The 72,089-nt window shown below is 42.6% G+C and overlaps 1 protein-coding gene across 4 annotated transcripts; it reads left to right on the forward strand.

Annotated features, from left to right (window-relative positions):
- Window positions 1-21,272: 21,272 nt before the first annotated feature.
- On the forward strand, window positions 21,273-55,040 carry LOC127417019 (von Willebrand factor A domain-containing protein 7-like). Of its 4 annotated transcripts, none has more exons than XM_051656703.1 (18): window positions 21,273-21,473; window positions 21,591-21,781; window positions 23,310-23,594; window positions 24,580-24,816; window positions 27,663-27,759; window positions 28,001-28,132; window positions 29,354-29,549; window positions 30,993-31,168; window positions 36,821-36,933; window positions 39,406-39,522; window positions 39,598-39,804; window positions 39,911-40,037; window positions 47,914-48,096; window positions 48,181-48,273; window positions 48,464-48,741; window positions 48,821-48,957; window positions 51,796-51,961; window positions 53,640-55,040. In XM_051656703.1, the coding sequence occupies exons 3-18, from the start codon at window positions 23,361-23,363 to the stop codon at window positions 54,249-54,251; spliced, it is 3,105 nt and encodes a 1,034-aa protein (XP_051512663.1). In that variant the 5' UTR covers window positions 21,273-21,473; window positions 21,591-21,781; window positions 23,310-23,360; the 3' UTR covers window positions 54,252-55,040. The 4 variants fall into 4 exon arrangements, with proteins under 4 accessions (XP_051512663.1, XP_051512662.1, XP_051512661.1 ...); XM_051656702.1 differs by having other exon boundaries at window positions 21,273-21,470; XM_051656701.1 differs by having other exon boundaries at window positions 21,273-21,781.
- Window positions 55,041-72,089: the final 17,049 nt, after the last annotated feature.

Here is a 72,089-nt window from a genome sequence, read left to right on the forward strand (position 1 = left end):
TCCAGCGAGTTAGGTAAAGCGTCTCCCTAGTCCCGTTAAGGGGGGAGAGGGCACTTACCCAAGTAGGCTACCGGCTGTGCCTTTCTAAATTTGCTGTTAAGCAATCTCCCACTGAGCACTTTCTTGAATAGCGCTGGGAAGTGCTCTTCCCTCTCCAGGAAGGAGAGCACTACGGAGACCACATCCTGCCGGAGGGAGGTTAACATGTGGAGTATACCTCACATGGACTTACCAACGGGAAAGTACACATATGGAATGATACCACAGGAGGACCCTATCTACAGAAAGGGTACGCAGCACAGTGGCCGAGACAGAGAAAGCTCTGACGAGGGGAGACACAGGTTTCACCTAAGGGGGAAACCAAACAGAGGAAACTCATCACACGGGATTATCAAAGGGGAATCACCACGCATGGAGCACTGAATCCAAGCACATGGGCTCACCTGAAAAGGAGAATACCACGAGTACTGGTCCTGGTGGCATTACTCCTCTGCCGAGTTCGTCACCAGAGAGTTCTAAAGAATTAAAGAGGTGTCTGGAGTTCACCGGTACGGGGAACTGTTGTGGACAAAAGGTGCACATTATCACCTTTGAAAAAGGGTGTATGCATGCGATACACCCAAACGGCTGCCCGGTCTACCTACTGTTACCACATAACACTCGGGTCGAAACCGGGTCTATGCGTAGGTTATAAAACCTCGCAAAAGTATTGGGTGTAGCCCAAACCGCAGCTCTGCATATGTCTACTAGAGAGGCCCCCCTTGCCAGTGCCCAGGAGGATGCAACACCTCTAGTGGAGTGCGCCCAGACTCCCAAGGGGCACAGCAAGTCCTGAGACTGGCATGCAAGAGAAATGGCATCCACAATCCGATGGGCCAACCTCTGCTTGGAGACAGCTTTCCCTTTCTGCTGTCCTCCAAAACATACAAAGAGCTGCTCCGAGCGTCTAAAGCTCTGCGTGCAGTCCAGATAGATGCGCAGGGCACAAACTGGACACAGCAACGACAAGGCCGGGTCTTTCTCCTCTGAAGGGAGCGCTTGCAGGTTCACCACCTGGTCCCAAAAAGGAGTGGTGGGAACTTTGGGCAGTAACCAGGCCAGGGCCTCAAGATCACATGAGAGTGTGCTGGCCCAAACTCCAGGAATTCACTGGTAACAGAGAGCACCTGCAGGTCCCCCACCCTCTTGATGGAAGTGAGCACCACCAGGAGGGCCATCTTCAGAGATGGAGTGCTGAGCTCGGCCTGCTCCAGGGGCTCAAACGGGGCTCCCTCTAGGGCAGGTAGGACCACAGAGAGATCCCAAGAGGGGATCAGGCGCGGTCTAGGTGGATTCAATCTCCTTGCGCATTTGAGGAACCTGTTGATCAGGTCACGCTGTCGTGAGGGACTGCCGTCCAGTGTATCATGGTGAGTTGCTATGGCAGCCACGTACACTTTCAGGGTAGAGGGAGACAGCCGTCTCTCCAGCCCTTCCTGAAGAAAAGACAGCACAGACCCGACGGTGCATCTCTGTATGTCTTACCCACGGGAAGAACACCAGTTAGTGAAAAGATGCCACTTCAAGCCATACAGCTGCCTCGTAGAGGGGCAGGGTGGTTCGCGGAAAGGCAGAGAAGGCGCCCCACCCGGAAGACAGCCCAGGGGGGACGTGCTGCTCCACAAGCCCGCAATGGTGGCCGGTGACTGGTGCAGGCGAGCGACCCCAGAGACCAGCACACTTACCCGTTCGCTGGCTGTCTCTCGACGGAGAATGAGATGATTGACCTGATTGACCGGAAAGACTTCCAGCACCTGGCCGTCGCGAGTGCGCTGACCCAGGGAATGAGAAAACTGGTGTTTTAAGGACCATGTGTGCGCCGAGGCCCAGAGGGCACCTGGCGATATAATACATACCATGCGCCGGCCCAGGGGCGATGGTGGGTCTGGTGAGTTCACCCAGGCCAGGCCGGTCAGAGTCAGTTGCCTCATCCCCGGGTTGCCTGTGCCGGGGCCACCTCGAAGCCCATCTGGGGTTCTTGGGGGCTGGCTGACGGGCAGGTGGAGCTGACTTCCTACGCGAGGATCTTCTTCTCTGAGGCCGGCATATGGGCTCCGATGGTACGGGTGCCGGGGCCAGCACCACAGGGGAAGCACGGCTGCCATCTCAGCGTCCGCCTCATCCTGTGGTCTACCGCCCGTGGGCAGGAGCTCAGAAGATTCGTCTGCTTCCGATAGCAGAAGCCCACCCTCTGATGCTGTGACCAAAAGCTCATCCTCGTTGTGAGCCATGAACGACACATTAAATCCACCCTGATGCGGACCATCTGTATCGCTCAAGAGCTCTTCCGGATAGAACGAGCGTGCTGGGGGATGGGAGGTTCGCGGGGGTTGAGCCGGTGAAAACGCACCCATATCCACATCCAGATCACCCACGGCCGGCTGAGCATCAGCCCAGGACAGAGCAGGTTGGGGAGCAGCCGCGGTGGATCCTTGCTTCATGAAGAAGGAAGTGAGCCACGACCGCAATGTTCTGATGGGCATGTTCTCGCAATGAGAACATAACCCTTCCACGAATGCTGCCTCGGTGTGCAGGCGCCCCAAACACTCGAGACAGATTTCATGGCTGTCCGGAGGGGAGAGATAATGGCACCCGCGGTCTCAGCTGCCGAAGCGCCCAGGGAAAGCACAACACTCGACCGTGCGAGGGTGACCGCTGATATGCGCTGTAAAATCCAGCAGCGTAAGCAAAAGGTGAGAGGACGTACACAATACATGCATTCGGCTCCGAAGAAAAAATCTGAATGAGTGATGCACACCATCTCCTTTTATACCCGTATGTCCGGGGCGGAGAGTGGCATGCAAATTCCACTTGCCAATTTTCATTGGCCTTTTCTATTTTAAGCAAAGGTGATTGGGGCTCTCAAGATCGAAACCCTAGTGTCACTACATCGACACAACGTCGAGTGAGTGACAGACAGGGAACATATGCTTTCCCTTATGCATAAATTTTAACCTAAAATCTTGATGTTGAAAAAGAGTCACACATTGATGTTATGTGTCAACTACCCCTTTTACAGCCTTTGCAAGCATCTTAAACCTTTGAAAATAGAGAAACTGTGAACATTTTAAATCCAAACAATTAACCTCTGCACATACACTTGCACAGAGCATTCACATCATCACTTATCTACTCTATGTCAACACTGTACATGTTCCCAAGGAGAGTTTCCCAGTTTTGTTGATTAAGATCTCCCAATCATGAGCATCTACCCCACTGACCAATGATAGATCAATGCCACTTTAAAGACACATACAATATATTGCAAATCTAAACAGTCACCTACCATTCTTGCCAGTTATCTGAAGGTTGACTTCATTACTTCCACTGAGTCTCATTTCAGGATGAGGGAGTATATTTAACAACAAAACACAGCTGTATGTTCCAGCATCGCCCATCTGGACCTTTCTGAGAGTAAATGTTGTCTTCATATCCTGTGTGTCCCAAATGCTGACCTCGACAGCCTTTCTGTCTTTGATGAGATAGGCCAAATTCATATTCCTGGACTGGTTTGTATTTAAAGTGTACGATGATGTACACATAAACTCAGCATCACTTCCCTCTGGCACCTCAGACTCAAGCAAACGTATCTGTGCACGAATCAATGATTCTGTGAAGCGAACGAGAACTTGTAATATGGCTAAATGGTGTGGCTTGTCCCTTAATGCATTTCCAAAACAACAATAATATACCACACAATAATAATAAACCAAAATAATGATATATATATATATATATTTATTACAGAATTGCTTCTAATTAAAGGGCTGTTTTTAGAACATTATGTGAATTATGTAAAAGTGTGACAAATTGAAAAATATCTTACAAATATAGATAATGTTTTTTAATATTTGTAAAAAGTCAGTTAAGTAATCAAGTCTTCTCCTCGTTTACAAATGTAAGTAAACGTGTTGTACATCTTACCGATCACATTAATGAAGATGTAACTATCACCATATCCCATCACTTTAGATGTTTCCAGCTGTTCTTCTGAGAACACACAGCTGTAATTGCCTGAATGCTCCTTTTGAATCCTCTCTATTCTGAAGTCTGTGTCATGTTTATTGCGTTGTTTTTTCATATCTATTGCTTTACCATTTTTGCACAGATATAAATAAACTGCCTTTGTTGTAGAACCAAAAGTGCTGCACGTAACCTCCAGTTTACCACCTTCTGGTACCTCTGTATTTTCACCGTATATCTTTGCCTGATGGATCATTTGACCTGTTATTGAGAGAAGTATTTGTAAGCTGTGATTGGCCCCATTTGCTCATCTTGATAGATAAAAAATACATCAACTGCAAAGTAATTATTTTATGTTCAAACATACCTTGACTCTGAAGGAATAGATTTACTGAGATGACTGAAAATAAGAATAATCATCATCATTATCCAAATAACTCCACAAATAAAGTGCTAAATAAAACATGGATCAGTTACAAATTATTTAATGTAAAGTTAAAGATTTATAGATGAGTAAAATATTTATAGATAAGTTTATTATAGATTTAGTAATACTTACATGCAAAGAGAAACACAGCAACCATGTCAGCTTTGGAACAAGTTTTACTTTACTTTTCCTGCACCTAAAATATGTAGTTTCTATTTCTGCTTTTAACCAGTTTGCTGTTGCAGGGTCAGTGCACTTTGAACAGAGTAAAGCAGTACTCACACTGAAAGGTCTGTAAGAGTTGCATTGTGAAGGTATTGTGATGACGTTGCAAAGGTGTGATGAAGGCTGGGAACAGATACATTATCAGTGCTGATGTATACAAACATGTAGATGCATTTTTTTATTGTACTACTTTATAATTGCACAATAAGAAATGTTGATTGTAACATCAGTGGTTTTTGATTTGGCCAGTAAAGAGAGTTACTATAGCCTACAAAAATTACATCTTCATTGCACATGCTGTGTATTCCCACACCTCACCAGATAGGAATGGTTTAAAAAAGTGTAATCTAATGTACTGTACAGGGAAATTTATGCATCGAATCTACAGTGCATTCAGAAAGTATTCAGACCCCTTCATATTTTTCGTGGAAGAAGTTTGGAACAACCGGGACCCTTCCAAGAGCTGGCCGCCCGGCCAAAGTGAGCAATCAGGTGAGAAGGGCCTTGGTAAGAGAGGTGACCAAAAACCTGATGGTCACTCTGGTTGAGCTCCAGAGATCATGTGTGGAGATGGGAGAAACTTGCAGAAGGACAACCATCACTGCAACACAATGTGAAAACAACTCGGAGAGTAAGCAGAACTAACCAAAAAAAAAAAAAAAAAAAAAGAGGTAAGAGAAAAGAATCCTACTGACTTCAAGTCTGATAAACAGTCTGCGCGCAATGACAAATACAATATAATATATTTTAAAGCCTTGTGTTACAAATTACTGTGCTATCTGAAGGTGAGCATTACAGCAAAACATTGGTAAGAGACCCAGTAGCATAAATCAAATGACTACAAAGAACAGATAGATGAAATACAGGTAATGCACAATAGTATAGCATGTAAGGCTGATGAAAAGAAATACTCTAACATAAATACATAAATTTAAACAAACAGAAACAACACTAACCTAGTTAGAGCATCAGAACAGAAAACCACATATTATTACAATGGTAGATTTAACAGGAGTGATTCCACTGAATCTAGAAGAAGTAATGCAACGATAATATTTTAATTGCAAATCAGAGTACTGTATAGTTGGAAGCCTGAGTGCAATAAAAAAAGAGAGCGAAAAAGACGGCGCTGTTGTTGGGCCTCATGTATTCAGATAGAAGACAAAGGCAGGCCTAACACAGTCGTAAAAACCTAACTCAAACCCCCACATTCCAAGTCGTAAATTATACTGATAAAAATCGCGCATAAAAACAAAGGGAGTCCAAAACAGACTACAAATCCCATGAAGCCTTGCTCACTAAAGGATCAAACTCTCAACTCCTATTGGATGAGGCACACAACAGAATGTCCCTCAAACATGACATCATCAGGAGTTGAAATACCTCTGAAATGCTTTCGGGATTTGCTTTCAGCAACTTTGTTTGCAGCGTGTGGATGCAGCTCTTCGCTGCTCTCAGGTGCAACCTCGTGGCACAAGGAAGTAACGTCCGACTTGAAACTGTGGCCATACAATCTCCATCTTGCTGGACGAGTTGAGATTACTCTGTGTTCAACCAAACACTCTAACGGATCTGAAGGAGACCGCCGAGCAATTCGCATCTTCATCCATTTGCCTACAGAAGTGAAGAGATTAAAGATTTCTCTTCCATCTTCAATCAAGTCGACATTTCTGAGTTCTCCGCCAGCCCGCCGAGAATCAAAACCTGTACCGCCCGCCGACAGAGTGAGTAAACGGCCTCCCGTCATCACCCGAGCCTCAAGGAGTTAAAGGACAGAGGAAAACACATTCTACCTGTGTCCTCATGCGATTCAAGTAAGAGGTTTATGTCTGGGCAGAGATAGAATATTATAGTGTGCTATTCTTGTGTTTCAACGTTTTTGCTTGTACATTTTACGGACCGTCATGCCCGCTCATTATTAATACTCAGGGTATTAATTATCACGATTTTGTTTTGCTGTATTGTGGTCCAACCAAATTGGACTGTTGTGCAATTTCGCCATCGCGGGTGAGACAGGTAAACTGAGTTCATCCATCAAATAGTCAAAGTACGCGGGACTGTTTACGAGCCGTCCACCGCGTCTCTGAGCGATGAACTAACAGCTGCTTTCTCTCCCACGATCACGAAATCGGCTTTAGGGCTGTCACTTCTCTCTCTCTCTCGTACTAACCACACGCACACACGCAGGCACGCGACCCCTCACAAACATTATGGCACACATTTTGGCTTGTAGATAGCTTAAATGCTAAAGCCCAACTTTCCCTAAGCTGTCGTACAAGCGGATACATGCAGTAACTGGTAGACGCCAGTCGCCATTGACTGGTTTCTCTCTGCCCCCATTCGTGGTCATATTGCCTGGCCGGAAGTCTCGCATGACATACTCTCCACGAGAGTCACGTCAGCCATTTTGTGCGCATCCCTCCTTACACACACACACACACACACACTGTCACACACACACCTTATGTGTTATAGGATTATTTTTATTTCCATATCTAATCATATCACTGTTTAGTTTGTAGTTGTAAGTCGGAAGTTTATTGACTGCATTGTATTAATTATTAATTGATATTACTGCATTAATAAACTTTGTTTATATTACAAAGAGAAGTGTTTTGTGTCATGCTGAGGGGATGTCAGTGCTCGGATTCAAACCTTCATTCGTTTTTTTTCCGGAAAATCGATATTCTTCGGATGTCGATTTTCCTAAGAAAACAATCTAATATTGAGACTGTTTTACTATCTGGTTATTAGTCCCTGATTTCAGGGTGGTGCCCCGTCAGTGTTAATCCTTATTAATATTCTATTGATTTTTGATAATTGATAATTATCTTTGATGATTGTTGAAATTGAATGATCAATAAGCTAGTGTTAATTTGAATTAATGTTTCATCGATGTTAACAATTAATGATTATCTTTGATAATTGTTGTTTTAAAGGATTAAAAAAAGCTAACATTGATTCTCATCAATGTTCTATTGATTTTAATATATAATAATTATCTTTGATAATTATTAATTATTGCTAATAACCAAACTTGCTCCTAAATGTAGCGCACTACATTTACTGGAGCCCCATATGAGGTTTTAATGAGTTAGATTCAATTGATTAATTTAAATATTAATTAATAACTACAGAAATAATTATTAATTATTTCTGATAGTAACACTGATCTAAACAACCAGTTGTTGGTACTACTGGTTGTTTAAATCAGTTTTACTATCAGAAATAATCGATAATTAATTGTTATTAATTATGGAATAATCAAATAACAATTAAATAACTAAATAGAATTTAACTCATTAACTATTCTCCAGAAATAATCAATAATTCATTGTTATTAATTATGGAATAATCAAATAACAATTAAATAACTAAATAGAATTTAACTCAGACTATTCTCCAGAAATAATCAATAATTAATTGTTATTAATTATGTAATAATCAAATAACAATTAACTAACTAAATAGTAATTAAATGGAATTTAATTCATTAAACTCTATTCTCGGGGCACCACTCTTTGAAAAGAGAAATGATAGACTACTATCATTGAGTCTCAGTATGACTACTGATCAGTATGACTACTGATTGAATCTCATAAAACCAAATCTACCCTGTAGGTTGAGTATTTTAATTGTTAATCAAAATAATCAAAAAAGTGAAAAACTAGTTAAATTATTGGTATACAAATCCAACAGTAATCTAGTTACAGTCCGTTTCTAACACCAATAACATAATAGTACTCTGAGGTAACTTGGGAGTTCTTCACGTGGCAGAGGTTGGCTTCAACACAACATTCAAACAAAAACAAACAGGAGTACTTATTATAATATAACAAGATTTATTATAATCAAGCAGTAGTGAACACAGCCAATACTATCAGAATATAATCCAAAAATAAAATCAAGGATATCCTAAGCTAACAGTGGAGCTATATGCTAGTGTGTGTGTGTGTGTGTGTGTCCAGGTGTGGTAACAAAGGAATCAAAATGGAGGATCAGGTTCAAAATGGAGGGTTAAGTCCAAAATGGAGCTGATCCCACGTGCGGATGGAAATGAGCGGAGACACAAAGGAACTGACAAAACAGGCGGGAGAATTTGGTTCACCAGCCTGAGTCAAACACAATCCGAGGCGCCGCTCACTCAATGAATATCAGTGAGAGAGAGAGAATGAGAGCGAGAGAGAGAGGAAAAATGCATGCAGTTTAGTTAAGGGTAACCGCTCGTAACAGCGGGACTGAATTACTAGTTCAAATCACTCAACAAAACAAACGTAACCCCAAAAGAAACTAAAACAAATCTCCCAACTCGAAGCAGCGAGCAGAGTTTAACATACAAATATACTCAAAACATCAGCATTTAGAATCAAAAATACGATTTAGATTCACAAGAAAAATCACAGTTTCTAAACTAAATCTGCCCAGATATCAAGCCTTACTTGGGAAATCCTGTGTGATTTCAGTAGGTTTGTCCGTTGGAATTCCTGTTGCATTGAGCAGTCAGGAGAAATGGTCTGGATGGTTCCTTGTCTTACGCTCGTCAGTGAAAAGACGCATCTCTGCTTTATTCTTCGGATCCAGTGATGGAGAAGAATGCAGAAGGTAGTCAACGTTGAATGAAAAAGAGGGAGAAGGGAAATTGGTCGCCTTTCCATTTTTCTAAATAAATTCACTGTTGCTTTACAGTGAAACTGAACCGGTTGATATAAGTATACTATAAGACTTGAACAAAGCTAAATTAATCTTACTCTACCGTGGCCAAATGGTGAGGTTAGAAAAACGTGGTGTCTTTGTTCTCAGTCCAAACGGAGGGAAAACTCCTTCAGTATGTGCACAGTACAGATGTCCCTTAACAGCTAGGCAGAGCTTAGCACAGAGAGACCAAAATTCATCTGTCCGCAGGTTTTGTTGATGAGATGACGTCATCGGTCATAGGCCGCTCGACAAATGGCGTTTGAGACTGGGTCCATGGGCGGGACTTCGCATCCAGTTGTGAATTTGTGAAGGATCCTGGGAAACTGAGTTCAATGTCTCTCCTTTTGATCATAGAACAAAGGGCCATGCAGTCTCTGCTGCCATTTTAAGTGGGCCAAGGCCCTACACAGTAAAGCCCTACACTGTCATAGCTGCTGCAGCTCACCCAGATGTCAAGAATTTGACATAGTCTCCTGCTTCCTCCGCTGAAACGAAGTCCTTCTGAACACCATTGTATGTCATGTGAAGCCGTGCCAGGTGAAGTATTACATAGCGAGCGCCCTCAATGCCACGAAGTTGACACCTGACCTCGTTGAATGCGGCCCGAGCCTGGGCTATCTTGGCAGTGTGGTCCGGGAAGACTGAAATGGTAAAATCTCCCACTTTAATCCGTTGGAGCTCTCTCGCGCGGCGTAAAATGTCAACACAGTCACTGTGATAATGAAATCTACACACAGTAGCTTGTGGTCGTTCACCAGGCTTGGGCTTAGGCAGAAGGGTCTGGTGGGACTGGTCCAAAACCGGCTCCTTCTCCAGACCAAACGCTCCCTTTAGCAAGGCGGCTACAGCAACAGTGGTACAAGTGTCAGGCCCCTCTGGAACTCCCACTATCCTAATGTTATAATGCTGTGACCTAGACTCCAAATCCTCATATTTATTCTCCAACTTGGCTATGGTAGCAGTGAGACACTTGATAGTTGTTTTCATCCAAGCTATGTCATTGGTACAACTGGAGAGAGCATGCTCCATTTCCCCAACATTACCCTTCAGTGTCAATATAGTAGCATCGGTAGCAGCTTTATCTTTAACCAGCTGTGTTTTCATGGCCTGCAGGTCGAGCTTGATCGTTGACAGAGCATCCCCAAGAGTCTCCTGGAGTTCCTTTTTAAAAATATCGGTGATGTCATTCCTCAGCGAAGCCAGCAACTCGAGTCTGAGGGCGGCAATGTCAGGGTCAAACCGAGGCAAGGCGGACTCAGAGGAAGGAGGCGATTCACACGAGGCTGTGGTCGTGGCGTGTACACTAGGCCTCAGTTGAATAGTCTGAATAGTATTATGGGTTTTCATGTTTTTCCAGACATGTTAACGTAGTTCAAGGTTAAACGTGTAAACAAAAAACAGAGTAAAGTAAGTCAAGATCAAATGTATGACTGAAAAGCGCAAGTAAATTACAATTTTAATCGAAAACAGCAGGAGCCTCCAACTTTGCGTCCTACTCCATTAGCAGCTCAGCAGCGCACCCCCCCCCCCCCCCATCACTGCAACACTCCACCGATCTGGGCTTTATGGCAGAGTGGCCAGACGGAAGCCTATCCTCAGTGCAAGACACATAAAAAAAATCACCTAAAGGACTCTCAGACTGTGAGAAACAAGATTATCTGGTCTGATAAAACAAAGACTGAGCAATACCATCCAAACGGTGAAGCATGGTGGTGGTAGCATCATGCTGTGGGGGTGTTTTTCAGTGGCAGGAACTGGGGGACTGGTCAGGGTTAAAGAAAACAACGCAGCAATATCCAGAGATATTCTTAATGAAAACCTAGTCCAGAGCGCTCAAAACCTCAGACTAGGCCGAAGGTTCATCTTCCAAAAGGACAGTGACCCTAAGCACACAGCCAAGACAACACAAGAGTGGCTTAGGGACAACTCTGTGAATGTCCTTGAGTGGCCCAGCCAGAGTCCGGACTTGAACCCAATCGAACATCTCTGGAGAGACCTGAAAATGTCTGTCCACCAACGGTCCCCATCCAACCTGACAGAGCTTGAGAAGATCTGCAGAGAACAATGGCAGAAAATCCCCAAATCCAGGTGTGCAAAGCTTGTCACATCATACCCCCCAAAAATGTAGGCTGTAATCGCTGCCAAAGGTGCTTCAACTAAGTACTGAGTTAAGGGTCTGAATACTTATGTCAATGTGATATTTCAGTTTTTTTCTTTTTAATAAATTTGCAAAGTTATCAAAAATCTGATTTTTCTTTGTCATTATGGGGTATGGATTGTAGATTGATGTGAAAAAAATAAATAATTTAAAGCATTTTAGCATAAGGCTGCAACATAACAAAATGTGAAAAAAATGAAGGGGTCTGAATACTTTCAGAATGCACTGTATGCTCTATGTAGTGGCCAGTGCAGTGGTTTGTATTTATTGTTCTGAGTTCGTTCTGCAAGTTTACTGCCAAAATGCTACTCTGATGCTCAGTCCTAAAAAACAAAATCATCATATTAATTAATAAATACTTGCTTCATCAACACAAAATGGGTGTCGTTTTAAAGCTTAGAAGCTGGTCTTTACAATGCATATAGGCAAAATAACCTACTCTGAACAGGTGTTTTTTTTTTTTTTTTTTTTTTTGCTGATATATTAACCCTCTGGGGTCTGAGGGTGTTTTGGGCCCTGGAGAAGTTTTGACATGCTTTGACATTAGTGCTTTTTTCAGTTGCTTAAAACATATTCATGGCTAAAGTCTGATAACACTGTATTCAGCACAAACTGGGCTACAATAATATGTGAACAACATGTATGTACATGTTTGTATTTGTGAGAAAATAAAGTTTATGCGTGGTTTTTGAAAAAACAAAAATTTTAAGTCACTGAAATAAGGCCATATAACACATACTAAACATTTGTTCACAAGACTTTTGAGAACTGGATCTTGTAGCCTAGAGTTTTTGCTACAAAAATGATGTGAAAACCATCCTGATCGCTCATTCATACACAACAATATAGTCATTTAACTTTTGTAAGGCACTTTTAGTGTTAGAAAGGCCATATGCGAGGAGGCGTGGATGATCATGAATACTGATGTAATTCACACCTGAGGAGACAAAGACCCATCCCCTGAGAGAGAATGAATGTGAGGAGACTGTTTGTTTATTTGTTTTTTGTTTTTTTGCAGATTGTTTGTAGCTTATTCACAAAATCAAGTTTAAGTTAAAATAAGTAATCTGACTATACATTTTCTTTACATAAAGACTTTACTTAAAAAATTTAGACCTAAAAGTTTTAGATCTGTAATATTTTTTAATGTTTTTAAAAGAAGTCTTTTCTGCTCACCAAGGCTGCATTTATTTGATCCAAAATACAGCAAAAACAGTGATATTGAGAAATATTTTTACAATGTAAAATAACTTTTCTATTTGAATATATTGTAAAATGCAATTTATTCCTGTGATCAAAGCTGAATTTTCAGCATCATTGCTGCAGTCTTCAGTGTCACATGATCCTTCAGAAATCATTCTAATATGCTGATTTTTAATAAAATATATTTTATATTTTTTTAATATGGGCATATTTACAGCACATTTTACACATTTACACCCGAACAGATATTTGCAAGCAAAAGCTTTGTTGATTATAATGAGGCATCATAAACACTAGTTAAAATATAATCTAAACATTCATATTATTTTTTATATCATATTACATATCATATTTATATCATACAGAATACAATTTAAATACCTGCTTTGCAGGAGAATATTTGTTTTAAATTTTAATTGTTTTATTTAAAAGTAGACATTTTAAGCTTTCTTTAGACATATGTTTCATGTTTGTGTGATAAGTATTCACAGAGTTTCAGTTAATTTTTGTGACCTGTTTCAGAAAGATGCTTGCGGAGACAGAGACGGCTCAAAGCGCACCCTGTTTATTTTCTTTATTTTACAAAAGCACAAGGTTTTGATGTTATTGTGAGTGTACACAAATAAAAGTAGACCCTTTATAGTCTCTAATGATATCTTACACTTATCTGTATGCCCAAAAATGACGGAGTATTTTAAGTTGTTTTCCACTGTTATGAGGAAAAAATCCAGCAGGATGTGAAGCAGTGTTTTCTTCTCTCTCTCCTCTCTCTTCTTTCTTAACACCCCCTGTGTCTCATGTCCCCCACCCCATCCCCCTCAGTCCCACCCAGTCCTGGCTCCTCGGAGGTGGGGAGGAGCCCTGCCCAAACCCGGTCCAGAGGACCCTTCTGCTTCTCTGTCCCTCCTACTCCCCCTGTCGCCCTCCGCTATCCCCCACAGGTTGGCGAGACTGCCCCCATGAGTGCGGAAGGAAGACCTGGGCCGGTCTGCTGGAGCTGTGGCGAAGCCAGACACAGCCAGGAGCGGTGTCCAGTGATGGAGGTGGGGACACTGGTCCAGATCCCTGACACTCCACAGGCCGCCCCTGATCAGGCAGGGGTGTATCGGATACCGGTAAGAGTAAAAGGGGATACACATCAAGCTTTGGTGGATACAGGTTGTTCTCAAACCTTGATCCACCAACGTTTGGTGCAAGGCGGGGCATTGGATAAAAATAAACGGGTGAGGGTGAGGTGTGTGCATGGTGACATTCACAAGTATCCGGTGGTTACCATTGCGATACCATTCAGGGGAAAAAGGCATAGAGCCGAGGCTGCGGTTAATTCTCGCCTCACCTGTCCACTAATTCTGGGAACCAATTGGCCCGGCTATAAAAATCTATTGAGGGTAATGTTAGTGGATGGGTCCAGCAAAGTAGTGTCGTGGGGTGTGACGTGCGATACTATGGCTGGAGAGGTGGTGCCAGGGCCGTCAACGTCGGCTCCGTGTCAGGATGAGTACATTTTCATTCTCAGGGGCTTCCCTGAGGGGGATTTCCCTCTGGAGCAGTCATGTGATGAATCCCTCAAGCACGCCTTTGACCAAGTGAAAGTAATTGATGGTCAACAGCTCCAGCCTACTGTTGCATTCACATACCCTTACTTTTCTATTATCAAGGAGCAGTTGTATCGAGTGACGCAGGACACTCAAACCAAAGAGAATACAACTCAGTTGTTAGTACCAAAGAGCCGTCAGGAAACACTCTTCCAGGAGGCTCACTATAACCCAATGGCTGGCCACTTAGGTCACGAAAAGACTTTGGGGACATTCGCAAATGGTGTGTGGCATGCCGTAAATGTCAGTTGGTGAATCCACCGGCCACCCCAAAAGTGCCATTGTGCACTCTGCCATTGATCGAGAGAATTGGCATGGACCTCGTCGGGCCATTAGAGCGGACTGCATGTGGCCATCGCTTTGTATTAGTTCTGGTGGACTATGGAACACAATATCTGGAAGCAGTGCCTCTACGCAACATCTCAGGCACTCTTCAAAATGATCTCCTGAGTGGGGATTCCAAAGGAAATCCTCACTGATCAAGGCACAACATTCATATCATGTACACTTCACAAACTATATGAATTATTAGGCATTAAATCGATTCGCACCAGCGTTTATCACCCATAAACCGACAGGTTGGTCGAACGATTTAATAAGACCTTAAAAAACATGATTCATAAGTTCGTACACAAAGATGCTAAGAATTGGGATACGTGGCTCGAACCCCTGCTGTTTGCAGTACGAGAGGTCCCGCAAGCCTCCACAGGGTTTTCTCCATTTGAGCTACTGTATGGGCGCTGGCTGTGCGGCGTGCTTGACGTCATACGGGAAGCTTGGGAGGAAGGACCTTCGAATAGTAAAAATCAAATTCAATACGTTCTTGAATTTGCTCCAAGCACAAGAACGTCAACGCTGACTGTATGACAGGGGCACATGACTATGGGAATTCACACAGGGAGATAAAGTGCTTGAGCTCCAAATTACTTGCCATGTGGCAAGGACCCTTTGAGGTCACACAACGATTCGGAGATCTCGATTATAAGGTTAGGCGAATGGATAGGAGAGGGGTACATCATATCTATCACTCAACCTCCTCAAACCATGGAGGGAGGCGGTGCCTGTAGCCTTGGTGATGGTAGTTCCAGAGAGGGTGGAGCTTGGGCCGGAGGTATCTCCCAAACCAAGTTCATTCACCCTGGTCCCTTGTGGAGACCACCTCTCACTGTTGCAGCTTACAGACATTGCCAGGTTGCAAGCGGAATTCATAGACATGTTTTCACCCCTACCCGGTCGCATGAACCTCATAGAGCACCATATCGAGACCACCCCAGGGTTGTCTTCCTGAACACAAGAAAAAGATTGTTCAGGAATAATTAGAGGCAGTGCTTGAAATGGGCATAATAAGAGTCGCACAGCGATTGGGCCAGCCCGGTAGTTCTGGTACCGAAGAACGATGGCTCGGTCCAGTTCTGTGTTGACTACCAGAAAGTGAACGCGGTGTCCAAAATTGATGCTTATCCAATGCTGCAAATTGACGAGTTACTCAATCGGTTGGGCGTGGCTCAATTTTACTCGACGCTGGACTTAACAAAGGGTTATTGGCAGATCCCTTTAACTCCAATATCCCAAAAAAAGATGGCTTTTTCAACACCGTTCAGATTACACCAATTTGTGATGCTTCCGTTCAGTTTGTTCGGAGCCCTGGCCATGTTTCAGTGCCTTATGGACAAGATTCTCAGACCGCACATGCATATGCCACTGCATATCTGGGCAATATTATAATTTATAGTAATGATTGGTGGCGGCATACGCAACATCTGAGAGCTGTCCTGAGGGCACTGAGACAGGCTGGACTCATGGCCAACCCGAAGAAGTGTGGAAGTTGGAAGATTGGAAGTTAGGTATCTGGGGTTCCACTTAGGTCAGGGGCAGGTGCATCCACAGGTTAACAAAACCGCAGCAATTGCAGCCTGCCCAGACCAAGACCAAAAAGGGGGTAAGGCAGTAGCCTAGCTACTCTGATGTTACCATCACTCTGATGATTTTCTCTCCAAAAATAGGGGGGAGTAGGCAGGCCGGATGTTTCCCCGGCCTGAGTCAGCAGAGGGGGCATGTGGCATGGGGGGGCATGGTCATGTGTCAGTCTGCGGTAGAGGGAGAGTGGTAAGGCTCGTCACCTGGGTCATAATTATCTCTAACACCTGTCTCTCATTATAGTGATGGCAGAGGGAGACCTGAAAAGGTTACCGTCGATAACAAAGGAATAGTAAATAAATGAAAACACTATAAAATAATAAACACTCAATAAGCACTCACTCTCTCTATTTGGGGTGTCGTGCTTTTTGGTCTCTCTCTTCTCTCTGATGCTCTGGCGTGCCTTTTCTGGTCTCCCTCCATACTGTCATACATAGTTAAAACATTAAACAGATCCAAGCAGTCTTGAGTAGAACATTATAAATATTGTTTTACTCACAGACCAATATACGAACAGCGTATATAAAGTAAAAACAGTGAAAGCACAGAGTTTATAAGTTGGATTGGACAACACATGGATTTTTGTCAAATTTTCACTAGTAATTTGATGAAACATGAACAGAATATAAAAACAGGAGATGAACCCGATTAAAGCAAGTCCAAATGCAAATGTCAATACTTATCACAGCTATTGTGGTCTGCGTTGACGTGACACATTGTTGCATTTTTAGAGACGTGCAAGTCAGGCTACAGTGTAAGTTAACCATAACATCATAGCTAAGCGTAGCCTAGGCTGTAGGTTCAACACAGAACTATTGTGGTGATGGGGGCGTGGTCGTGTGATTGTTTGCAGGAGAGAGGGAGTGGTGAGGCTCGTCAAGCTGGTTGACATGATTTCTAACAGCTGTTTCTCATTACTGTGATAGCGGAGAGAGCCCTTAAAACAGCTGAACATGCCAGAGAAGAGGGAGAGAGCGACTGGCGTGTCTTATTTGAGTGTTCTAATGTTTTAGTGTTGTGAAGCTGAGATTACAAGTAGTTTATGCCTAAGACCGTGTGTCCACCAAAGTGTTTTTTCCTGAGGCCAGTGTATTTTTTCAATTGTTTGCAGTGGGAGCACTGCATATATAAAAAAGCCAGCAGTGTGATGAGACGCTGAGCGTCTATTCCACGCTGAGCGATGCACGCTTGGTGTTTTTTTCTGGTCGCCGAGAATTTAAACATTTTCAACTTTGGGTAAAACGCAGCACTCCTCACTGTCACTTTTTACCCATTCGTCCAATAACAGTGGAGGAGGGGTGGGACAAATACCACACCGACCAACCATTACATCCTACTTGTACAACAACTGAACAACAATGGAGGAGAAGTTTATATTGCTGGTCTCTGAATATTTATGTCTGTGCCATATGACATCCCCAGACTACCACAATATTAATATGAAAATATTAACACATTAATATCTTCTGCAACACATTACTTCCGTGGATTTTATGTATCATAGCAACTAAAGTGTCTCAGCTGAAAAAACGCTGCACATCCAAAACACTCTCAAGTGCTCCCAGCTGGGCATTTTCAGACGAGCGCTTAGCAGAAGAGCTGGCAAAAAAAACACTTTAGTGGACACATGGCTTAAGTATTTTGAAGCTGAAGATTTCAAGAAGTTTATGCTGACTGAGAGTTTTGTTACATTGAACTGTTTGAAATAAGAAATGCACTGAGAAGAACGCACACAGAGAGTGTGGAAGGCAGAAAAATAAAAGCCTACCTGAAGCGTGTCACTGCTACCAGACTCCTTTTCCATACCCGAACCTGAAGGAGTGTGGCACTGGTGCCAAAACCCAGGATTCGAGGAAAAACGTCATCATGGAGTCCTCACCACTGGGCGAGGTGATCAAGACCCTCACCGGCATCCAGCAGAACCAGCATCAGGCCTTCGTCGAGCTGCGGTTGGAGCAGGAGCAGCATTTTAAACTCCTGCTCCAAGCCCAAGCAGAGGACCAGCAGGCATTCTGGAGCCTGATAAGATATGATGGTGTTGCTGCTGCAGCCCCGGAGCACACCCTGGTTGTCCAAACGTCACCCTCATCAAAATGGGGCTGGCTGACGATACCATATCTCGACCTCTTTGAGAAGACAGCCGAGGTGTGGGAATGGCCACCTGACCAGTTGGCGGCCCTACTGTTGCCACTACTCTCCGGCGATGCACAGCTTGCAGCCCAACAGCTCCCTGCAGCCAACCTCCTCGTTTATGCTGACTTGAAGAGAGTCATTCTGCAGCGGGTAGGCTGGACCCCCGAACAGAGCCGATAGCAGCAGCTCCGGGACACCTGCCGGAAATGGTTGATGTTGGGGGAACCCCGTGGCACCCAGGATATCCTGGACAAGGGGTACTGGAGCAGTTCATTGCCCAGCTGCCCCGTGGGATGGCTGAGTGGGCCACCGTCCTGCATCACTGGAGGAAGCAATCCAGCTGGCCGAGGACTACTTGGTGTTTCCTTGAAGCAGTGATCCAGAAACTCTCTCTCTGTCTTCTTTTCTCTCTCTCCTACCCCAATCTCTGCTTCTGCCCCTCTTTCCATCCCATTCCTGCCCCCAGGAGGCTTGGCAGTCCTGTGCCCAGGTTTCCTCCCTGCTTAAGGGGGTCTTCTCACCCCTCTCTCTTTCCTGCTAACTCTGCCTCTCTCTGCTATCTCTCCCAGGTTAGCAAGTCCATTCCCACGGGTGTAGGAGGGGAGTCTGGTCTGGTCTTTTGGAGCAGCATGGATCCAGGGCATTTCCAGGACCATTGGACAATATATTATTTATTGTTATTATTGGCAGCGGCACATGCAACATCTGAGTGCTGTCCTGAGATCGCTGTGATGGGCGGGGCACACAGCCAACCGAAAGAAGGTGCAACTGGGTGGGTGGAAGTTCGGTATCTGGGGTTCCACTTGGATCATGGGCAGGTGCGTCCCCTAGTTAACAAAACCTCAGCAATTGTGGCCTGCCCAAGGCCCAAGACCAAAAAGGAGGTGAGACAGTTTCTGGGACTGACTGGCTACTACCAAAGATTTGTACCTAGTTACTCTGACATCACCAGCCCGCTGACTGATCTTACGAGAAAGGGGCCTCCCGATCTGGTCCAGTGGACAGAGCCATGCCAACAGGCTTTTCTAAAAATAAAATCAGCACTTTGTGGGGGACCACTCTAACATGCTCCAAATTTCTCTCTCCCCTTTATTTTGCAGACAGATGCATCAGACAGAGGGCTGGGGGCAGTGCTCTCACAGGAGGTGGAGGGGGAGGACGACCGGTGCTGTACATTAGTCGTAAACTCTCGCTGAGGGAAACTAAGTACAGCACCGTGGAGTATGAATGTCTAGCGATCAAGTGGGCTGTATTCACTCTCCGCTACTACCTGCTGGGGTGGGCTTTCACCCTCTTTTCAGATCATGCCCCACTCCAGTGGCTCCACTGCATGAAGGATACCAATGCATGGATCACCCGTTGGTACCTGGCACTTCAGCCATTCAAATTTGAGGTTATCCACAGACCAGGGGCGCAGATGGCTGTGGCTGACCTTCTCTCCAGGAAAGGGATGTTAGCAAGCCGGATGTTGCCCTGGCCTGAGTCGGGTGGTGGGGGTATGTGATGATGGGGGTGTGGTCATGTATCTGTTTGTGGGAGAGAGGGAGTGGTGTGGCTCGTCAAGCTCGTTGACATGATTTATAACAGCTGTTTCTCATTACAGTGATAGTGGAGAGAGCCCTTAAAACAGCTGAACATGGCAGAGGAGAGGGAGAGAGAACAACACGAGTATGCAGCGATTGGCATGTCTTATTTGAGTGTTTAGTGTTGAAGCTGAAGATTTCAAGAAGTTTATGCTGACTGAGAGTTTTGTTACATTGAACTGTTTGAAATAAGAAACGCACTGAGAAGAACGCACACAGAGTGTGTGGAAGGCAGAAAAATAAAAGCCTACCTGAAGCGTCACTGCTCCCCGTCTCCTCCTTTTCCATACCCGAACCTGAAGGAGTGTTACGACCATTTATCACCCTTAAAGCTGAAGTGTGTAATTTCTGTGCCACCAGCGCCACTGAATGGAATTGCAAAGATTAACATTGTTTTCAAAACAGTTTTCCAAATTTTCACCCTTCTCCTGTTGATGGAACAAACAGATAGTCCCGTCCACAAGTCGTGCCACTATTTGAGTCATTGTTATTGTGTCAGGCTGGACAGGTCCCTCAAAACAAAAAGAGGAATTTTTATAGTGCCACAGAGAAACAGTATTTACAGTTTTCAAGGAAATTAACCCACAATTGGCATACTTATATTTGTCTCTGCATATTAAGGTGAGATAGGAAAGTATTTTAACACAGAAAAAGTTACACACTAGACATTACACATTTCAGAAGAAAACTACCTGACAATACCAACACTTATCTCTTTTTATAAAAAGCCCTTTCAAAACTATGTCTTAGTAAAAAAAAAAAAAAAAAAAAAAAAATTGCTTGATTGCATTGTTCAGTTTGATTTGACTTGTGAAGATTACATTTTATGTAATAAGAAAGTGTCTTTCAATTGATTTTGGTTGTGTTAAACTTGGTCAATTTTGTTGTGTTTGGGCTCTTTATGGTTTTTGGTCATTAGTGGTGCTGTGTGGAAAACCATATGAGTCATTAACTGCAATGACTAGCACTGACTAAATGATTTATCTTCACACAGCATTCGGCTGATTAGTCACAACATCAGTCCATGCTATTGTCTTACAAATTATGTTGTAAGTCAAAAATATTATTTAACATCATTGAATTAATCTGAATACATCAGGTTACACTAACAAACTCATTCTATGAGTTAGATCAAGTAAAAATAGCTCCTCAAGGTAATACATGTATGTTACCACCACTGTTGCACATTTATCCTTCTAGCACACTTAAAGCTTTGGTCTAAAGTCTAATGCAAAAGATGTGTCGGTTAGCAACAGTTCTGAGGTCTTTCACCAGTGAAGTAACAATAGAAGTGCTGGGGGGAAGTGAATACAGGGTGTGTTTTCATGTCAAGCAAAAGACAGAACTAAAAAGCAGGGAGGCAGACACAGTTACTCTTAATATATTCAGCACTATTGTGTTGAGTCAATGCAGCATACTGAAATGGGGAATGTGGGGCAAAGAAAGAGAGGAGAGAGGAAGAAAGAAGACAAGGAGGGACATGAGGACATATTGGGTCTTGTGGACCACTGTCTTCAAGCCAGATTCATCAGGTTGTATGTGTTTTTTATCTATTTGTCTTAGCTGGAGGTGCTCCTCTAGAAATATTTACAACAACCAGAGACAATCATCTGAGCCTCGAAACTTGTTATTCATCTTCTGTTATTCAAAAGGCTGCACGTAATGTGGTGAACAGACACATCGCAGACAGCATCTCTCTGTCTGAGGGTAAAAACCACATCATGCGCACAAGAGCAATTGCTGAGTGCTGATTAGTGTTTGGACCTGTCAAATGGAAAAACACACAAGAATACATGCTGAAAAAAAACTTTGATGAGACCACAAAAGAAAAGAATTCTGAGAGGTAAGAGAAATAGCTCTATTATTATATCCCTTTTGTGCTAAGATATATTTTGATTGGTGTGAACACTAACAATCCCCACATATAAAGCTGCAATTGATGGCTCTATATTAACAAAAACTTGTATAATTTTATCAGCAGTTCAAAACATTGAGCAGGTGGATCAAGCCACACTCTAATCTGTCATGCAAAAAAAAAAAAAAAAAAAAGTTTATTTATGTATTTTTTTAAATTATTATTATTATTATTATTATTTACATTTTTTGGGGTCTTATTTTGGAGAACAATATACATTTATTAATGTAGCAAACACTTTTATCCAAAACGACTTGAGGTACATCTGAATAAGTTTAATAAGTACGTGATTTCATTCATACCCCAGACCTTGGCATTTATAGCACCATGCTCTACCGGTTGAGTAGAAATTATTTGTACAGAATCAATATTGTAACTGAAACTGAAAGTAAAATGTTTGTTTATTTGTCATTAAGTTTCATAAAACAATATAATTTAAAAAATAAAAATAAAAAATAATAACAATTAAAAAAAAAAAATCGGCCAAACATGACCAAAATATAGACCTAACAAATCAATATTAAAAATAGTAAGGCCTGCTGTAAGGACCCTTGGAATCGTTACCCATAAAACTACAGAAATTTAAACATGCTGAGAAAAATAATATGAAATTATTTATTTTATGTGCCACCAATGCTATTTAGGCTGACTGTCTTTAGAGCCAAACAGGGCTATTTGTCACACTTATTACTCAAGTAAATATTTTGCAGGATAGGTTTATTTTTAAAAGTCCATTTCTGTATAGGTGTATTCATTCAAATATTGAAAGAAAAGAATAAAATAAAAAAGATTGGAAAAGATATTTAACATTTCTTCCAGTATCGGCCACAAAAAAACAGCCTAATACTTTTCAGCAGAATTGACACAGTAGGTATACAGTATACACATATATATTAAACCATTGTTTTGGACAACAAACCTTTTACTTAATAAATTGTATAAATGTAACACATATAAAACACACATGACAACTTGCCCCCTCTTGTCATTTATGAAAAATACCTTTGTCCTGAGAACAGTGTTCAAACTTTCATTAAAATCTACCATTATTATAAAGTTGATCCTTGCCTTGCTGTATTGTGTTTACGTGTTAACATAACACATACAACAAAATATGATGAAAATTTATTATGGAGGGTAGAATTCACAAAATTTATATTTTAATTCTAATTTGAACTAGATGTTTGAAACTAACATACAAAACACTGCTAAAGAAAACATACATTTGTGTTACATGACTTTTGGTTCAAAACTTTGTAGTTATTGAGATACAGCCCTTGTGACAATTTCCCTGTGTGACAACTAGCTCCACTAAATGTTGGCTTGGGCATAGCTCTGGTACAGCTGATAGGCAAAGAGAGTGGCACACATATGATAAGACAGCTCACCACATCCTGTAAACATCAACAACATGTTTGAGTGTCATGGAAGCCTCACCACATATGAATGTTTGCAGGTATGAAGCATCTTTCTATGGCAGTTCTGGTGTTGTGACCATTGCGGAATTATGTGTGAACGTGTGGGAATAAGGCCTTCATCACGACCGTGTGCCCTGGTGCTGGTCATGTGCTTTGTGCCAGTGTGTCAAGCTTTTTTGCCCAACTTCTGGTCTCGTGTACTGACAATGTCCTGGGATTCATACACACATCAGTACATGACTGAGCACACTATACTCAACATCACCATGGAAACCCTGAGCAGAATGATGGAACACCAACAAGATGTAGATAATGAAGATCTGGTAGGTATCACACTACAAAAAATGATTTTCAAGACAAGTATTTTTGTCTTGTTTTCTAATAAAATTATCTAAACATTCTTAAAATGTGATTTATTTACTTGTCAAGCAAAATGGGATAAGATATTAAGTCTTGTTATAAGATACAGCTGACAAAATTTGTGAACATTAGACTTCTATCTGAATCTGCCAAAGGGGTAAGCAAAATAAACTCAATTCAAAGGGAAAACAAGTTTAGTTTGCTTATCCCATTGGCAGATTTTTTCTTGTTTTAAGTCTAAAGTTCCCTAAATTTTATTAGATTTCTCTCAAAACAAGACTTAAAATCTTGTGCCGGTTTGCTTGTCAAGTAAATAAATCACATTTTAAGAATGTTTAGATATTTTTTCTGTAAAACAAGACAAAAATACTTGAAAATCATTTTAGGATGATGGTGGGTATTTTTTATTTATTTATTTATTTTTAAGACATTGCAGATACTGCACTACCATAGTATGTTTCTTTATTTGGACATGCTTTTCTTTTCTCTCTCTTTTTTTTTTTTTTTTTTTTTTTCCATGTATTGCTTCATTGTCAATGCTACTGCTTTACAAAATCTTAATTGCCAAAAGCTGCCCATCCAAATCTGACAGAACCCTGTTAAATACTGTAGGTCAGCATTGCTGGTTACTAGGGTTTGTTGTGTTTCTTTTTTTTATTTTTTTATTTTATTTATTCTTTTTTTTTTATGAAATTCTGATGTGAGTCTTAACTAGCCTGTCCAGCAGGACTTCCTTGGTCATCCAGTTTCAGAAAGACCATATTGGTAAACAGCCATTTGCCATTCAGCAGATGCTTTTTCAAAATCTGGAGTGGCTTAAAATGGCAAATGAGTGATTCAGTCCAATTCTTTGTTGCTGATACAATATTTATATAGTAGATTAAGGTATATGGTTAGTCAAAAAATGGATCACTAAGAGATACTGTCTCACTCACCTGTTTGTTCTAGTATACTGGGTTAGGTCGAGGTTTTTGGCATGCTGTGGGTGAGGTAGCAAGCGCCAATGCTGCTATGGACTTCCTAAACTCCACACGGTCTGATCCAATCTACCACTTTGACTCTGAGCGGGTGGAAGGAGCCACAGAGATGCTGCGAGACTTCTGGAGTCAGACACTGCTGTTGACCAGGGCTAAAGAGTACCAGGGGGCCAGACGCAGCCTCGGCCAGCTCTTCCACTCACTGCAGGTATGCACACACACATGTACTGTATACTGTTAATGTGAGGAAGAACACAGATTACAAAGTTAAAGATCATCTTGTTATTAGGATTTATCTGAACATCTGTCAATCTGCTAATGTTTCTCACTTTGAAGTAATATTACTGTTACTGTCTCCACATGTATATCCACAACAATAGTTCACACAAAAATGTAAATTATGTCATTATATACTCCAATTTATGTCGTTCAAAGCCAATATTCCTGGGTTTCTTTTGTTTGTTTTTTGGCTTCTTCCCATGGAGACATGAGGAAAATTATTTTGAAGAATCTTTATGAAGCTCTTTAAAGTACAATAACAGTTAAAATAGTGACTAGCTGTCAAGCTCAAGAAATGAAGAAACACAAAATAAAAGTTGTTCATATAACTTGTGTGTTCTATTCCATGTTTTATATATCCATACAATAGCTTTGTATGAGGAAGACACTGAAATATTGTTATTCCCAGACTAATAAATTATATGAATAAAGTGGCTTTTGGAATTTACTATTTTTTTAAGGTAAGTGGTTTCAAAAAATATTTATCTTCATTTCAGAAATACCTAAAGAGTTGAAAAACTATTTGAGTTAATTTAAAATTCATTTATATTAAGTAAATCCAACTAGATTTAATCATGTTCATTGTACATCAATGAAATGCATATTTAATAGTGATGTTTCATTTGTGAACGAATCAGTCTTTATGAACGAATCTTTTAAGTGAACTAATCGTTCTCATTCACCTCCATACACTGACTCATATTTCTCGTTCACTGAAAGTCTTTCCCTTTCTAAGCCAGTGAGTTGTAGTTTGAAGCACGAGACTGCTTTGGTGGCTTTTCATGCCTGTAGAGACTGATCATAGCACAAGCCAATAGCATTCGAGTGCAGGCTGTGAAGGAGAATATCATTGGTTTGACCCGCTGAACAAAAACACCCCTTCACTGAACCAGTCGGTCATCTTGTTCATGAACAAACTGAATGTACTGGTAAACTCGTTTGTGTCACGGTTCCGGCATCTTTGCCGGTTTATTCTGTTGCTTTGTTTTTCTCCCTCCCTCATGTCTCACAGGTGGAGCCGGCATGCATGATTAGCATTTCCATTAGGAACACTGATCGTTCCTGGGGTGGCGCTGATCATGCCAATGGTTCATGCGCTTGCTACACCTGGTTCACTCTGATTGCACTCCCTATTTATTCCTTGTGTTTCCTCTCTTTCTTTGCTAGTTTATTGTTTGACCTGTCAAGCGTTAACCTTGCTCCCTTGTCTAATTGGAGTTCTCTCGTGTGTCTGTTGGTTGCCTGTCTCTGGCCGCGTATCGGGAAGTGTAGTTACCTTCCAGTTCACCTTCGCCTGTCTTCGCTGCCTATTATCACAGGAGGAGGATTCCTCGTCTCTGTCTGCGTTTTGGGAAACACCAGCCCTCCATTGCCTGGGCTTTGCTTCGCACCACACCAGCTTCAACGGACACATCCTGCGGATCTGCTCCTGACTTCCACAACGCATGCACTCATCCTACGAACACACTCCTCCCTTAACCCACTGCACGACTACCGCTCTTCTCAGACTGATCTCACCACTGTCGCCGGTGCCGGGTTTGCCTGCCATTGCCTATTCATTAACATTGCTGTTGTTAATAAATTCTTGAACTCCTCTGTGTTTGGGTCCCTTTGTCTCACCCTCACCTTTGACAGTTTGTGAACTAAATAAATGAATCAGTCACCATGAACGAGTATTAGCTGGCCAGCTGAACGAGCGGCATGTTGTTTGTTCAGTTTGTCAATCTTGTTCAACAAGGAAAAGGGGCAGGATTTAATATGAATAAAAGTGAGTGATGACCACACATTACAATGACATATGAACATCATTTAAACTCATAATTATTATTTAGGCTAGTATTGTTGTGTTATTTTTTTTATTTTATTTTTGTATAGCTTGATAAAAAGTTGTGCTAAGCAGTTCAGAATATAATAGATATGCTCTGTTGTCATGTTTGGGGAGACACTTATGATGCTTAAACACTCTGCAGTTGAAGTCTTGTAGTAGAATTATAGACACGCAAATTATAATAAAGGATAATCAGACTTGTTCTGGTCGTGAATGACTGCTTTTTGTTCAATGCAATTAAAAGACGGTCATTTGGAACCATGTACAGGCAAAAAGGCGAAGCTTGCGGAAATGGTCAATGAACAAATCAATGAATGAATCTGAATGAATATATTTGGTGAACCGAATCAAAAGAATAGAATCACTGAAATGATTATAAATCACCACCACTAGTTTTTAAAGCTCTATATAATATTGTTAGGCTAACTTAGTGCACAAACTTCAATGTTTTATCCAGTTGGAAGATCTTTAAATGGACATGATAGGTTACAATTACACTTTCCTGTACTATTACAGATAATTTAAGCTCTTCTTCACTGAACAATATGCAGTTACAAAATGACTTACCAAGTGTAATCAACAAGGTTTAGATTGCTTTGAAGGAAAAATAATCTCCATGATGGTGACCAAAAGACAGCTCGGCTGAAACATTTATTTTTATTTTTTTCTAATTGACATTTAATGATAACATATTTTTACTGAGTAAAATGAAAGACAAAAAAAGAGCAAAATTTGATCATGCAATATACTATGGGCCAAATTCATATATATATATATTTATTTATTTATTTATTTATTTTTTTCAGTGTTTGGAACAACATAGATGTGAATAAATAATGACAGAATTTTCATTTTTGGTTGAACTATTCATTTAATTTTCAAGTCATAATATTGTTAGTAACACCAATATACAGTATGCAATTTTGTACATATGTTTGCATGTGTAGGACTTCTACAGTCACAGTAACTGGGTTGAGATGGGTCAGCAAGCTGTATACCTTCACCTGCTGAATCCTAAAGACCCTGCAGTACCTGTGGCCTCAGGTGAGCTCATCAAAAATGCTCTTCCCAAATCTAGTGCAATAGATTAAAAAAACTTTGAAGCCATTTCTCTCAGTTTCAGTGTTGCATCTGCATTTTGGCTCTGTGGGGTAGAGTAGCTGACACCCGGTATCACAGCAACAGTTTTGGCAGGAAGAAAATGTGCATATATTCATCTGATTTCAGGGAAGGCCATCTCAATGAATGCCTTAAATCTTCTCTATTCTCTATTTATTGTTTTCAGAGGATATTCCTACATGTGCAGAGTGCTACAGATTCAGCTGTTATAACAATCTCCTCAATGAGATGATCCGGGGTCAGACAGAGCCACTACTAACCACTGGCTATTTCAGCACATACCCACTCAAACCACCAGGTAACTAATAAAGTTCTAGTCTGATGGAAAATCTAGCAATGTTTACTCATTCTATGCAGTATTTCATATAGGTAGCTCTGGTATCAGCAAATGCTTCCAGAAAGGTATAATACAGTGCTGATCAACTGCAAACCCACCTATCTCTTCACCTGAGCCTGAATCAATCATGACAAACAATGGAGTAGAATAAATCACTTTCTGAATCTTACTGTGTCCTTTGGTGAATCTCATGAAAACATTTCCAGGTCAAATTTGTACACTAAAATCAAAATAAATTAAAAAGGGGGGTCTTTAGGGCTATCAATTGATTAAAACATTTAATTAAATAAATTTCATGATATGCAGATTAATTAATACAATTCATTACATATAATTGCATGTATCAATATTTGCTTAAATAGGCCCCCAAATAAGGACATTCCTATATGTAACTGAAAAAATATAATATATAAAAGAATTATTAAGATCATGTAAAAATTACAGTATTCTTGCAGATGAGTAAAGCACTGATTAGACCATTCAAAAGTGGCTTTAGAATATGTCAAAATGTTTTTTACACTGGCCAACAGTCCACAGCAATCCATTTTGCAATTGAGTTCAGGTAGACATAGAGAATTTCTCACATCTTTCGTGCCTTCTTCTATATCATCAGTGTTATTTTTGTTGGCCCTTACAAAAAAGTTAGAGTTCTGCTAAACTAGCCACAAACTTGCCACAAATTTGCTGCAAATTGGCCACTCGTTATTTTCACATGCAGATGAACTTGTGATTTGCCACATATGTTTGCCAGAAGTTTGCAGCTCTTCACAGGTAGTAGTGAACCTGCAGCAAACATTTAGCAACAATGGACAATTTGCCGCAAGTTTACCGCAAAACTCATTTACATGTGAAAATGATCAGTGGCGAATTTGCGGCAAGTTTGTGGCAAATTTGCCATGAATTCTCGGTTTTTGTAAGGGGGTCTATTAACTCTAGACACAGACAATGCATCAGATGGACACTTTTGGAGCGGCTCACTCTGGTTGCATCACATTTCACTGTGAAATGTAGTTTGAAACATTAAAAAAACACATCTTGAGAACTCTGTATTCTGGTGTGTTTTGGAAATCTTTTTGAAAACATTCAAGATTTTTGCAAATCACTAGTAACGCAGAATTTACACTCTTCAACTTTAAGTTATGGTTAATGCTGGTGAAAAAGATGCCATCTTCTTGTTCAAAGGCAAGTGCAGCCACGGTGGGATTCTGGACAGCAGTCGTCTCCAGGGAGCTGAGGGAGGAATCAATAAGGACAGCACCTCTCCTCTGTTCTCCCCTCATCACTACCTCCATAAAGAGGCCGCTTTTCTGGCAACCACAGCAACCTTCAGAGTGCTGCAAGACCTCCGTGATGAGGTGGGGCCCATGAGCTTCCTCAGGTCAGAGGACAATTCAATTTAACTACTGTTTACAGTGATCTACAATGAAAGGTTGGAAATTCGGTTTTACTTTTTACATCTGAGAAAGAGAAGAGAGTAGTGTGGGGGGAACATAAATATTTTTATTTTCATTTTTACTGAGTGCATTAGATAAGCTTGGTCACCATGAAAAGAAAAGTTTTCTTTAGCCTGATCTTATGAAAAGTACATGACTGTGGTGACATTTTTGTAAAATTATATATTGCAACAGTTCCAAGGTTAAATATCTAGTGGTGTGTGGCACTACTCAACCCGCCCCAAGCGGGATTCGAACCAGCCATCCCCAACGATGGAGCCGGACGCGCTAGCAAGGAGGCTATAAAAGCCATGGCCTCTAGCTTTGGTCGCTTGTGCATCTCTTAAGGCAAGGATAGTGAGGTTTACACACTGCAAAGCTATCACCTACCAGCTGGCTACTGTTACACTCACCTCGCTAAACCTAACTCCCATCCGGGTCACGGCACCAGTGTCACCGGTTCTACTCAACCCACCCCCAGCGGGATCCAAACCAGCGATCCCCGGCATGGGAGTCAGATAAAAGACTATAAAGGAGACTATAAAAGCCATGGCCTCTAGCCTCTGTTGCTAGTGCGTCTCTTTAGGCCAGGAGAGTGAGATTTATACACTGCACAGCTATCACGTACCAGCTGGCTACGTTACACATATCGAACACAGCTATAATGTCATAAATGCAAATGTGAGATGAAGAATAAATGAGGACTCGTACTCCAGTCCTTTGCATCACAAATGCAACACTCCATCAGTAATTGCACTTGAACAAGCTTGTATCTGTAGTTGGTTATGTAATGCAAACGTTAAAATGTATCACCTGACAAGTCGTGCACCATAGTAAAAGTGTTTTGATGGTATAAGATAGCATCGTGTGAGGAACAAGGTGAAAAGTAAGTGTTTATGAACTGATAATCTGCCCTTTTATTTGTGAATTTTGTGAAGGTGCATAAAAGCCATTGTTGTTGTAATAGGTATTGTAACATGCTTCTTTGCTGTTTTTAGTAGTTCCTATTGAACAGGAAGCTGGTGTGGGACATATTGAAGGGACTGTCTCTTCCTTTTAAAAAGCCAATAGGTTTGGGTTTACGTCACAGCCATGAACCACAATTTGCTTCTTGCTATTGCTAGTCGGTGGCCAGCGGCGGGTGGTATTTTGTACATTCTCATTCTAGAGAACATTTTACTTGCAACAAAATTTCCATACACCTTTGATTTCAAGATGAATCACTAATCTAACCTTAAAGCTTAACAGACATGGACTAAAAGACACAAAACTATTTTTATTTAGTAGATTTAAGAATGAAAAAGAGTCAATTTCAAATAAATAAATTAGATAGGCTTAATAAATGCGAATATTACAGAATAAGTGTTGTTATTTGTGGGAACCTGCAGGCTCTTCAGTGTCCAGCAGCCTCCAGCACTGGTCTTCGTCATGGACACCACCGGCAGCATGTTTGAGGAGATCACAGCAGCCCGCCTCCGAGCCCTCTCCATCATTCAGGCCCGAGAAAAGAGGCGCAGCACTAGTCTGCCTGGCACCTTCATTCTGGTGCCCTTCCATGATCCTGGTTAGAGTGACCTCCTATCTGATTATTAAAAAAAAAAAAAACTTTGCACTACAGTAAACATTTTCTTGGGGATAAAAATATTCAGTTTAGCTTTGGTGTTTCTACAAGGTCTATGTCTGTAATGCCTGGGCAAATGTTTGTAAATGTTTAAAGGCTTAACACTTTTGAATACGTCCATACTTCTTAAAAAATTATGATTATTAGGGCAAGCATCATTATTTGTATTGTTTTATCAGAGTTTCATAGAATCGGTTATCTCTTACTGTGTTGTGGTGTGGTTAAATAGCATTACACTGACCATTAGAACAGGCTGACAAAGCTTGTTAAAATTGCTTCCAAGGTGATTGGAGTGTAACAAGCTCAGTTTAAGGAAATCTATAACAAACGAGGAATAGAGAAAGTATACTCAAAACTCGATCATCCATTTTATAAAGAATTTGATTTCCTGCCTTCAGGCTTTAGATATAGAATGTCTGGGGGGAAAACTAAAATATTTACGAACTCTTTCCTCCCTGTAGCAGTTGTCAGGTTAAATTAAATGTAGTTTTTAATTATTTATTCTATAAATGTTTTAATTTTGTAATTTTTCCCTATTGCACTTCCCTATTTCCCTATTTCTTCTCTCTTTTTATTATTGACTTATGTGTTTTGATGTTTTATTGTAACACTTGTGCAAATTCAATTTTCCATGGGGATAGATAATAAAACTGAACTAATTACTTTTGCTCTAACATAATGTTCAAGATTTGCCAAGCCCCTAACCCTAAGCATTAAACTTCAGCACATAAATTGTCTCACCATTTGTGCTACAGACATGAACGATACCTCAAATTTTAAGGCTTGTTAAGGAGAGGTATGCTTTCATTTCTAGGTGAGTGGACATTTTCCGCCTGGCAGACATTAAAATGGGCAAACAAAGTCCCATAATATTACATTAAAGGAGGGACACTAACCATTTTTAGAGACCAGAATATTATAGAGACTTGAGGGGCTGGAGTTCACGTCGACATTGCGACTGAATAGGAGATTCCTTCCCCGACGACCTAGTTGAAACCCTTGTACAATAACACCAATCCAGTGATTGGCAGTGGTGTTTAAGCCCCACCCCTTTAGGCACATAGTTGGCCTTTATAAGCAAGTGCACAAACACCATTTCCTCAGAATTTTCTTCCTTCAAGACCGAGGACATCTTCGTCTTGGAAACCTCTATGCTTCACCGTCGATATACATGCCTTAGCGGACGGATCTTCTCTGATAAGACATGGAAAGGATGACTCATCACCTGTACTACTAGCGCCTACAGCAATGAGACTAACTGCTCCCCTGCAGTGTTCCAGAAAAACTCTCCAGTGAAGAGTTTATCTGCTTTGCCATTGAAGATGCTCTTGAAGCTCCTTGAAGACGACGTTGAAGCCCCCCATACGCCTGATAAAGCATCCTCATCTGTGCAATATGCACGTGATGAGCTCTGGCCCTCTTTTGGAGCACACAGCCTCATTACGTTTGGTGGCTCTGACGATGGGGTTGACGCTGTATCCCTCGCAGCATCAGGTGAGTGGTCCACAGAGGATGTCGCCGCTTCTTCCCCCAGAAGCGGCGGTGGTTGAGGAGCTCGGTCTGGAGTGGTCCCCTCCAGAAGAACTGCAAAAATCTTGCCTGGATGAATGTTTTTGACAAACCGGCCATCATCAATAGACCACGGCCCGGAGACATGTACCATTCATGTATGGGTTCATCGCTTCTATGCTCACCATGACAACGCAAAGCTTAAGCAAGATTCCACCCGTTCAGCAGCACTCCAGCTGGAGTTACTGTACCATTTACATATACATAATGCATATAAGCCTCAGGGCTTTCACAAAAAGAGTAGCTTGTGTGTACTGAGTCTTTTTCAAGATGTCGTTCCACAAGTGTTCTTCATGCGAGCGGCACATCCTGCCATCAGACGATTATGAGAGCTGCATTCGTTGCCTGGGCTGCACCCATGTTGAAGCGGCTCTCATTGAGACAGCTTGCCCTCATTGCGAGGGCATGAGTCTCAGAACGTTATGCTCTAGGATCTCCCTCGTTTTGGGGGACGATCCAGTCTCCTGCACCCTCCTGACTGCCTCTTCTGTGTTAGATCCTGAGATGGATGATTCCGAGAAAGACCTCACGCCAGCGCAAGCCCCATGAGCCCCCCGTACGTCTGCTAAAGCGTCTTCGCCTGAGCAATATACACGTCATGAGCGCCGGCCCTCTATTGGAGCGCACAGCCTCATTACGTTTGCCGGCTCTGATGATGGGGATGATGCTGTATGCATCGCAGCATCAGATGAGTGGTCCATGGAGGATGTCGCCACTCCTTCCCCCAGCAACAGCAATGAGCACTGACAGAGAGCTTCTTTGCATCCTTGTGAGGGCAGTTGAGGAGCTTGGTCTGGAGTGGTCCCATCCAGTAGGACCACAAAAATCTCACCTTGATGAATGGTTTCTGTAAACTGGCCGTCGTCAGCAGACCACAGCCTGGAGACATGTACCGTTCTTTCCTGAGGTCCACACGGAGATCACAAAGACCTGGCATGCGAGATCATACCGAGGAGAAAGGCTATGCGAAACTCCCTATGGTAGAACAAGCAGTTGCAACCCACCTCTGTCAGGCTACCGCTATGGGATGAAAATCCTAACCCACCCACCCCTCCAAGCTATGTCGACTGAAGTCCGCACTGCCTGAAAAAGCTTATACAGTAGCGGGGCAAGCTGGTTCAACACTCCACGGGATGGTGGTGATCCAGGTGTTTCAGGCTAAGCTCCTCAAGCAAATGGACGAGCAAGGCCCCGATCCTGAGCTTTTCAAGGAACTCCGCACTGCTGCTGACCTGGCACTGTGAGCCACGAAAGCAACTGCCCAAGCCACTGGGAAATCAATGAGCAGCTTAGTGGTCCTGGACTGGCATATTTGGTTAACGCTTATGGAAATGCGTGATTCTGAAAAAGTAGCCCTCCTCAACACCCAGGTGTCACCTGGTGGCCTCTTTGGCAACATTGTAGATGGCTTTGCTGAGCGCTTCATCACGGCACAAAAACAGTTGCATGTGATGAAACACTTCCTGCCAAAGAAAAGCAGCTCTTCATTTCAACCAGCCTGTTCCCGCTCTACTTCTGGTCAGAGCCTGGCTAACAATCCTGCCCTCGCTGTCATCTGTGAAACCACACAAACCGTGGCCCAAGCAAAAGCATACGCTGTCACAACTCGAACCCTGCGCCAAGGGAAATTCACAAGTTCACAGCCAACAGCGGGTTTTACAGACGTTATTTTCTCATCCCAAAGAAGGAAGGCGGGCTCCGGCCCATTCTAGATCTCAGATGCTTGAATCATGCGCTCTTCAAGTACCCATTCATAATTTCCCCAGCCAACGAATCTCTTTTTTAGGAGACAGACTTGATTCCATGAGCATGCGAGCGCACCTTATGAATGAGCGCGTTCAGACCATTCTTCGATGTCTGTCTCAGTTCAAACTGGGGAAAACAATTCCTCTGAAGTCATTTCAAAGAATACTGGGGTTTATGGCAGCAGCTTCCACCATCATACCATTAGGTCTTTTATACATGGGACCTCTTCAGTACTGGCTCAAGTGACCTGTACCACAACACGCCTGGCACCACAGGTGCATGCGCATATGGTGGGTATCCGGAGCCAGGAAAGTGCTTCGACATCCCCAGACTCAGCACGGCCATGGGTTCGGGGCTCAAGCCCCCTCAACGTGGCGCTTCAGGCTCCGCCCTGCCGTGAGACCCCACCCACCAGTACGTCCAACGTGATTGTCCCCTTGGTCCCCCTCACTTGGAGTTTGGAGGCGTGGCTTGCGCTCTCCATCCCATTGCGATGGCTGACCTGGACCGTCCGACTTGGCTATGTGATCCAGTTCGCCAGGCGTCTACCCAGGTTCAACGCCATCCGCTTCACCTCGGTGAAGGTTGAGAATGCCGCTGCCCTGCATGTGGAGATCATGACCCTTCTGTGGAAGGATGTGATAGAGTCTGTCCCTCCAGCCGAGATGAAGAAGGGGTTCTACAGCCCCTACTTCATCGAACTGAAGAAAGGCGGTGGGTTGCGGCCAATCTTGGACCTGCGAGTACTGAACCGGGCCTTGCACAGACTCCCATTCAAGATGCTGATGCAGAAACGCATTTTAGCGAGTGTTCGGCATCAAGATTGGTTCGTGCTGGTAGACCTGAAGGACGTGTACTTCCATGTCTCGGTTTTACCTTGACACAGGCCCTCCCTACGGATTGCTTTCGAGGGCCGGGCATACCAGTACAAGGTCCTCCCCTTCGGTCTGTCCCTGTCACCTCACATCTTCACAAAAGTCGCAGAGGCAGCCTTTGCCCCGCTATGGGAAGTAGGCATTCGCATCCTCAGCTATCTCGATGACTGGCTAATCCTAGCTCACTCTCGGATTCAAGTATTCTGGGTAAGTCCAGAATTTTATCTGTGAGGTTTTAAATACTCAAATTTCATTCTGCCCCAGACTATGTATATTGGGTACAAAAAGCTAGGTCCAAACTAGTTTAATGAAGGTCAGACAGATAATTCTTAGAGGATGGAAGTCAATTGGCTCTCCCTCATTTCAAGAATGGTTCACCGAGTTGGGTAGGGTGGCGGCATTTGAAAAGATGTCATATAAACAGCTTGGCAAGATAGACACGTACAGTATGGTAAGAAATGGAGAGCTCTCAGTGAGGACCATGTGGAGAGAAACAGAATTGTGGTGGTAATTGTAAATTCTATTCTTTTTGGAATTCTTTCTTTTCTCATTGTTTGTTGATTTTTATATATTTTTTTATGTTCTCAAATGTTTTGTTTTGTTTGCTTATATGTGTGCATGGTGTAATTTAGGCTTTGACCACAGGCATATCTGTTGAGGGACAGGATGAGGTTGGGGAGGGAGATATAATGGGAGTTGAGTTGATTCTGTGTGAATATGTTCTGTTTATTGCATATTTCACATAAGAATCAATAAAAATGTTAATGGCAAAAAGATTACACTGGGTCTATTTATTTGGCTCATATAAATTCCCAGATTAGTATTCGCCATGTGGAGTTGTTCTTTATGTTAATAAGTCATTTTCCAATGGACCTGTTACTTCTTATACATATGCTTTTTGAAGTGTTATATTTCTGGGGGTATGTCGTACGTAGTTCCACTAGCGAGTCGCAATGTCGAAGTGAACTGAATCAATAGGGAACGTTTCCGGTTACACATGTAGCCTCGGTTCCCTGAGATGTAGGGAATGAGACATTGCGAAAGTGAGCTGCACTACTACTTCAGAGTTTCGAGGTTCGAGCAATGCGCTCTTGTCCCTCAGTCAGAAAATGCTGAAGAAATGGTGTTTGCGCACCTGCTTATATAGGCCAGCAGCGCACCTAAACGGGCGGGGTTTAAACACCAATGAAAATCACAGGATTGGCATTATTATACAGGGGTTTCAACTAGGTCGTCAGGGGAAGGATTGCCTTACTGAGTTGCAATGTCTTGTTCCCTTCATCTCAAGGAACCAAGGTTACACATGTAGCCGGAGATGTTTTCATCTTGAAGATTTTCTTTGGAGCATAAATACATGTATTTGCCAAGTTTTGCACATGTGATGATGAAGTCTGTTATGTCTCAGATTTTGGGCCAGTGATGGAGACGGATAACCCTCATGAGTTCATGCGGTATATGGAGGATCTGACAGCTCTCGGAGGAGGAGATGAACCAGAGATGTGTCTCTCTGCCCTTCAGGTAACTGTGACAGATATGACAGGCAGGGGTTAAATTGGGATATTTTAGGAGGGGGAACCCTAACACCACCACCACTACCACCACAATATTTTCTTTTTTGAATCAGAGGTGCCAGAACGCCGTTCCAGACCAATCCGCCCCAATTTAACCCCCTGATGAGTAACAAAAAAGTACAATTCTCAGGAAACAGTGCCATGTGTGTTTTATCTTGGTCCCATGACTTGCTACTGATATAATTTTCAGGACACTGTACTTAGTCAAATTGTTTGATAAAAATTATAAGTATTACAACCATAACAGAGTTTAAATAATGTATTGCTTTAGGGCTAAGTTTAAGGTTAGTGATGATAAATAACTAATTATATTTGGTACAAGGCTTTGACTACATATATTTAGGACTGGTGATAATAGTTTAAGAATTGGCTATTGAAAACTCATATTTGTTAACCACAAATCTGAACATTGGGGAGGGTCCCCACTATGATGATCCTCTAATGTCTGTCATGTCAATTATGGCCCTGGTGCTTTGGGCCTGAGGTGGTAAAATAAGATTTCTTAACAGTTCAGCAGTAACCTTTTCAAATAAATTCTTAAACAATCTGGCACAAGTGACACCATTTTCTGATGACAATACAAAAACAAAAGATCCTTAATATTCTTGTATCCTGTTGTTCTTGTACCATTTTTAAAGAAAACATGAGTGAGCAGGCAAAACACATTTCTTTTATTTCTTATGGGATTCATATTCAACTCTAGATTATAACAGAATGGCACAATCATAAAACAAAACATGGCAACAAAGAAAAAAATTAAATGACCCCTGTTCAAAAGTCTGCATACCCTTAGTTCTTAATACTGTGCATTGCCCCCTTTAGCATCAATGACAGCGTGCAGTCTTTTGTAATAGTTGTCTATGAGGCCCCAAATTCTTGCAGGTGGTATAGCTGCCCTTTCATCTTGGCAAAATGCCTCCAGGTCATGCAAAGTCTTTAGTCATCTTGCATGAACCGCACGTTTGAGATCTCCCCAGAGCGGCTTGATGATATTAAGGTCAGGAGACTGTGATGGCCACTCCAGAACCTTCACCTTTTTCTGCTGTAACTACTGGAGGGTCAACTTGGCCTTGTGCTTAGGGTCATAGTCCTGCTGGAAAGTCCAAGAGCGTCCCATGCGCAGCTTTCTTGCAGAAGAATGCAAATTGTCTGCCAGTATTTTCTGATAACATGCTGCATTCATCTTGCCATCAATTTTCACAAGATTCCCCGTGACTTTAGAGCTCACACACCCCCAAAACATCAGTGAGCCACCACCATGCTTCACAGTGGGGATGGTATTCTTTTCACTATAGGCCTTGTTGATCCCTCTCCAAACATAGCGCTTATGGTTGTGACCATAGAGCTCTATTTTGGTCTCGTCACTCCAAATTACACTGTGCCAGAAGCTGCGAGGTGTGTCAAGGGCTTTTTTGTGGCATTGGCGCAGTAAAGGCTTCTTTCTGGCAACTCGACCATGTAGCTCATTTTTGTTCAAGTATCGTCGTATTGTGCTCCTTGAAACAACCATACCGTCTTTTTCCAGAGCAGCCTGTATTTCTCCTGAGATTACCTGTGGGTTTTTCTTTGTATCCCGAACAATTCTTCTGGCAGTTGTGGCTGAAATCTTTCTTGGTCTACCTGACCTTGGCTTGGTATCAAGAGATCCCCGAATTTTCCACTTCTTAATAAGTGATTTAACAGTACTGACTGGCATTTTCAAGGCTTTGGATATCTTTTTATATCCTTTTCCATCTTTAAAAAGTTCCATTACCTTGTTACACAGGTCTTTTGACAGTTCTTTTCTGCTCCCCATGGCTCAGTATCTAGCCTGCTCAGTGCATCCATGTGAGAGCTAACAAACACATTGACTATTTAGACACAGACACTAATTGCAATTTAAAAAAAATACAGGTGTGTGAAATTAACCTTTAATTGCCATTTAAACCTGTGTGCGTCACTTTGTGTGTCTGTAACAAGGCCAAACATTCAAGGGTATGTAAACTTTTGATCAGGGCCATTTGGGTGATTTCTGTTATCATTATGATTTAAAAAGGAGCCAAACAACTATGTGATAATAAATGGCTTCATATGATCACTATCATTAAATAAAAGACAAAAAAAAAATAATAATAATAATTTTTTTGCATGATCAGTCATATTTTCAAAATCAATGCCAAAATTTCACAATTTCTGCCAGGGTATGCAAACTTTCGAGCACAACTGTGTGTATATATATATATATATATATATATATATATATATGCACACACCTTGAAAGTCTCTTTTCACAAAAGTTGTTGATATTTAGTTACTGCAAAGATTTTGAGATTTTTAAAGTTTATGCTTTATATACAGTATATATCTATCTATAGAATATAATGATGCACATCCTAAGTGTCTCTGTCTGTATGTGTGTGTGAATGTGTCTGTGCATCAGTTGGCTCTGACCCACAGCCCTCCGCTGTCAGAGATTTTTGTGTTCACGGATGCCTCTCCTAAAGATCGTCATCTGCAAAGTTCAGTCCAAGCTCTCATTTTGGAGAAGCAAACAAAGGTAACAGACAAACACAAAAACGTCACATTCATGTGCACACTATTTTTATGCACCTAATCGCTGTACTTATGCTAGGTGAACTTCCTGCTGACTGAAGATCTAAACCTTATAGGAAGAGGAAGAGGGATGAGAAAGAGGAGGAGAACAGAAACTTTGTCTCCTGATAGATTCTCTCTATATTCCTCTCTGTCATCTGTGTCTGGAGGAATGACCGTCTTCACTTCAAACAAAGACATCCAAAAAGTATCAGCCATTGTAGAAGACACAACAACTTCCAGCAAGGTACAGTCATCTGAAACAACAAGAGGACCAAGAGACCACAGCCCCTTCCTGTTTCAAAATTCTGCCTGTTCATGTTAACAGGTTTCTTATTTGTTTCTCTGAATAGGTATCTCTGCTTCACGCAGAGGGCAAGTTGGACACATCAAACTCCTTTCGAGTGGACAAAGCTGTTACGAAAGTGATGCTGCACATCACAGGCCAGCACACACACTGTGAGCTTGTCAGCCCCTCAGGTACACCTACTGACCTACCTAACAGTCTCTTACTTTCTGAACAGCTTTGACTAACAGCGAAAGGTCTGTGAAGGCAGAAAGTCAAGTCAAGTCATTTTTATTTGTATAGCGCTTTTCATAACACCCATTGTTTCAAAACAGCTTTACAGAATGTCGTGATTTAAGACTTTATAAATATTACAGTTTTATTTTCTGTTAGAGTCATCATTGTGCATTTTATAAAAATATGAGTGTAAATTGTGTTTAAAAATAAATAAGTAAATAATAATTGGATTTAGAACCCCTCTGAGCAAGCCGAATGTGACTGTAGCAAGGAAAACAAAATTCCAAGATGTAGGTTAATGGAGAAATTAACCTTGGGAGAAACGTCCTGGTTACTTGCGTAACCTCCATTCCCTGATGGAGGGAACGAGACGTTGTGTCGATGTAATGACACTAGGGGTCACTCTTGGGAGCCCGAGACAGCTCTGGTCTTTGATAAAAGGCCAATGAAAATTGGTGAGTGGTATTTGCATACCACTCCCCCGGACATACAGGAATAAAAGGAGCTGGTATGCAACCACTCATTCAGGTTTTATGCTGAGGAGCCGAGACAAGGTCCTGGCCATTTCAGCGGGTAGTTCAGCGTTGTGGCAGGAGGGACACAACATCTCGTTCCCTCCATCAGGGAACGGAGGTTACTCAAGTAACCAGGACATTCCCTATCTGTCACTCACTCAATGTTGTGTCGATGTAGTGACACTAGGGGTCCCTATACAAAATGCCGCAACTGGCTGAACTGTGTTACGTGATCTGGTGGTGTGTGACAGGCAGATCACTGTGTGCCTCGTAGCCAGCGCACCAGGCCGACACGTAACCTCCCCCAACACTGTTATGAATGTTGAACGGCCCTTCGGGGACAAGTCGACTACCCAAAAGATAGAGACAGGCTAGCCCAGTCGTGGCCTCTTATATTAACCGACTGGGCCCACCAGGTCTAGTCAGGGGGGTGTCCCTCCCAAGGGGAAGACACTATGGAGACCACACCCCACCAAGGGGGGGGGGGTATTTAAGTGGAAATACATCACATGGTCTTGCTGTGCTATGTCGGAAGTATGCCATATGGGGAAGTCCCATGGTAGGTCCCACCCTATGGGGGAGGAGTTACTACAAGCATGGTGACTGGGGCAGAGGGGCCTCTGCCCAAGAAAGATTCAGTTTGCCAACAGGGAAACGAATTAGCGGAAGATATACATCGCATGGTATTACCTGCGGGGAACCACCACATGAGGAGCACCTACCCCAGTACAGGGCTTAGTTAGCACGTGTACTGAGCCGGCAGCGAATTTCTCTGCAAACTCGTCTGCCACAGGGCTCAGAGGAAATCAACCAGGGAACACAGTTTGTGAACACTACTGGGAGTTAACGGTGCATGTCTTCAGCTCAGGGGAGGTGAAAGGCACTATGCACAAGCGATACACCTGGCCGGCTGTCCCGGACTTACCTGCTTGTGCGTGCCACTACACGGGATGAAACTGGTTCCACCCGGAGATTGTAGAACCTCGCAAAGTTGCCCAGCCCGCTGCTCTGCAAATGTCTGTTAGAGAGGTGCCACTGGTCAAGGCTAAGGAGGCCGCTACACGCCTGGTAGAATGGGCCCGTAGCCCTACCGGGGCAGCACATCCTGGGCGTGATATGCCATAGTTATGGCGTCAATGAGCCAGTGGGTGATCCTCTGCTTGGAGACAGCGCTTCCTTTCCGCTGTCCACCAAAGCAGACAAAGAACTGCTCAGAGACTCTAAAGCTCTTTGTTTGATCCAAATAGATGCGTAAAGCACGCACCGGACACAGCAACGTCAGGGCTGGGTCTGCCTCCTCCTGGGGCAGCACTTGCAGGTTCACCACCTGGTCCCTAAAAGGGGTCGTGGGATCCTTGGGCATATAGCCCGTTCAGGGTCTCAGGATCACGTGAGAGTAGCCCGGACCGAACTCCAGGCACATTTCGCTGACAGAGAACGCTTGCAGGTCTCCTACCCTCTTGATGGAAGTGAGCGCAGTCAGGAGGGCAGTCTTCAAGGAGAGTGCCTTAAGCTCAGCTGACTGCAAGGGCTCAAAGGGGGCTCTCTGTAGACCCTGAAGAACTACAGAGAGGTCCCATGAGGGAATGAGGCACAGTCTGAAGGTATTCAACCTCCTGGCACCTCTCAGGAACCTGATGATCAGGTCGTGCTTCCCTAAGGACTTACCGTCCACTGTGTCGTGGTGTGCCGCTATAGCGGCTACATACAGCCGCCCTTCCAACCTCTCCTGCAGGAAGGAAAGCACCGATCCGACTGCGCATCTCTGGGGGACTTCGCGTCGCGAACAGACGCCACTTAAAGGCATACAGGCGCCTCGTAGAGGGGGCCCTAGCCTGAGTGATCGTGTCTACCACCGCGGGTGGTAGACCGCTTAGGTCTTCCATGTCCCATCCAGGGGCCAGACATGGAGATTCCAGAGGTCTGGTCACGGGTGCCAGATGGTGCCCCATCCCTGAGAAAGAAGGTCCTTCCTCAGGGGAATTTGCCGGGGGGGCTGTCGCGAGGAGTGTGAGGTCCGAGAACCTCATCGGGTGGGCCAGTAGGGTGCTACCAGGACGACCTGCTCCTCGTCCTCCCTGACCTTGCACAGGGTCTGTGCAAGTAGGCTTACTGGGGGAAACGCATATTTGCGAAGTCCATGGGGCCAGCTGTGTGTCAGCGTGTCTATACCGAGAAGTGCCTCGGTCAGGGCATACCAGAGCGGGCAGTGGGAGGATTCTTGGAAGGCGAACAGGTCTACCTGTGCCTGTTTGAATTGACTCCAGATCAGCTGGACCACCTGAGGGTGGAGTCTCCACTCTCCCCTGAGGGTAACCTGCCATGACAGTGCATCTGCTGCGGTGTTGTGGTCACCCGGGATGTGAGTGGCTCGCAGCGACTTGAGGTGCTGCTGACTCCAGAGGAGGAGACAGCGGGCGAGTTGTGACATACAACGGGAGCGCAGACCGCCTTGACGGTTGATATATGCTACCGTTGCTGCATTGTCTGTCCGAAGTAACACGTGCTTGCCCTGGATCAATGGCCGGAACCTCCGCAGGGCAAGCAGAATTGCCAGCAACTCGAGGCAGTTGATGTGCCAACGCAGCCACGGGCCCGTCCATAAGCCGGCGGCTGCATGCCCATTGCAAACAGTGCCCCAGCCCGTTTTGGAGGTGTCTGTCATAACCACGACGTGCCTTGAGACCTGCTCTAGGGGAACGCCTGCCCATAGAAACGTGAGGTTGGTCCAAGGGCTGAAGAGGCAGTGAAAGATCGGCACGATGGCCTCGCGATGTGTCCCGCGGCGCCATGCCCATTCTGGGACTCAAGTCTGAAGCCAGTGCTGAAGTGGTCTCATATGCATCAAACCAAGCGGAGTGGCCACCGTTGAGGATGCCATATGCCCCAGGAGCCTCTGAAAGAATTTCAGTGGAACCTTATTTTCTGTTTGAATGCCTTCAAACAGGTCAGCACCGACAGCGCTCATTCGTGAGGCGTGCTGTCAATGAGACCAAACCGAGAAAAGAGATGCTCTGAACTGGGAGGAGCTTGCTCTTTTCCCAGTTGACCCGAAGCCCTAGTCGGCTGAGTCGCGAGAGCACCAGGTCCCTGTGTGAACACAACATATCCCAAGAGTGAGCTAGGATTAGCCAATCATCGAGATAGTTGAGAATGCGAATGCCCACTTCCCTTAACGGGTAAAGAGCTGCGAGGGGACAAGGACAGACCGAAAGGGAGGACCTTGTACTGATACGCCCGACCCTCGAATGCAAACCACAGGAAGGGTCTGTGTCGAGGTAGAATCGAGACGTGGAAGTACGTGTCCTTCAGGTCTACTGCCACGAACCAATCTTGATGCCGGACGCTCGCCAGAATGCGTTTTTGTGTCAGCATCTTGAACGGGAGTCTGTGTAAAGCCCGGTTCAGTATTTGCAGGTCCAAGATTGGCCGCAACCAACCACCTTTTTTTGGTACAATGAAGTAGGGGCTGTAAAACCCCTTTTTCATCTCGGCCGGAGGGACAGGCTCTATCGCATCCTTCTGTAGGAAGGTAGTGATCTCTGCACGCAAGGTAGCAGTGTTCTCGCCCTTCACCGAGGTGAAGTGGATGCTACTGAACTGGGCGGACGCCTGGCGAACCGAATCGCGTAGCAAAGTCGGACGGTCCGGATCAGCCATCGCGGCGGATTAGAAATTGCAAGCCATGCATCCAAGCTCCGGGTGAGGGGGACCAAGGGGACAATCTTGTCGGACATACCGGCAGGTGGGGCCTCGCGGCGGGGCGGATCCCGAGGTGCCACGCCATGTTGTGGCTGTGCTGAGTTCAGGGACATCAAAACACTTATCTGGATTATGTGACCACCCCGGAACAGCCTGGGATGGGGAGGAAGAGGCCTCGTGACCAGTGGAGACTTGTCACATTGGGGGTGGATTTGTGCCACAGCTGGGCGGGAAGGGGCGGGGAGACCGCCGCTGGAGCGCCAAACCTGCAAGGATAAAAAGGTGGACGGTGGTCGTGATGACGGCCGTGCACACCGGGTACGTGACCCAGGGAATGAGGAAACCGCTCTTTTGCTGAATTGTTGGGTACCGCAGCCACTTGGGCATGCGGTGAAATTAAATGAAAAAGCAACAAAAGATTCTCCTCCCGGCCTTCCACTGGGGGATGGAACAGTCTGCTTACCAGCCCCAAGGTGGGTTTCATCTTCCTTGGGTCGCCCGGCGGACGGCCGTGAGACGGGTGGCGTCTGCTTCTTGCAGTGGGCTCCATGCTGGGGCCGGGCCGAAAGGGCGGGATGCGGCATAGCCAGTGCAGTCACCGCAGGGGGACGCCCTTGGCGACGAGCAGGCGGGGTGTGGGATCTTGAGCCACGCCGGGGCAGGATGTGCCAGATAGCCTCCGTCTGCTGCTTCACCGTCGAGAACTGCTGGGCAAAGTCCTCGACGGTGTTGCAGAATAGGCCAACCTGGGAAATGGGGGCAGCAAGGAACCGTGCCTTGTCAGCCTCACCCATCTCATCCTGGTTGAGCCAAAGGTGGTGCTCCTGGACCACTAAGGTGGAAATCGCCCACCCGAGAGACCGCACCATGATCTTCATCGCCTGGAGAGTGAGGTTGGTCGCCGAGCACAGCTCCTGCATCAAATCTGGGGCGGAACTACCCTCGTGCAGTTCCTTTAGTGCCTTGGCTTGGTGGACATGCAGGAGAGCCATGGCATGCAGGGCGGAGGCAGCTTGTCCAGCGGCACTGTAGGCTTTGACCGTCAGGGACGATGTAAACCTACAGGCCTTGGACAGGAGCTTTGGGTGTCCGTACCAGGTGGCGGCGCTCTGCGGGCATAGGTGCACCGCGAGTGCCTTATCCACCGAAGGAATCGCCGAATAGCCCCTGGTCTCCCCGCCATCGAGGGTAGTGAGGGCAGGGGAGCTGAAAGATCGGGACCAGGCAGTAAAAGGTGCCTGCCACGATCTTATCAGCTCCTCATGCACTTCTGGGAAGAAAGGGACTGGAGCGGGGCGTGGCTGCTTTGAGCGGCGCCGCGAGCCCAGGAACCAATCATCGAGCCGCGAGGGTTCAGGGCAGAGTGGAGGGTTCCACTCTAGCCCGACGCTCGCGGCTGCCCGGGAAAGCATGTCCGTCATTTCCGCATCAGCTTGTGACTGGGCAACCGTACCCGAGGGGGGGAGCCCAGCTGAGGCTTCTGCTTCTGACTGGATGAGCCCGCTCTCCGATGCTGTGCTCGAGAGCTCATCAACTTCGCAGGCTCCGAACAAGTGGTCGAACTTACCGTGACACGAGCCGGCGGACTCATCCGGAAGCCCGATCGGGGCAGACGAGCATGCTGGGGAAAGGGAGGTCCGTGGGGGGATACCCAGCGGAGGTGGTCCCATTGGGGTCCCCAAATCGCCCCCAGTGCTAGCCGTGCTGGCCTCATACCCGTAGGTAGAAGGACCGAGGCGGGGAGCCACTGGGGTGGCTTGCTTTCTTATGAAAGCAAGCTGCGACCGCAACGTTGCCATGGTCATATTCTCGCAGTGAGTACATGATCCATCCACGAACGCTGTCTCTGCATGGGTCAGTCCCAGACACGAAAGACAGTGATTATGACCATCAGAAGTTGAGAGGTAACGACCACAACCAGGAATAACACACAAACGGAAAGGGGACAATCTCGTCTGTGTGTGCCGCTCTTTTAGAGAAATATACTCTTTTCGAAAAATATACTCTCTTTTTTCTGCCGAAGTGCCCAGGGGCGTTCTCTGCAGTGCACCAGTGCAGAGGAGGGAGAAGCCGCTGAAATGCGCCGTCAGATCCAGCAGAGGTGAATGAACAGTCAGCTCAGTAAACATTGACTGATCGGCTCCGAAGAGAAAATCTGAATGAGTGGTTGCATACCAGCTCCTTTTATACCCATATGTCCGGGGGAGTGGTATGCAAATATCACTCGCCAATTTTCATTGGCCTTTTATCAAAGACCAGAGGTGTCTCGGGCTCCCAAGAGTGACCCCTAGTGTCACTACATCGACACAACGTCGAGTGAGTGACAGATAGGGAACTAGGCTCACTGTAGGTGCCAGTTCCCTTCTGGCTAAACAACATGAATATAATGCCAATATTGGTTATTTATGTGTAGTGCAAGAAAGAGAGCATCTGTGAAGTGTTAAAGTGTAGAGTAAAAAATTTAATTCTCTCATTATTTACTCACCCTGATATCTCAGGTGTGTATGACTTTCTTTCTTCACCAGGACACATTTGAAGAAAAATTTAAAAAATAGCTCAGAAGGCCATTAAAATTCAAGTGGATAGTGATCCAACTTTTGAAGCTCCAAAAATTACAGATAGTTTCACAGATGTCATTGATACGACTCTAGCGGTTAAATTAATGTCTTCTAAAGCACTACAATCACCTTTTGTGCAAAAAAATATCAATATTTAAGTACTTTTTAAACTATAATCCTATAAAACTATAATCCAATGCTGATCTTTTTCGCACCAAAAGTGATCATGTTACTTTAGACGACATTAATTTAACAGTTGGGCTATCTGTGATTCTTGGAGCTTCAAAAGTCGAATCACCATCCACTTGCATTTTAAGGACCTACTGAGAGCTAAGATATTTTCTAATTTTCTTGAAATGTGTTCTGATAAAGAAAGAAAGTCATACACACCTGGGATATCATGAGGGTGAGTAAATTATGAGAGTATTTTCATTTTTATCTAGTTTGCTTGCTATTAAAGGCAGTTCTCGTTGAACAGCTGTGCTGTTTTGTACCAATCCAGGTTTGTTGGCACAGTTACGGTTTTCTATTTCCACTCTGGTGCTGTGAAGACATGAGTGGAATGGACTGACTGGGCAAGTGACTGATCAAGAGTCACCAAGTCACTACAGGCATTCCACCACCAGCATGGTTCTCTGTCCTGAGTATGGTTAAATCAAGTCAAGTCAAATTTATTGGTATAGCGCTTTTCACAACAGGCGTTGTTACAAAGCAGCTGTACATGAAATGATGCTACAGTATAACAGAAAATTTATGAATATAATGCCAACTAACCCTGCTGAGAAATCAAGGCCGGGAATGGTTTGAAATGGAATCATACTGGACTGTACTCCAGTGGAAATGCTACTGGAATCTTTCGTCACCATGCTCAATTTTCCTCCATCCTGACCAATGGTGGAAAAGTGCTTTAAGTTTCTCAAACAAAAATTTGTAAATGCTTTCTTTTCCAAAAATTTTTTTTAATGCGTTTCTGCCTTCAAAAAAAGATACCATTTCCATGAACACTTGACCGTAATGCACTTGAAGGTTAAAGCATGTGTAAGATGTATCTCTCTCAGGTGCTCGTCAGTCTTTTCCTGGTTCTGAAGGTCCACTGGCAAAACTGGACTCATCTCAGGGTCTGTACAGAATAAGCCTGCTACCTCCTTTACAAATAGGCATATGGCAGCTCATGATCAGAGCCATTGGACCGGTTACATTCAACGTCTTAGGTAAAGATGTTGGCAAAAACACCAAGTCTGGTAATAACTGGTAATAGAATTATGCATAACAAAAATGTTAGTCATGCAGCATTAGAAAGGTATTTTAGAAAGGTTGTTCCCTAGGTGACAGCAGTTTGGACTTCCTGTACTATTTTGCAAAAGAGGCCAATGAGACACATCCAGGACTGAGGAAAATAGAAGGCAGTCCTATAGCAGGTTTGTCTGAGACATGTTTCAGCTTTTTACAGAATTATTCTCTGAACACTATACAGTATGTGTACAGTTGTTGTATAAAATATCTTTCATAAAAGTTTGTTTATATTTTCATACAGTGGCAAATACTTTGATTTCTAAAAATAAATTTGATCTACACACTCCAGTTGATTATGTGAGTTTTTGTTCCTAGGCATCCCACTGTTTTTAGTGGTTGCGGTAACAGGCCTCTCACCCAATGAGGAGGCCTTGTTTAGTCATGTGACCCTGTTGGGGCCCAATGGGGAGAGCATGCAGAAAGTGTTGCTGAACTCTTCATCTTCTCACTGGTCTGGAAAGGAGTTAGTGGGCCACATGGACTCCGTTCCCAGAATGCCATTCAGCTTACGTCTCTCTGGGAAGGATGGAAGGGGGAACTTGCTCGAAAGGGTTTCCTCTGAAATGATTCAACCAACACATGTACAGATACAGGTATATATGTAGAGAATTCAGAGGAAAATGTCTTGGCAAAATGTGAAATAGCTAAATTAATATCGCTTCTCGTCCATAGGTCTACTCGCCACCACACCTTTTCCCAGGACGCACCTCTGTTGTGCTGTTTGAGGTATTTAATCACGGCCCCAACTGTCCCTTCACTCTTTCAGCAGAAGATGACCATGGGTACGTTTCCCACACAGACCAACCCAGGTGAGCAGTGTAGAAGGAAATACAACAGGATGAATCAGTGAATGACATACTGTAAAAATTTAACTGAGTTGTCATTTGAGTTCCAACACTTCTAAGTACACTTTCAAAAATGTCAATTCTCTGAGGAACTTGCAAATGAAAACCATACTCTATAAGTTCCTGCACAAACTCTAAAGACTGTCTATGGGTTCTCAAGTAACCTCACCATTAAGTTTTTGAGGCAGTGGCAATATATGAAACCCACAATAGGATAATTGAAGCACCTTCAAAAAGGTACCTACAGGTAGGCCTGTCTCGATAATTACGTTATCAACTAATCGTACGATATATGGATATGACCTTGATAATGAGTGGCCGTGACAGGTGAAGATTATGTGTAACTCGAGGCTAATAGGTGTTTTAAAAGGTGTTTTTCCCGATGACTGCATAATTCCAACCAGAAAGTTTGGAAGAATAAGTCCAAATGGACTTTGTTTAAAAACAGTGACAACAAAAAGTGGCAATACAACTCAGGGCTCGACATTAACGCTTGTCCAGGACAAGTGGATTTTTGCAAGGTCATGTCAAAGTGAATTTTACTTGCCAGACCAGACAAGTTGTGTAGGGATTTACTGGTTTTTTAGATCAGTGTTACTATCAGAAATACTTGGTAAATATTTCTTTAGTTATTAATTAATAGTTAAATTAAATAATAGAATCTAACTCATTAAAACCTCATATGGTATCCAGTAAATGTAGTGCGCTACGTTTAAGAGCGGGTTTGGTTATTAGCAATAATTAATAAATATCAAAGAGAATTATTAATTATTAAAATCAATAGAACATTGATTTGAATCAATGTTAGCTTTTTTAATCCTTTAAATCAACATATCAAAGATAATCGTTAATTGTTAACATCGATGATGGAGATTGTATGGCCACAGTTTCAAGTCGGACATTACTTCCTTGTGCCACAAGGCTACACCTGAGAGCAGCGATGAGCTGCGTCTACGCACGGCGAGCAAAGTTGCTGGAAGCAAATCCCGGAAGCATCTCAGAGATATCTCTACTCCCGATGACATCATGGTCGAGAGATGTTCTGTTGTGTGCCTCATCCAATAGGAGTTGAGAGTTCGATCCTTTAGTGAGCAAAGCTTCATGGGATTTGAAGTCTGTTTTGGACTCCCTTTGTTTGATTTTGGCGCGGTTTTTATCAGTAAGATTTATGACTTTGTATGTGGGCCTGAGTTAGGTTTTACGACTGTGTTAGGCCTGCCTTTGTCTGAATACATGAGGCCCAACAGCTGCCTGACTGAAATACAGTGTTTATTTGTGATTTAGCGTATGCCTGTATCACTTATTTAAACAAAAAAAAAAACATATCCTGCTGTTGAAAATAATCTCTAGTGTCTGAAATTCTGCGTATTCTTCTGAAATTCTGAGTATTGTCTTTGTATTAATTCCAGAATCTGTGCGAATACAGGAAATCTGCTTTTGCGTGTCCTTCTCCTTCTCTCATGCAGCAGCACTCGTCAAATTTGGTATGAGTACGTGAAGTGGAAGCATTTTTCGACATGTGAATGTCATTGTACTGCGCCTGTGTTAAGAGAGCGATGCTATAATATATCACACCTATTTATAAACAACAAAGCTGTCAAAGTTGCAAGCGTGTATTGTCGGAGCGATCCAGGTTTGCAGCTTCTGTCATAAGTCATAATACAATGCCTTTGACAAGAATTGCAGAAATAGCAAAAATGCTTTGTGTAATGCTACCTGCTGCAGGATGAAGAGAAACGTTTAAACACCTGTTACATCTCTCATCTCCAACTCTCTGGAGCTCTTTCTGACCTATACAGGTATTATCTGCCATGTGAATCAGTCAATTTGAATATGTAATAATATATTAACATAAAAATAAAATGGTAAACACTATAATATTAACAATATACATAAAATGAAAAGTAGAATCATATTTTCCTTACACCTGATTTATTTTTATTTTTTTATATTCATAGTTCACACTTATGTTATTTGTCAATGACCCACATACAGTATTAAATAAACAGGGCACTTTCGCAGGATTTGTTCGAATTTTAATGCATTTTGTTAGCATTAAACAGCCATTTTTATTGATAATGTTTGAAAACACAACAGCAAAAAAAAAAGAAAAAAAAAAAAAAAAAAACATCTTTCTTTCTGTACAAGTAACTTTTTTACTAAGACAAGTGAATGACTTGTAGGAATTTATTTAGGAAGGACAAGCACATCACAATGCTTAATGTCGAGCCCTGTAATCTAAAAGCTCATCTAAAACAACCATTCCATCCAGTTTTCTGAGCTGGGAACAAAAACCACAGTTGGAGATGAAGAGGGGCCTTCCTGACTTTAATTTTTTTTGGCATTCTGATTCCAATGTGTGAATATTCTTAAGAATTAAAAGTTCATTGCTCTTTGAAAGGGTGTACTTGCATTATTATGCTATTATATTATCATTATATCAGTGGCATAAAATGGTCTTAAAATGACAATAATATCGTTTATCGCAATTATTTCTGGGATAATACATCGTCCAACAAAAATAGTTATCGTGACAGGCCTACCTACATGTTCTCTAAAGGGTTCTGCCAGTGTGGCAGTCTGAACCCTAAATGTTGCATCAAGCATCTTAAACCCCAAGTAAAAGTATAAAGTATTTATTTATTTTTTATTTTTTTACAGTGTTGGCCCATAAATACTGCTATTTTCTGTCATCCGTAGACTGAACATTCATACAAATCTGTAGACTGTTCAGTGATTGAGATCCTTGATTGGGTGAGAGGGGTTAGATATGTTTCTGTCAATTATTCCATCTTTTTCCAGGCAAAGGTTGTTAATTGACGAGATGGGCTCTGTGAAAAGGGAGGTCGAGATAAGGGTCCCTCATGATGCTCAGACAGCCAGGTCCATCACCCTGACCCTGACTGTCCAAGCAGAGGATTCACCAGACTCCAATTATGCTGTGGTTCATCTGACAGTGATACCTGAGGTGGGAACTATCACAAAGACAACTAATATTATCCACCTTTTTCCTACGTCCCGTGATACTTTGCGTGAAATGTGGGCGTTACTTCCGTTATCAAGTAAAGACCGTTGATGTTGATGCATTCGTTCATTCATTCTTTCGTTGTGGTGTTGGGATTTTGAGGAGATGGTGCCTGATTTAATGATGACATGAGTACATCAATAACTATGTCAGTGTGTTACTGCAAAACTGCAAAAAAGTAATAAAGACAAAGAAAGCACAAACAGTACCGGTGTGCTGTTTCTCCCAGAGGCAGTTTGAATTTAATCTAAGCACAAATGCAACATTTCAAGCAAAATTATCCGTTGTTTAGCCTACCTCTGTTAGTTCAGCTTCAGATGTGTGTGTCATCTTGTCACCCTGCATGTTCAAATCAGACAGACACACTGAGGAAGAGCAGTAAAGCTCTCGTCCTTGGGTATGTTATCGCTTTTACAAGTTGTCTAATCAGATGGTGATTTCCTTTTAAATCTGCATGTAAGTTTAAACTTTTGCACCCCGTTTACTACTATATATCACGCTGACCATTTGAGATCGGATAATCCGAAACGCATCTTAAACAGGGTCTAAAATGACTGCAGCTGGAGCTAGTGAATGCTATAGAACGGCATCTGGCAGAAGTCGCACCCACATTTGTTTCCCCAGTAAGACTCCCAGCAAAAAAGGTGTATACAATGAATTCTCTTAAAAAATAATTTGAAATGAAGCGGAAAACATTTGGTTACTTAAAGGAATAGTTCATCCAAAAATGAAAATTCTCTCATCATTTACATACCCTCATGCCATCTTTCATTTTCTGAACTCAAATTATGAATTTTAGAATAATTTCTCAGCTCTTTTAGTCCACACAATGCAAGTGAACGGGTGCCAAAATTTGGAGCTACAAAAATCACATAAGTCAGCATAAAATAATCTATACAACTCCAGTGTTTAAATGCATGTCTTCTGAAGCGATATGATAGGTGTGAGTGAGAAACAGATCGATATTTAAGTCATTTTTTACTATAAAATCTCCTCCCTGCTCAGTCAATCTCCACTTTAACTTTCATTTTCTTCTTGTGTTTTTGGTGATTCCCATTCTTCATGCATATCGCCCCCTACTGGGCAGGGAGAATAATGTCTAGCAAAAAAAGGACTTAAATATTTATCTGTTTCTCACCCACACCTATCATATCACTTCTGAAGATATGGATTAAAACACTGGTGTCGTATAGATTACTTTTATGATGCCTTTGTGTGTTTTTCGGAGTGTCCCATTTACTTGCATTGTGAGGATCTACGGAACTGAAATAAAAAAAGAAGTCATACACATCTGGGATGGCATGAGAGTGAGTAAATGATGAGACAATTTTCATTTTTGGGTGAACTATTTCATTAAGCTATGTTTTGAAATGTATAATAAATTGTTTTCAAAATTAAATAACTGGCTTTTATGTTGTCATTGTAATAATGCCAAAGCAAAATTCCCAACCCACCCCAATTTTTTTTATTGTTAAATATCCTGTTTCATTCAGACATCTGTCAGATTAAGGAAGTATAATTGGTAGCAAATGCCACTTCATGTAAACTTCATCTAGCCTGTAAATGTAAATATTGTATTTATAAATGCAGCAACCTCATAATTCCACTACTTTCTGAACAGGAGCCCGATACAACTCCTCCTGAATGTTCCGCCCTGGGTGTGGAGTCTGCCTGCCCCTCTGTATGTGCTCAGGGTATCTGGAAAGTCTCACTGGTAGCAAAAGACAGAGGCCACTCTGGACTGGCATCTGTACAGCTGGCACAAGGAGAAGGCACCCTCATCCTGTCCGAGATGACTAGAGAGAGACACCAAGACCATTTCCAATATGTTCATGAAGAAACCGCAGAAGCAGTCCACCTCCCTTTGTTACAACCACAAGAGAACACTTCAGAGTCCATGGAGTTTCACATTAATCAGCATCTTAAAACAGAAGTTAAACATGGCCCTCAAAGGCTGGAGGGTGTCCAGTTAGTCAGTGGGGATCCTCCATTGAACATCAGTGAATGGACAAAGGGAAAGCCTTTAATGGTGAACTATTCCTCAGGCTGCTGTGCCCCTCAGGCAGAGCTGGTGCTGTGGGACAGAGCCGGTAACATGAGACGCTGCCATCTCATAGCCAGTCAGCAGAGGGCGCTAAAAGAAAACAACATTGCGCACAGATGGACATATACATCATGGATAGTTCTCATGATGTGGGTGCTGTGCTGTCAGTTAGCATTGAGTGTAATCTAGCTGAAATTGAATTACTTTTTATTATGCAACACTGTATGAACACAAAACATTACTTGTATTTAGTGTTTCATATGCATTAATACTAATTCACTGAAAAACAAGAAACTGACAAATAATTGTGCTTCTTTATTCTGTGAATTGCTAGTTCTTCACTGGATTCTATTAGAATGGCATGTAAAATTCTAGCTTTACATACCCATTGTAGTATCGAGAACAAAGTAAAAGTAGGCCTAATATAATTCGTTTAGGTTTTTGTGATTGATATAACATGCCATACAGAGTGTTGTGCGAACTCCACTTTTTATTTTATACTGCACTGTCCTTACCTAATAGACAGATGTTGTTCAAATGTACAATAATAATAATAATAATAATAATGAAAGATATTAAATTAAACACGAGATTCAGACAGCGCAATCATACAGTCTTATAGTTACAGCACAATGGTTCATCTGAGAACAGTAATACTGCTTGTGTTACTTGTATTTTTGTTTCACTTTTATTTAGAAGCTATTTATAAATAAATAAAAAAGGAGTGCATCGTGAAAAACATGGCTAGTGCATTCACAGGATTCACAGGAAAAACTCCTCAACAATGTGTTAAAATTTGCAAATACTCTACAGGTCTGTAAGTGTGGAGATGTCTGCAAAAAGCTGCTTCTCTAAGTAAAACTAGAGGAACTATGTATATATCTTACAAAATAAAACAAAAATGTATTATCCCAGTTTGAATGAGTATGCACCCATACTGTACATTTTTTAAACTTAATAAACAAATGAAACTTAATAAATAAATTGCTTTTCTTTTTATTTTAATACCTGCAGCTTCTGAGAGGAATAACAGGACTTTTTGTTTTTATAATTTTTTTTAAACCCTTGAATGTTAGAATGTTTTAATTTTTTTTTTTTTTTATTTATTTTAGAATGGTCATCATACACTTTCAGGACTAAAATTAGTCTTTGGATTAAAGTCATTAGAGTCGCTATAATGTGGTTAATTCTCAGTGGGGTGCGTGGTGAGTTGCGGGTGGATGGCGTGAAGCCTCCACACGCACTATGTCTCTGTGGCAATGCGCTCAACAAGCCACGTAATAAGATGCGCGGGTTGGCGGTCTCAGACGCGGAGGCAACTGAGATTCGTCCTCCGCCATCCGGATTGAGGCAAATCACTACGTGACCACGAGGACTTAAAAGCGCATAGGGAATTGGGCATTCCAAATTGGGTGAAAAAAAAAAAAAAAAAGAAAGAAACAATCAAACTTTATACAACAAATAATTACATTAAAATTCCTCAAATGAACAATTCACTCTTAGGCCCATTTTGTCATGACATTCCTGCAAAAATAACTCCATGTCATCCCTGAACACAAAATGAAATGTGAAGGGCTCTTTGGAAGCTTCTGATTGTTCCAGGAGATTGTTTGAGGGCCTTTGCCTTGTCCTCTTCATCCATTGTAAGGAAAATAGGCTCTTCCACTGGGCCCCTGAGCAGATGTCTGTTGGAATGGAGCCATTTCACAGCTTCTGTCATGTGTCGGATTACTGGGAGCTCCTTCATTAGAGAATGTTAAAGAAAAATTTTATTTTAATATTTATTATAAATGTAATATTTGCAAAGATATATAAACACTGATATATATATATATATGTGTGTCTATATCTGAGACATACCTCACTGCTGCTAAGTGTAGCTTGTTCTCCACTTGGAAGGGCCTCTTGAAGGGTTTCTCTACTGTAACATACATTCCCTATCTGTCACTCACTCGACGTTGTGTCGATGTAGTGACACTAGGGGTCACTCTTGGGAGCCCCAAACACCTCTGCTTTTTTGAAAAAAGGCCAATGAGAACTGGCGAGTGGAATTTGCATGCCAATCCCCTGGACATACGGGTATAAAAGGAGCTGGTATGCAACCACTCATTCAGATTTTCTCTTCGGAGCTGACCGGTTCTATTCATTGAAGTTGAATTCATCCGTGAAGTTCATTCACCTCATCTGCTGGATTCTTCGGCGCATTTCAGCAGCTTCTACCCCTCTGCACCCGTGGAGTGCAGAGAATGCCCCTGGGCGCTTCGGCAAAACAACTAAAAGAGTATATTCTAAAAGAGTATATTTTCTTTCTAAAAGAGCGGCACACACGGAACGTCTTTTTAAAGATGCCTTTCTGTTTGTGTGTTATTCCTGGATGCGGTCATTATCTCTCCGCTTCTGACGGCCACAATCGCTGTCCTATGTGTCTGGGCGCTGCCCACGCGGAGACATCGTTCGTGGATGGGTCTTGTCCTCATTGCGAGAACATGACCATGGCAACGTTGTGGTCGTGGCTTACATTCGTAAGAAAGCAGGCCACCCCAGCGGCTCCCTGCCTCGGTCCTTCTACCTACGGGTATGAGGCCATGCCGGTTAGCACTGGGGGCGATTTGGGGACCTCAACGGGACCACCTCCGCCGGGTATTCCCCCACAGACCTCCCATTCCCCAGCATGCTCGCTTGCCCCGGTCGGGCGCTCTGACGAGATCGCCGGCTCATCTCAGGGCGAGTTCGACCTCTTGTTCGGAGCCCGGGAAGAAGACGAGTTATCGAGTGCAGCATCAGAGAGCGGGCTCATCCATTCAGACGCAGAGGCTTCGACTGGGCTTCCTCCTTCAGGAATGGTCGCCCAGTCCCAGGCCGACGCGGAAATTACGGACATGCTTTCCCAGGTGGCCACGAGCGTCGGGCTAGAGTGGAACCCTCCACTCTCCCTTGAACCCTTGCGGCTCGACGATTGGTTCCTGGGCTCGGGGCGCCGCCCACGGCCACTCCCCCATTCCTTTCTTCCCGGAAGTGCATGAGGAGCGGACAGTATCGTGGGAGGCACCTTTTACTGCCCGGTCCCGGTCTTTCAGCTCCCCCGCTCTTGCTACCCTCAATGGCGGAGTGGCCAGAGGGTATTCGGTGATCCCCAAGGTGGATAAGGCACTCGCGGTGCACTTGTGTCCACAGAGCGCCGCCAACTGGTGCGGGCGCCCGTAGCTCCCGTCCAGGGCCTGTAGGTTTATGTTGTCCCTGACGGCTAAGGCCTACAGTGCCGCTGGACAAGCCGCCTCCGCCCTGCAGGCCATGGCTCTCCTGCAAGTACACCAAGCCAAGGTGCTAAAAGAACTGCACGAGGGTAGTTCTGACCCGGGATTGATGCAGGAACTGCGCTTGGTGACCGACCTCGCTCTCCGGGCGATGAAGGTCACGGCGCAGTCTCTCGGGCAGGCGATGTCCACCCTGGTGGTCCAAGATCTCCTGAGGAGATTGCTGGTGTGGTCAGCACTGCACTGGCTGGAGATGGAATTTTGGCTGAAGTTGGAAATTTTGTTTTTGTTTGCAGACCTGTAAATGTGTCTCAAAATCACTTCTCCTTAAAAATGTAGTTTCACAGTATGGGCAGTGGTGATGCAGTGCTGGTCTACATCCCAGTCCACATCGGTGTATAGTGAAGTCTAAAATAAATTAGTAAGTATACTGGTAAAATATTATGCTATAATATATTGTGACTACATATTTTGTCTTGTTGAAGTGACTTTTTAATTTGACCAGTTTGGCTGGCTTAAACACGCTGGCCGATCAGAAAGGTCAGTGGTAATTTCTGCAACATTTGTTGCACTGTTGATGCTGAGGTAATGCGTCACCTCTCTGAATCGTTATATGTCTCAACAAGAGATTAAAAAAAGCACCACACAATTATCTCAACTTTGACAAATGCGATTAAAAAACTCAATGGTAAGGTAACATTAACTCACAAGCAATGCATATAACAGAAGTGGAACAAACTATTTATATTCATAAATAATAAACATCTTCAAAACTTCATCACAAGGCTCATTTACAACACGTGATCCGTAAAGTAACTGAACAGTCCGTAGAAAATTTTTTCTTTACAATAAAGCATGACAACAAATTTAAGCTTCAATAAGATGATAAAGCCATGCACAAATTCAGTATTTAGCAGATAAATGCTTAACTTAATATATATGATAATTATTCACCACATAATGGCAAAAACATTACAAACAACTCACCATGCTCTCCACCATGCTTATCTCGTTGTCAATAACTCCGCCCCTCACTTCCGTTCTGTGTGAGAACTGTGGCTGCAGTTCTGGCACTGCGGTTCTGAAGCTGCTGGTGCTGCGGGTCTGCAGCTGGATACTATTGAATAGAGAAGCCCCCTGCGTTTCTCCTTTCTGGAAACATTTTTTATTTTATTTTTTGCAGTCAATTACAACAGCTATGGTCAAAAGACATTTACAAAACAGGCACTGTTTGCATACATCACTCCGTATACTGGTAATATATGTCAATAATGCGCGTGAGGGTTTAAAACATGCACGCAAGTTCTTCCTGTTTCCTTGTGCGGCTGTAATCTATCATGAGCGTCAATAATGCGCTTTGATTAATGGCATTAAGATGCCATTATAGTAATACATTGATACAAGATTAATCTTTTACGGCGACATCACCCGGGGAAAGAGCCGCAGCTGAGCCGAAACTGCATACACTCCCTTCCATTTTTAAGCAGGCACTCCGTGCTAATTTGGGCAGGCAATAACTAAAGCACTTGGGGTGTTCATGTGGGATTTCCACGTATTATTAAAATACTCGAGCAGCATTATCACAACATCCCTTCTCGTATGCATTTAAATAGCAAGGTTATTCCTTTTATAGTGATGTACAGCTTCCGAATATTGAATATATGTTAAGATGAATTTGAAGTGCACTTTTTGTCGATTCACGGGGCGGACTGGCCATAGGGAGAACCGGGACTTTTCTGGTTCGCCGGCCACAAAACGGGGCCAAACAGGCGGCAATAAGCTGAAACAGGCCGCCATGTTATGCCGAACGGGCCGTGACTGGCTGAAGAGGGCCGACCCCCAATACTGTATTACTTGCAGTACTTACAGTATAAAATATATTCACTGTACTACTGTACACTAATACACTGTACTAAGTTGTGATTAGTTTTTTTCTGATTGCTTAAACACTAAGTGATTCTTGAAGCACTATCTCTGAAACCATTAACACTTGTAGCCAGTGCATTTACCAAGTGTGCCAAACTGAATGCATGTTCTCTGCTTTACACTCAGCTTGTAATTTAATAACACACTTCTAGCAAAACTGTAAACATTGGTCTCTAAGCCTACACTGCTACACTAATTCGCCAATTGCCTTTCCACATTGACATATGTGAAAACACTTTTAGATAATGAGTTCACTAACAAATCAGAACTTGAGCACTATAAATAGGCCACAGGTAAACTTTTGGTTTGGACAACAATTATTATTTTTTCATAGAACAAATGTTTTTGTCACCTTTCAGCCCTTCAAAGCTCTCACAATGGAGGGTAAAGTCTTTGAAGGAAACAGGGTATAGGGATGATCACTTCTGAATGGAACGCACCCCATTATTCAGATGAGTTGAAAAGATGTAGCAGTGCGAGCCAGAACTGCCTGAACTCTTTGCCGAATTTCACCAAACCCTTGCATAGGTACTGTAGGATACTGTAGGATGAATTGTTAAATTCATCAATATTTAAAGTGATGAAGTTAAAATTTTTAATAATTTATATGCTCTCTGTAAATATATGCATTTTGTATTCATATTTTGTAGTATTTACATTGATTTTACATTATGTATCAAAAATGTTAAAATGGTACTGTCTCTTTAAGAGCAGTGGCCGTTCAACAAACCTGTTTCAGTTGAGTAATTTCTTTATCACATCCATGCTGTGTGTTTGAATTAATCTGATTGTACATAACAGAACAGGTATGTGACGCCCCTGGATTACAAAATATGTGGAGGTTTCCCTACCTCTGCAACAAGAATGTATGAGGCAGCATAAATACACAAATGTTTTTCATGCACATTATACAGTATGTGCAACATAGGAACCAAAACATTGTTGGCTGTTACAAAAATATATTAATATAATTAATATATATAATAATAAGCTTTCTCTTGGTATTCTGTTAGTGGTAGATGAATAATGTGTTTTGGCACTGATGTGATCTCAGGTGGCATTCCTCATACCCTACCTGCAGTTTGTGAAGGTGGCATCATATTTTGGCAATGTCTCTGTCCACTGGCTGAGGATGAGTGTAATTTTAAATTGCCTTTAGGCATGTATGCATGTTACAGTGTCAAAATCAGATACAGTTTAATGAATTTTTAATAATGTGTTGTGTTTGTTCTTGGTCAGTAAGCATGGATTGATCAGTATTTTTATTTTTTTCTTCTAGTTAGTGTGTCTGTTTGCTTTTCAGGTACTGGTTATGCAGGGCAACTGATTCATTTCTACAGCTGCATGTATTACATAATCATTCTGACCTGGGCACTTTTCTATCTCATCTCCTCATTCGGCTCCCACCTGCCATGGGCCAGCTGTGACAACACCTGGAACACAGGTGATAAATCCATCCTCATTTAAATCAAACAAAACATACAGAAAACAGCAGCACCTGCTGAATATCATCAGATTTTAAAATGCTATGTCAAAAAGGTAACACCCCTTTGTTTGCCTTGGATGATTGTGTAAATCTTGCTGCAAAGAATCTGGCCCTTCAGTTCAGGGAGTAAAACAATAAACATCAGATTATATGATAATGTTAATCTTGCCAGGAATTTCTGCATTAACACCTTATATAGCAATAAGTAAAATAATAATAATAATAATAATAATAATAATAAATACAAAATCTTAATTTACAGTAATAAAAACATAAAAGCTTACTCATCCTCTCTCTGTCTCTCTCTTGAAATTGTTGCAGATGCATCACATGTTATTTCTGTATCTGGAAAGGATCAACAGTCAAGGTGTGTGCAAGAATGTCACTTGAGACAACGTTGTCAACCTCTTTGTCTTCTTCTGCAATTGCTACTGTTTATATAACAACATTATTAATTTTAAGCTGTGGCAATTTTAAATTTGAGTTCTCATTTAAGTTCACATACATTTAAGTTTGAATTCACATACAAATTACTTTTTACTGTATGGCAAAATAAAAAGAAAATATTTGCATATAAAAAATTTTGGACAGAAATATCAAGTTGAAATGTGACAATTTCTTGTATTGTGTCTGTAGCTGGTGTATTTTACAGCCAAATTTCCTTATGTGATGTTACTGGTGTTGATAATTCTTGGGTTGACTCTGCCTGCAGCCCTACAGTTGGGTTGTGTTTTACCTGTACCGGCCCATCCCCTCTGACCCACAGGTACCCTCATCGTATGCCTTTTACCTACATGATACCTTATAACCACAAATAAAGGTAAAGTTTAGAACAATTGTTAGTATAAAGATAATTTTTAATGTATATGTTTTTATACATGTACTTAATTTACTACGTATAGTATAATAGTTATTTACTATGTATAGTATAATAGTATATATAAATTGTGGTGTGAGTAAGAGACAGACACAGTGGGTGTCATCAGACCTCGGAGAGGCATTTATTTAAAATAATAAACACAGAAAAGGGGCAATATAAAGCATCCATGAGGACAGTGTCCAAAAAAAAGGGAAATCTTGCATCCTCGCAGTGCGCTGGGATTATGTGAATGATGGGAGGTGATGAAAAGGTAAGGCCCAGATATAATCAAATCAAATCACTTTATTGTCACACAGCCATATACACAAGTGCAATGGTGTGTGAAATTCTTGGGTGCAGTTCCGATCAACATAGCAGTCATGACAGTGATGAGACAGTACCAATTTACAATAACATCAAATTAACACAGCACAATTAAAACAGTTGATATACACATAATTACACTCAACAATATACAAATAATAACATACACCGTACAGTATACAATACGCACTATATAGATACACATTATTCAATAAAAAAAATAAATAAAAAAATATATAAAAAAGTATATATAGTATATATAGAATGTACAGTATTGTACTGTATTGACATTCAGGCTGTCGGTTGATAGTAAGTTGTTAAGAGAGAACATAATATATAATAATATAATTTATGACAGTCTGGTGTGAGATATAAGAGTAAGGGTAATAAAGTGCAGTGCTGATGTATTTTGATCGTGGGAGATCAAGAGTTCAGAAGTCTGATTGCTTGGGGGAAGAAGCTGTCATGGAGTCGGCTGGTGCAGGTCCTGATGCTGCGATACTGCCTACCTGATGGTAGCAGTGAGAACAGCCCATGGCTCGGGTGGCTGGAGTCTCTGATGATCCTCCGAGCTTTTTTCACACACTGCCTTGTATATATTTCCTGGAGGGAGGGAAGCTCACCTCCGATGATGTGTCTGGCAGTTCGCACCACCCTTTGCAGTGCTTTGCGGTTGTGGGCGGTGCCAGGCGGAGATGCAGCCAGTCAGGATGCTCTCTACAGAGCAGGTGTAGAACCGTGTGAGGATGTGGCGGTTCATTCCAAACTTCCTCAGCCGTCTCAGGAAGAAGAGGCGCTGATGAGCCTTCTTCACAACGACTTCAGTGTGGATGGACCATGTGAGTTCCTCAGTGATGTGGACACCCAGGAACTTGAATCTGCTGATTCTCTCCACTGGTGCTCCATTGATGGTGATGGGACTGTGTTCTCTGTCTTTTCTTCTGAAGTCCACCACAAGATCCTTCATCTTACTGACGTTGAGGGAGAGGTTGTGCTCCTGACACCAGTGTGTCAGAGTGTGCACCTCCTCTCTGTAGGCTATTTCATCATTGTCAGTGATCAGACCTACCACCGTCGTGTCATCAGCAAACTTAATGATGGCGTTGGAGCTATGTGTTGCCACACGTTTTTTGTGTGTACAAGGAATACAGTAGTGGGCTGAGAACACAGCCTGCGGGGCTCCAGTGTTGAGGGTCAGTGATGAGGAGATGTTGCTGCCTATTCTAACCACCTGACGTCTGTTTGACAGGAAGTCCAGGATCCAGCTGCACAGCGAGCTGTTTAAGCCCAGAGCCCGGAGTTTCTCATCTAGCTTGGAGGGCACTATGGTGTTGAATGCTGAGCTGTAGTCTACAAACAGCATTCTCACATAAGTGTTCTTTTTTCCAGGTGGGAGAGAGCAGTGTGTATTGTAGATGCAATGGCATCATCAGTGGAGTGGTTGTTGCGGTAAGCAAACTGCAACGGGTCAAGAGAGAGAGGCAGCACAGAGCAGATGTAATCTCTGATTAGTCTCTCAAAGCATTTGCTGATGATGGGGGTCAGAGCAACAGGACGCCAGTCATTTAAGCAAGTTATTTTTGATTGCTTTGGAACAGGCACAATGGTAGATGTTTTAAAGCATGTGGGGATTACAGACAAAGAGAGGGAAAGGTTGAAAATGTCCGTAAAAACACCAGCCAGCTGGTTTGCACACGCTCTGATGACGCGGCCCGGAATGCCGTCTGGGCCCGCGGCTTTGCGGATATTCACCCGTCGGAAGGATCGGGTTACATCCGCTACAGAGACGGAGAGTGAACTAACCTCTGTAGCTTCGGCCGCTAGAGCTCTCTCCGCGAGGGCGGTGTTATTTCCCTCAAAACGAGCATAAAAAGTATTTAGCTCATCTGGGAGAGAGGCAGCGGTGTTCATGGCGGAGTTTTTATTCCCTTTAAAGTCTGTGATGATGTTAATTCCCTGCCACATGCTTCTAGAGTTGGTGGTGTTAAACTGTCCTTCAATCTTTCTCCTGTACTGGCGTTTTGCGGTTCTGATAGTTTTTCGGAGGGCATAACTGGCTTGTTTATGCTCCTCCGCGTTCCCGGAATTAAAAACGGAGGTCCACACATGAAGTGCCGCGCGAACATCGTTATTTATCCATGGTTTCTGATTTGGATAGATCCGTATTGTTCTGGTTGGAACCACGTCCTCCACACACTTTTTGATGAAACACATTACGCTATCAGCGTAAAGCTCGATGTCGTCATCAGAGGCGGACCGGAACATCTCCCAGTCCGTGTGATCAAAACAGTCTTGTAGCATGGAATCTGATTGGTCTGACCAGCACTGGATCGTTCTGAGGGTGGGTGCTTCCAGTTTCAGTGTCTGCCTGTAAGCGGGCAGAAGCAGAATGGAAGAGTTATTTTGGTGCAACTAATTTTAAACTGGCTTTATTAAAGTCCCCGGTCACAATGAATGTGGCCTCAGGGTGCGCGGTTTCCTGCTCACTTATACTCCCATACAGTTGCTTGAGTGCCCGGTCTGTATCGGCTTGTGGGGGAATGTACACAGCTGTGATAATGACCGCTGTGAATTCCCTCGGTAGCCAGAATGGTCGACACAGAAGTGTAAGAAATTCCAGATCAGGAGAGCAGAAAGACTTGACAGAATGTACATTCCTCTGATCACACCAGGATTTGTTGGTCATAAAACATACACCACCTCCTCTGCTTTTACCTGAGAGGTCTTTGGCTCTGTCCGCTCGGTGCACAGAGAACCCCGTGGGTTCAATGGCTGAGTCTGGAATCTCCGCAGACATCCAAGTTTCCATAAGGCAGATAATGCAGCAGTCCCTTGTATCTCGTTGGAAAGAGATCCGCGCTTTCAGCTCGCAGAGCTTGTTATCCAGAGACTGAATATTTGCCAGTAGAATAGTGGGTAACATGGGTCGATTTGCACGGCATCTTACTCTGATGAGAACGCCGGCTCTGTTTCTCCTTTTCCTTTTACGTTTCCGCGGTCGTGCTGCCCAGACAAAGGGCTCCGCTTGTGTGTTTGTAAACAGCGGGTTGGCATTGAGAAATTTGAAGTCCGGTTGATGGTGTGAAATTGCTGAACCAATGTCCAAAAGTGTTTGTCTGTCGTAGACAATAAGGCAGACAACATCCAAGACAAAAAACATAAGAATTGTGAACAAAACAAACAAAACACTACTATGTTGTGTCGGAGCTTGCAACGCAGCAGCCATACTCAGCGCCATCTAATGGGGGGGGGGGTCCGGTGGCCATGACGTGCCTTCCCTCATTGGTCTGGGGTGCGAGGAGCGGTGGCTTCTTCCAAGCAGCTCGGCTTTCCTGGGCAATAGTGTGAGAGTAATAGCGGCCCAGGGAAAAGCAACACATCTAATTCGCGGACCTATGAGGATGCCAGCATGAAGAAACTGGTCTCCTGAGGAGAGGCGCCCTCGGTTTTTAAAGGCAGTGGTGATGAGGCTCTTCATTGTCTTTAGGTTTGCCCCATCACGCACTGCCAAACAGGGAAAAGTCACTGAGCCCACCTCTCTCCTGCCCACTCCTCTTGGGAGCCTAGGAAGGGATGCTGATCCAAAGGACAGGATAGATAGTAAGTGGGTAGATTAAATGGTAAGCGAACAATCAGTTCTCGTGGTCAACGTGTTGAATGCAGGAGAAATGGGCATGAGTAAAGACCTGAGCGACTTTGACAAGGGCCAAATTGTTATGGACAGACGACTGGGCCAGAGCATCTCTGAAATGGAAAGGTATGTGGGGTGCTCCCAGTCAGCAGTGGTGAGTACCTACTGACAGTGGTCCAAGGAGGGACAAACCAGCGACAGGGTGTTGGGCCGCCAAGGCTTATCAATGCGCGAGACCAACGAAGGCTATCCCACCTGGTTCGAACCGACCGAAGGTCCACTGTGGCACAAGTCACAGAAAATTCTAATGATGGTTACGAGAGGAATGTGTCACAACACACAGTGCATCGCACCCAGATGCATATGGGACTGTGTAGCTGCAGACCGGTCAGAGTGCCCATGTCCACCATTGAAAGTGCCTAAAATGGGAACGTGAGTATCAGAACTGGACCTTGGAGCAGTGGAAAAATGTTGCCTGGTCCGATGAATCCCGTTTTCTTTTGCAACACATAGACGGCCATGTGCGTGTGCGCTGTTTACCTGGGGAAGTGATAGCACCAGTATGTACTGTGGGAAGACGACAAGCCAGTGGAGGGAGTGTGATGCTCTGGTCAATATTCTGCTGGGAAACCCTGGGTCTGGCCATTCATGTGGATGTCAATTTGACACATGCCACCTACCTAAACATCGTTGCAGACCAGGTACACCCCTTCATGGCAATGGTATTCCCTGATGGCACTGGCCTCTTTCAGCAGGATAATGCACCCTGCCACACTGCACACATTGTTCGGGAATGGTTTGAGGAACATTATGAAAGTTCAAGGTGTTGCCCTGGCCTCCAAATTCCCCAGATCTCAAACCAACTGAGCATCTGTGGGATATGCTGGAACAACAAGTCCGATCCACGGTGGCTCCACCTCACATCTTACAGGACATGTTGCTAATGTCTTGGTGCCAGATACCACAGGACAACTTCAGGGGACTTGTAGAGTCCATGCCTTGGTGGGTCGGTGCAGTTTTGGCAGCATGCAGAGGACCAACAGCATATTAGGCAGGTGGTTATAATGTTTCGACTCATCAAGCATTTAGACACTTAAACTGAACTTAAAAATGCATGAATTCATTTGCATTTGAGAACAAAATATCAAACCAATTAGCATTTATTTTAAAGATAATATAACCACCCTTTTCAAGCAGAACAATTGACAAAAAGAAGTTTGTTACATTTTAAATTATAAAACCACAGAATGGTTTACAATTAATATGGTTTACAATTAAGACAAAAAAGAAAAAAAAATTGACACTTGATAATGACTTCATTAAAGATTACAAGTTCAAGTGTTATAATTTTTAGTTTGTTTTCCTTTTGTTCGCAGAACTTCTTGACAACATCTGGGCTCAGAGAATCAAGAAGTTTCCGTCAAAGTTGTGGTTAAAGTTTTCTCCAGGTTTCAGCCACCAAAGCTGTCACTTCATCCACAGTACAACATCAACAATCTGACATTTTCTTTATAGGTGCTTTCGCCAGATAAGCACAAAAATAAATCTTCCATCCCCCACAATTGGGTATATTGCAAAAAAGTTCAAAGATGAAGGACTTGTGAATGAAAACAGAAAGCATACAAGCAGACCCAGAAAGACAATCAGCAGATTGGACTGGATAATTGTGAGTAAAATCAAGAAAAATAGGCAAGAAACAGCTGCAAGGATTGCCTTACACATCAATGAGAATTACCAGATACAATTTTCTTTATTTATTTTTTTTTATATACAATACAGTCCCATCGACCGCTGTGTTGAAATTTTTTTTAACAGCTGTCAGATAAACCCCCCCAAAAATAGTTTTGTGTCTTTTGTGGTTATTTGCAGCCCACCGGCTACATGTAAAATTTATTATCAAGCATTAAACAAATGGAAAGCTAAATAAAAGGTAGGTTAAATTACCAATTTACATGAGCAAAATGACATCACAAGATAAACAAATTATGGGGAGAATGGAACATTGAATTTTTCCCCACTTTCTGTTTTCCAACTCCCCTCACTCCCACATTATCTTTTCTCATATTGCTTATTTATATGTTCTTATTTTTATCTGAAAAATTTGGCCTCCTGAACAAAATAGGCTTTAGGCTTAGTCTACAACCAGTGATGGGCACAAATACATGAAAATGTATATAAAATAAAAATACAAAATACTTCAGTTTAAATGTATCAAAATAAAATTCCAAATACTGTGTGGAAAAAAAATTATCAAAATAAAATACAGTATTTTGTATCTTGAAAATACACAAAATACATGTAAAATTGTCCATTCAGTTAAGTATCACTATTAGTCTGAAATCTATCTGGACCTATTCTTAATGCAAAAACATTTTTGTGTAGGCCTACAACTGCTTAGAAACTTTTGTTTTCATTTCACGTACCTCTTCAATCTATTAAAGACAATTTAATATAAACAGGTACATGATTACAACTTACGTACTGCAAAATGCCAAATAGCAGCCATTTCTATACTTATTTCTGTCCAGGTTACACTGCAGGCTGCTTTTACTTAAGGCTAACCCTATTCAATTAATCACGTGTAAAATGGTGGGTACTTTTCTTGCTATCTAGGAAGGAGCAATTTTTTACACACTAGACTAGCTAGTAAATACACAAGCAGTTGCTAACACCAACAACCAATTAGCTAGCAAGACTGACTAGCTAACGCTAATGTCCAGTGCTATTGCTAACACTATTTTCCCCTTACCAGTGCGCTTTTATTCCTTCATGGTAACTGAAGACAAATCTGAATGATGTTCCATTTTAGCTTGCTAGCTAGCGATTTAGCAAATGATAGGTAGTTAATTTGCTAACGACAGCTGGCTGCTGACTAGTTTTTATTTCCTCACTGTTGACACGCATTGCATTGGCTGGCGAGACGTATCATAGCTAACTTAATATTTTAATGGAAATTAAATAACAATTACCAGCAATTATTATGTTTTGTGCAACAAGTAGAATCGACCATCACATCCTCACCTTATCTTATGCTGCTACTTCCTACTAGAAAAATTGCAATGGAACGTCACTTCAAGTAGGAATTCCAACTGGGAAACTTGTGCGAAAAGTTTCAACACGTGTTCTTCAAGTGGAGTCAGAAATATAGTAATTTCCAAGCACATGAATGACCTCGCAAAGTCGTATTAACGAGCGAGAAATTCGAAATTCTAGATGGTACATGAGTTTCCGTGTTGGGACGTTTGAAGGGGCGTGTCGACATGAAAGATAATGAAAAGCAATGATTTTGCAAAATTATTTCAACTTCTGTAATTTATTTTAATAATATTAATTTGATATATATGACAATCAACTAATAACATACCCTTCACGGTTTGTATAAAGCAATTAATAATATGTTAGATGCCATGCATCAATAAATCATACATGTCGGTTATAAGTGATGCAGGTTTATTCACTAATGTTTATTCACTGGTACAGCAGAAAAAGGGTCTTTGCTGTTGTTCATTGCGTAATTGTTTAAGTTTGGCTTCTGTTTTTTCCCACATGAATGTGTGACATGTCGTAACGAATGCCCGACTTGAAGAAATCACTGCCTGGTACGGCAACAGCGCCACCCTCAACCGCAAAGCCCTGCAAAGGGTATGTGCGAACTGCCAGACACATCATCGGAAGTGAGCTTCCCTCCATCCAGGACATCTATACCAGGCACTGTGTGAAAAAAGCCCACCCGAGCCATGGGCTGCTCTTACGGCTACCATCAGGCAGGCGGTACTGCAGCATCAGGACACGCACCAGCCGACTTCATGACATCTTCTTCCCCCAAGCAATCAGACTTTTGAACTCTTGATCACTCACGATACATATATCAGCACTGCACTTTATTAGCCTCAAACTTGACTCACATTTTATACTTCTCTTAATAACACACTGGCAACTGACTATCAACCGACAGCTGAATGTCAACACAACACTTCATATTTATTTCCACTGATTACATGGGGTGTTGGGGGGTACAGTGTATTTTTATTGTATACAGTCTTCTTATTTTGTGTATACTGTATATTGTATATTATTATTATTATTATTATTATTTTTTTTTGTTTTTGTTTTTGGTATACAGTCTTCTTATTTTGTGTATACTGTATATTGTATATTATTAGATGTATATTGTGTTGTGTAACAGATGTGTAAACTGTGTAAATCAGATGTTTATTGTAATTGTCATACTGCTATGTTGCTTGGAACTGCACCCAAGACTTTCACCCACTGTTGCACTTGTGTATATGGTTGAGTGACAATAAAGGGATTTGATTTGATTTGACTTGGAGGTAAGAGCTTTCTAGGTGCACTAAAAGCATCCAATTTCAAGATGCAGGTGTGTGACTTCACACAAACATGTCGGCATCAGGGGAGATATACATAGTAAGTGATAAACATTCACTTTTATTAAGTAATATTAATAAATGAGTCAAAGTTCCTACATTACATGATATTAAACTTGTTTAACAAACGCCTGCAGAAACAGGTGTATAAAACTTGGTATATTATACTTTTTTGATAACTGTACTCCTGCAGCACAAAAGCTTGCGTTGCAGCCTTGTTTATCAATTGGGTTGCTAGGAAACTTCTCTGGTTACAGTCAAACACCTGCTAAGCTAACAGGAGCATTGCAGATTTGTTTCCTTACACGTCATCTCATGAGCATCTGGCAATGGAATGCCTTTATGATCGGAGATTAGAGATATCAAGTAGGAATATACCACATCCGATTAGAATGGAACATGACTCCATATTTCCTTGCAGGAATGCAGAAAATTCGCTCACCTAATGCTAGATGGAGCCATTCGCTCTGACATCTGCAGCTCCCGTGCATGAAAGTTGGGGATGAGGGGCATGCCTGAACTAGTTGATACTGGAAATCAGCTTCCTGATAAAGAGGTTGACTGGCACAAAGTATTTTATGTATTTTGAAAATGCACAAATACCGAAGTTAAATGTATTTAAATACAAATTACATTTGATTTTTTTTTCAAAGACTTTAAAATAAAAAGTACAAAATAGTATTTTATATTTCAAATATGTATTTCAAATACATGTATCTGAAATACTGCCCAACCCTGCCTACAATTAATTACTTTTTTGATCACAAATGCCTAATATAACTGACCAAATATTATTTTTTCAATCTATCTCCAATTTTCAGATTATACAGTTAATGAGAATTATACTAGCATCTTAAAATCCTAATTAATGAGAGTTATACTAGCATCTTAAAATCCTGCACCTCCTACACAATCGTTAAAATTTTAAGGTGTCTTCCTCAAGAGGGCGCTCACCAGCTGAAAAGCAGAATCCTCCATTTGGCTGCATGCAAAACTCAGGACATTGTTTATTATTTTTTTATTTTTATTTTATTTTATTACTTAGACAGACAGGAACCATTTGTACACGAAAAGTATCCCTGTTAAGTTTTGCTGCTTTTAGTCCATATCTAAAAGCTTTAAGGCCATCTATATGCTAGTGTACTTATACACATTGACAAAATTTGTTTTCAGAAGATATAAGCATATAAAATCTACAGTCTCTTCCAGCTTGAAGGGTGCACAATCAATGCTGTAGTGTCGTTCCAAACCGATTTTCCAATAAGAATCACTTAACATTGTTGTGTTTTAGCCATCAGAAGCTCTCACAGTGGAGGGTATTTGTCTTTGAAGAGAATAGGGCATAGGGATGATCACTGTTGAATGGGACACACCAACGCTGGACTTGGACGCAAGGAAACTCGCTGTAGTTTCTTCTTATGTTTAATACAGCCATTTTTATGAGGTTTCTTGGGATGTACAGCGTGATTGAGTGTTCTTGATTCTTATGTTTAGTGCAATGTGATTTAAAACATGGATATATTTCAATGTTTTACTCACTTGTTTCTCATTCATCTGCATTGACGTGCACAATGGCTCGAGCCGCATTGTTAGCAAATACCGTGATGCACTTTGTTTGTAGCCTGGTTTTGTAGAAACAGATCAGTTTGGTCCTCAAGTCAGTGGAAAAGTGGTCAGACTTCAGGAGATCGTCAGTGGAAAAGTGGTCAGACTTTGGCAGATTGCTTCCTCTGGCATGAGAAGCAGCAGGTGTGTGTGTATGTGTGTTGTTTTGCCAAGGGCTACAGTGTACACTAAAGCCTATTGTCTGTTTTTCAAAAAGGCACTGGCTGTTCGTCAAGTCCCGCCCCAACTTCATGTTTCAGTATGAAATGCTGTACGTCAACAGGCTAAAGAAAACTGCATTGTTCAAGGCACTTCAGGGGTACTTTAAATCTATTAATTTAAAGAATTTGACATAAAATACCAAAAGTAATCTGCCCCTGTAATCTCCAGAAAATATATATATATATATATATATATATATATATTTTTATCTTACAAATGACTGTGATTGGTGCATCCTGGACAGCTCTGAGAAACAGGTGCCACGTGACCATTGCATTATGGGAGGTCAAGAGCAGGCTCACTGTGAAGTGGCTAGTTTTACGGTAAATAGCTGT

The sequence above is a fragment of the Myxocyprinus asiaticus genome, chromosome 26, assembly GCF_019703515.2.
Source record: "Myxocyprinus asiaticus isolate MX2 ecotype Aquarium Trade chromosome 26, UBuf_Myxa_2, whole genome shotgun sequence".
NCBI lineage: Eukaryota > Metazoa > Chordata > Actinopteri > Cypriniformes > Catostomidae > Myxocyprinus > Myxocyprinus asiaticus.

Coding starts and splice junctions, on each gene's coding strand:
- LOC127417019 (XM_051656701.1), top strand. CDS start 23,361: ATGTGTGAACGTGTGGGAATAAGGCCTTCATCACGACCGTGTGCCCTG. Junction 39,805..39,910: donor ACACAACAACTTCCAGCAAG/GTACAGTCATCT, acceptor TTCTCTGAATAG/GTATCTCTGCTTCACGCAGA. Junction 48,274..48,463: donor AGAAGGCAGTCCTATAGCAG/GTTTGTCTGAGA, acceptor TTTTGTTCCTAG/GCATCCCACTGTTTTTAGTG.